General features: G+C 37.0%; 1 protein-coding gene across 2 annotated transcripts; it reads left to right on the forward strand.

Annotated features, from left to right (window-relative positions):
* The first annotated feature begins 14,296 nt into the window (after nt 1–14,296).
* CRISPLD1 (cysteine rich secretory protein LCCL domain containing 1) lies at nt 14,297–57,903 on the forward strand. 2 transcript variants are annotated; one of them, XM_084511036.1, is made up of 15 exons: nt 14,297–14,526; nt 15,439–15,761; nt 38,347–38,465; nt 38,614–38,746; nt 40,469–40,584; nt 41,714–41,814; nt 42,928–43,107; nt 43,200–43,260; nt 43,410–43,476; nt 44,175–44,305; nt 46,146–46,189; nt 46,280–46,352; nt 48,498–48,573; nt 54,311–54,441; nt 56,299–57,903. In XM_084511036.1, exons 2-15 carry the CDS (start codon nt 15,504–15,506, stop codon nt 56,348–56,350), a joined length of 1,542 nt encoding a protein of 513 aa, XP_084367162.1. In that variant the 5' UTR covers nt 14,297–14,526; nt 15,439–15,503; the 3' UTR covers nt 56,351–57,903. The 2 variants fall into 2 exon arrangements, with proteins under 2 accessions (XP_084367162.1, XP_084367163.1); XM_084511037.1 differs by lacking the exon at nt 14,297–14,526 and having other exon boundaries at nt 15,525–15,633.
* Nucleotides 57,904–72,089: the final 14,186 nt, after the last annotated feature.

Raw genomic sequence — 72,089 nt, forward strand, 5'->3', positions numbered from 1 at the left:
ACATTTCACAGCTCCTCTGTAGTCAGTGTATTTCTTGCACGGTACAAACTGATTAAAATGAAGCCACATCATATTTCTTTTCCAAAGAAAACAAATCTTGAGTAAATGCTGTTGCTTTCACTTGCACTACACTGCCTCGGTAGGACCAGTCAGAAAAGGCTATATATCTCATAAATCTTATCCTCAGATTGGTCAGGTACCATACTGCTGCAAAGATGCCAAGACCTCAAAGCTCTTATCATCAATATCAACAGAGATCTGCTCCTTTTCTTCCTTTTCTTTTATTTCTCTCTCTCTTTTTTTTTTTTTTTTTTTTTTTTTTTTTTTAGGCAAGGAGGGACTGTGGTGTGAAAATATTACAGTCCATACCCTCTGTAACTGTCTTGTTTGCATATATAAATATTGCTTCTTTAAGAAAAACAGACACTGGCAGCAGTGTAAGGATGTATGTTTTAATATCTGCGCATATACAGATATCAGTCTGTTTAGAGTGAGAAGGCTGGAGAACAGGCACACACAACTGGCACAAAAGGGAAGCTGACCTTTCAGTGTTTACCCTGGTGGTGTTTTCAATGGCACCCACCTGGCTGACGTTGGCCACACCGTTTAGGAAAGTGCCAATAGACTTTGCAAATCTGAAAGCTCCTTTGCAAGACATTTACTATATGGCTTGCTTGAACTTCCTTTTCTGGGGCCCCACATTCTGTAAGCAATTAATTTTGTTTTATAACATATATATTCAGAGGACAGGTCAGTGTCTTGATGCATATAACCTGTACACTGTTAAAGGTTCTGTGCCTTCAGAGTAGCAACTTAAATCCTCACGTACCTTCCTGCAGTAGCTGGGGTTGTGTGAGCTTGCAGTCATCCACAATAGCTATGAATGCAGAGGTGGAATTACTGGGTGCAGAAAATTGGAGTACAGAGTACTCATGAAATGGGAGATTCCTAGGAAAAAGGGAGTTCTCTAATGAACATCCCTTTATATTTTCCAGCCACCTGTATACCCATAGTGCTGCCAAATATAAGATTTTTTATTGCATAACCCACACTAAACAAGCAAGAAGGTGGAAATGAACTGTGTATCTACATAGAAAAATATGCCCAGTTATTCTGAGAGTTGAGGTAGGAAGTTAGGGAAATTTGGAGAGATAGCTCCTGAGGAAGAGAAGAGTTGTAGTTTTCAATATCAGGCAGGTAATATGCAATAGCAAAGTTGAAGAGGCAGAAAATAATGGGCTGGGTCTTGCTGTGAGGAAGTGAGAGTAGAGGGTCTGTCTGGCTGCTGTTGGAAGGACACAACAGAAGTGTGGAGGAAGCAGGGAAGCTTCTGGGACAGAAGGAAGTGGAGAAGAGAATTTGGTGCTTGGCTGATCTCCTTAAATCAACATTTGACCCTGTTAAGTTTAAAGAAGAAATGAGGGAAGAACGCTTCTTCCTGCAGCAGGCAGAACTGCCATTCTTACACTTATGATCATATCCTTCTCCCCTTGATACAACAAAATGTGCTACATGGAACGGTTCCCAAAGCTGTCATTGCCTCAAAACCAGACACTGTGTCACAGACCTTTTCCTGATACTGGAAAATAATTTACCCAGTGTGAGGAATAAGTATTTAGAGGTGCTAACATTGAAGGCTATGCACTGAATTCTAAATGACTGGCAAATAAGCTATTAATTAAAATAGAAATTGATTCCATCTTGTGGGATTTAAGGAGAAATAAGATTCTCACAAGGTCTCCTCTGAGTGTTCTTTTAGTACAGCTAAAGGCAGTATTTTAATTTTCAAATAATCCAACCCTATAATTAACGTTACAATTTGGTCACAAATTTTAAAATATTAATGAAACTTGAATAAGTCTGGCTGAAGTGCTCCAGGGCAAAATATAGAAATATGCTAACGAGTACCTTCTTCAAAGATCTGCTTATGAAAAAGCCATATTCTAACTGACAAAATTCATTGGTTTAGTTGTCCTCTGTAATTCTAATTAAATCTTTATTTATTAATCAATTTTAAACCATTCCTTCCTTTCATGAGCTGGTGGAATCATATACTTAATTACACTTATCTGGAAATATAATAATAATAAAATGTAACGATCCTAACATCTTTGTTTTAAACACTGTGTTGATTTTTCCAACTAAAATGTGTTGCTATAAAAAAAGAAGGTGATATGTAGGATGACATAAATTAATTCTTAATAAGTGGATCATATCTGTCCATGCTGATATAATTTATAAAGGCCCTGTTCTTGCACAGCAGGATATGAGCAATTTACATAGAAGAAAAATAAATTACTAACAACCTATAACAGAAGAATTAGAATGCTTAGACAAACCAAAATAAAATCAGAATTAAATATTCTTACTGGTCTTTGAATAGTTCTATACAAAGTATTCAAGTTGCACTATTGGGATGTGGAGAAATATAATTTCACCTGACCTTTAGACTGTGGTATCATGAGATAGTAAAGGACTCCAACACTAATTCAGAACTGTAATAACTAAATACTAAAAATTTTCTGTGTGACCCATATCCTTGTACAAGTTCAGATTTGTTTGGGAAAAAAAATTACAATAAATGTTCTGTATCATCTAAAACTATTCTGTGCTCTAGATGTACTAGCTATATCACAAACATGACCTTAATTACTTCCTTCATTCCTTTGGCCTCTGGTGTTCCTGGGGGATCAGTGGAACCCTAGATCAGTATTCCTATGATCAGTGGAATTATGATGCCTTTCTCTGGTTTTGCTCAAATTAAAAATACATGATTGAAATGAAGCAAGGCACAATACATCATTATGCATTTCACTTTGGGATCTATTATCTAACAAAACAGATGCTGGATGTATAGTCTGACTTAGCCAGAAGTGCTGGATGCACTGGATCTCTAGGAGACGGGTTGCTTCCAAGAAGCTACTTACTATGCAGGTATGGGTAGTGTGAGATGTTGCAGATATTGATGCTCATGATTCAGTATTGACACCTGAATGTGTTTCACAGACTGGTGTCACTGTGAGCCTCATTTGTTGTTTTATTCCAGTCATAAGAATCATAGGATCATAGAATATCCTGAGTTGGAAGGGACCCACAAGGATCACTGAATCCAACCCCTGGGTCTTCAAAGAACCACACCCAAAAAACAAACCATGTGTCTGAGAACACTTCTTGAACTTCATCAGGCTCGCTGCTGTGACCACTGCCCTGCAGAGCCTGTTCAAGTGCCCAACCACCCTCTGGGTGAAGAACCTTTTCCCAACACCCAGCATGACCCTCCCCTGTCCCAGATCCATGATGTTCCCTCAGGTCCTGTCGTTGCCCCTGGGAGGCAGAGCTCAGTGCCTGCCCCTCTGCTCCCCTCATGAGGAAGCCACAGGTTACCAGGAGGCCTCCCCTCAGTCTCCTCTGCTCTGAGATGAACAAACCAAGGGACCTCAGCTGCTCCTCATACGTCTTGCCCCTAGACCCCTCACCATTTTCATTGCCTTCCTTTGGACACTCTCTGATAGTTTTACGTTCTCCTTAAAGTGCATCACCCAAAACTGCACACAGTGCTCAAGCTGAGGCCTCACCAGCTTAGAGCAGAGTGGGACAATCCCTTCCCTCAACTGTCTAGTAATACTGTGCTTGATTCACTGCAGGGTAGTGTGTGTGTGTGTGTGTGTGTGTGTGTGTGTGTGTGTGTGTTGTGTGTTATGTTTGATTTAGAACAAAAACAAACACATAACAGGGACAAAACATACCCAAGCATTTCTGTCAGCAGGAAAGTCAAACTTCTATGCCTTTCACCACTTTTAGCTCTGGGGTCAGGACTACCTGCTATACTTCTCATCCTCTCAACCAGTCATGTGTCTCTCCCTGCTCACTTATAACACCTCTGAACTAGCAGGATTTGGATCACTGTGTTGGTATTAGTTCAAAGTACCTCCCAGCCCTGGTCATACCAGTACTATGTAACTCACAGCAGTTCTGAGCCGTTGCTTCCCACAGAAAGGAACCTTCAGTTCTAGCAGGATGGTAGTGCTGCCAATTCCATCTGACAATATCACTTGAAATTACATTCTGTCACCATCTCTTTACTGTAGCTATGAAGGATAAAGCATGAAATCATTAAAAGAACATCAAGTCTGACAGAAATTGGTCTCCACTTTCCTTCTCTTAAGCAAAATACAAATTTCACGTACCATCATACAACCAAAGCCAGTCTGGAATTTGCTGGCAATATAATGTATGGCTCTAGACTTGGTGGCTTCTAGATACCTACAGTACCTTACTCTCTGCAAATGGGACTTCTAGTTTGTTCAGTGGCTAAGAGAGCTCAGCACAGATGTCTGCATCACCTTCTCCAGCCAGTAATGATCTATTCGTCTTGGCAGGGTGAACTACTTCACCAGTTGTTGCTCTTCTTATATTTTTAAATGTTTTTAGCAGGGAGTAGAATTGCAGGCCCTCCAGATGTCATCACTGTTAAAAGGTATTAGGCTGATTCTTGCAGATTGAATGTGCTACAGCTGTGAACACTTTAAGCCGAGCACCTACAAAGTTTACAAAATGATTACCACCAAATTAATAATAGACACATCTCTGTGGGTCTTGTGGCATAGATGGCTCGGGTAACCTTCAGCATGTAAGGGTGTAGGTCTGTAGGTAACAGGATAGCTAATCTTCATGAGGTGGAAGTGGGTTCTGACCACATATCGCAGCTAAGCTTGGCCATTTATATGTCAGGAGCACGGGAACCTCAGTACCTATATGTTGCTGAAACACTACAGGTGTTGGAGGACAATAAGTAGGGATGCTGGGGCCCCATGCTGGCATCACACTCTGGTTCTGTGATGAGTTTGATGTTCTAGGCAAAGATGAAACAGTGCACACATTGAGGTACACTGGAAAGAGATCTCTTGCTTCTGTGTGTTTTACAGAGCCACAGTCACTGTCAAGAGACCAAGTCCCTCCCCACCTGAGAAGAGAGATTCCTGGTGGCCAGTGGATCAATGCTTCAGTGGTGAGCAGAGGTGTTGGTGACACAGTGGTGACAAAAACACCAGTGAGGCATTTCCAGACAAGACATCCACAAACGAAAGAACAGCAGAAGAATTGTTTCCTGCAGCACGCTGTGCCTCTGTAGCCAGCTCTATCTCCTGGGCCTTCATTGAGCCATATCTACAGGCCCACAGTTACCTTCTCAGGTGATTCAAGATTTTTTTCCTCCACCTTATTGGGAATGTGCTAGGCCCAGGATTTAAAATCTTTTTTTTTTTTTTGTCCCTCTCCCTGAGATAACAGGTTAGAGGTTCTGGACACAAAGCCATTGGCAACATGTAAAGAGAAAGGATCCCTCAGCAATGTCTATATGTCTGTGTCTCAGGTTAGTGCAAGACAACCTGATTGAGGAAGGCAAAAACTTGTCTTAAAAAAGAAACAAGAAAATGCCTGCACCCTCAGGAGAAGCAAAGGAAAAAGGTGAAGAAAGAGAGGAATAGGATGGAAGCCAACTGAGGGGACTTTTCTCTGCCCTTTCTTTTTCAAGATGGGATTAACTGAGAGCTCTTGGTATAGCAGAAGAAATCATTGCTGGAAAAGAGAAGGCCTTAATGCAAATGGTGAAAATGCAATTGTAAGGAGAGCCCTTGGATCCTGCTGTATGGGATGGTGCCAGGGTGCTTCTCAAGGCCAAGAATGTGAATCTGGGGGGGAGGGGTAAAGTTTGTGCTGTCAGCAGAGGCAGTGGTTGCAGCAGTTCAGATGGTCAATGTTTGATTCTTTTCCTCAGCACCAGATGGGGCAGTGGGGATCTCCAGTTCCTGAGCTGTTGTAGCCAGCATGCCCCACAATGAGCACAGGCAGGCAGTGGGACAGAGCTTGTCCTCCCCTAGCTGACCACTGATGGGCTGCAGCTCAGCCTCTAAGGGGAACAGAGAGCAGAAAGTGCATCACTTGTGCCCCTTGCACATCCTCCATTGTTGGTGTTGGGAGAAAGAGCACTGGACTAGATGGACCATTGCTGAGCTAGTAGGGGACTCTTCATATTCTTCATCTATTCTCATCGTTCAAATGCTTCCTAAGCTTAGATTTAGATGTCCAGAAAAATAACTGCTTTAAACTAAACTTCATAGCACATCTGTGATTTGGTGGCATTCAACTGAGACAAGCAAGATGGAATTTACACCCAGGCTGGGGGGATATTTGGGAAGTGAAACAAAATGAAAAACAAAACTCAATGTCACAGGTCATTGTCGTTGAAAAGGTCTTTGTGCAGGGAAATACTTCTAGACAGATTCTCATTTTCAAAATTCTTTCTCTCTTTTTATATTGACTACTTGCTGTAATTCAAGTGTTGATAAAGGTGCTTCTTTTAACCATAATCCTCAAAAAAAATGAGATTCCCATCTAATTTTAGAAAAACTGATATGTTCTGGGGATGGTTATGTCAAGCCATTTCTTTTCCAGAGAGTAAAGAAGGAATCAATGACTTTCACAGCATCAGACTGTAAACAGGACTGTGCCATTGCAATTACATATGTATGTGTAGTTAGCACTAGGTTTTGTTCAAAATTTATCAAGACAGATCCACCCATCTTAGATTAAAAGGTGTTTTTTGAGAAAATGCTCCAATCCTGCCTCTGCAGCAATACTGTGAGTACAAGAGCTACATTTATTTCAGTTAAGTCATTTTATGGGGCAAAGAGCTGGAGACAATAAAAACCACCAACAAAGTTCCCAGTCCTATTCCAAATCAATCAGCAGCAAAGGATTGGGAACAGAATGCTTCTGAGACAGAACTGCAAACACTATCCTGAAGGCTTGAATCTGTTGGAGCTGTCTGGGTATATGTGTTAAGGCAGGAAAGAACAGCAAGCTTATAACCTGCTTTAGCAAAACAAACAAAGAGAGAAACACTGTCTGCTTGAGACTGAGCAGAAACAGGAGACTAAATCCACAAGATATCATATACCTGCCCCAATTACTACTTTATTTCAAATACATTAAATGCAAATATTGGTTTTCAATGTGATTTCTTTTACCAGAAGTGCCCTCATCACTGGGTTACAAAAGCATTACTACACATTTTCCTGGCTCTAAGCATACTTGATTATTTTGTGAAACAGAAGTGACAGAGCGAATGCCATCCTGACATACTGTAAAGTACACTTTGGGGGAATTATTCAAGTACAATCAGACACAAATAGTTTTAGAGAGGGGTAGAAATTGAAACCTGCTGTTTCAGATGCTGACTGATTTTCCTCTGCGTACTGTGAAAGAAAAGGGAGTATGTATTTATCTTTTTATCTTTTTTTTTCTTTTTTTAAAGAACAATATTATTGAAAACAGAAGTATATTGGTTAATATCTAAATAGTAAGACATTATTTCTGGAAGAGTGCAATTGTTCTTCATTTCAGGAGTTTTTCTGTTTGGTAAACAAAATACTTTTTGATCTTTAACAGCCAAGCAGAGAGCAAATTAACTAGTTTTGTAATAGACAAAAGTTCTGACATCAGAACAATTTATTGATTCTTTCTTCTAATATATATTTTTTAAAGAAATTTAAATTATGACCTTTTTAAAATATTATTAATATTTGTTTTCTTAATGATAGCTTGCCTTCCACTTACCCCAGCTCCCCAGTGACCTGTAGCTCTGGCATCAGGAAGCACTTTACGGTGTGAGTGATGGAACACAGGAATAAGCTGCCCAAAGAAGTTGTGGAGTTTCCCTCCTTGGAGATCTTCAAAAGCTGCCTGGACATGGTCCTGGGTGACCAGCTCTAGGTGGCCCTGCTTGAGCAGGTGGTTGGACCAGATGGCCTGCAGAGGCCCTTCCAAACTCAACCAGTCCATGATTCTGTGATTTATCCATTGACTTAAAACTTTCTTAGATTTCTTATTAGTTACAGAATGTTAATTACTGATAACTTTTGTTTATTGTTGATCTTGGACAAAATAAAACAGAAAAAAATAAACTGTTCTTAATCTCAATTAGATACAAAGTAGAAGCTCCTCTAAGAAGAAATAATTGCTTCCAATCACTGTGAATAGGCAAGAATGGACCTGGACAAGCTTGAGAACTGGGCTCACATGTACCTAATGAGGTTCAACAAATCAAATTGCAAGGTGCTGCACCTGGGCCAGGGCAATCCTGGACACGAGTACAGACTGGGAGAAGAACTTATTGAGAATAGCCCTGCAGAGGACTTAAGGGTTCTGGTGGATGAAAGTTCGACATGAGCTAGGAGTGCATACTTACAGCCCAGGAGGCCAACTGCATCCTGGGCTGCATCAGCAGAGGAGTAGCCAGAAGGGCAAGGGAGGTGATTGTCCCTCTCTGCTCTGCCCTTGTGATGCCCCACTTGGAGGGCTGTGTCCAGGTCTGGGGACCCCACAAGAAGGATGTGGATGTGTTAGAATGGGTCTTGAGGAAGGCCACAAAGTTTATCAGGGGGTTGGAACACCTCTCCTACTGAGGCTGAGGAAGCTGGGCCTGTTCAGCCTACATAAGAGAAGGCTCCAGGGAGAACTCATTGTGACCTTTCAGTACTTAAAGTGGACTTATAAAAAAGATGGAGAGCAGCTCTTTGTTCAGTCAGACAAGGACAAGGGAGGATGATTTTAAAGTAAAAGACGGGATTTAGATTAGAAGTCAGGAGGAAATTCTTTGCTCAGAGGGTGGTGAGGCAGTGGAACAGGTTGCCCAGAGGTTGTGGATGCCCCATCCCTGGAAGTGTTCAAGGACAGGTTAGAAGAGACCCTGAGCAATCTGATCTAGTGGGTGGTGTCCCTGCTCATGGCAGGGGGTTGGAACTAGGTGATCTTTGAGATCCCTTCTAACCCAAGCAATTCTGATTCTATGATAATGACTTTTTCATGCAAACATCGCATCCAAATTTTAAAATGAAACATTTAAAACTAGTAGCATAAAAGCAAAATTTTCATGCTACCTATTCATAACCTAACTATAACAGCTTATGCTCAAATAGTTGTTCTTGAAATCATTCTGTGACTTTCATATAATTTAAAATCCAGTTTAAATTTGACTAGTCCATTTACTCTCACAGACAACTGTCATTTCTTTTCAGTCACTTATATTAAATAGCTGATGAAGACTGCAGGTTTTTTTGTTTTGTTTTGTTTTGTTTTGGTTTGGTTTTTTGTTTGTTTTTTCTCCAGTTTTTGCTCTCCATCATAGTGATGGATAATACGTGATAACAGATACGACTCTTTTGCCCAAAGGCCACTAACAGTGACGTGCTATGAGTATCTTTGTTTATTGCTGATCTTTTAAATATTTTTCAAGCTTCTCTGAGAGACAATGGGAGACCATAATCTTTGTGAACTCTGCTGTTGAACTACCAAACAGCATGTTGCACAAGCTGTACTAGAGAATGTATGTAATGTAGGTAATGCTTGTCAGTGAAAGGAAATGTTTTAGCTGGTACATGGAAAGTGCCCAGGCACTTGTGTGGTTTCTGGTAGATATGAGATTTCTATATGTCTTTTTTTTTTATCTGGTAACTCCAGCCATAGGAAAGTTAAGTCCTTCCTTCCTTCTTTCCTTCCCTCCCTCCTCCCTCCTCCCTCCCTCCCTCCCTCCCTCCGTCCCTCCCTCCCTCCCTCCCTCCCTCCCTCCCTCCCTCCCTCCCTCCCTCCCTCCCTCCCTCCCTCCCTCCCTCCCTCCCTCTCTTTCTTTCTCTCTTTCTTTCTTTCTTTCTTTCTTTCTTTCTTTCTTTCTTTCTTTCTTTCTTTCTTTCTTTCTTTCTTTCTTTCTTTCTTTCTTTCTTTCTTTCTTTCTTTCTTTCGAGTTGTGTCTCTGAATCACCAATTACACTGTGGTCTTTGAGAATAAAACAGTTCATAAGGTCCTCAACAATGGATATGACCAAGACATTTTATTTTCAGCAGAGGGAAAACAGCTATCAAAAGATATTGCAACATTAGAATAATTTTGTTCTGGATAAAGGTTTCCCAGCACACAGAGAATAGCACAAACACTGCCACCCATCCTCTCTTTACTTCTTTCATTGTCCTTGCCAAAAGCCTTTTGTGGCAGTTTTTAAAACCTGATGTCAGACAGCTAAGCACCACACAGCCATTTTCTTACTCCCACCCATTTGGATGGGGGAGAGAATGGGAAAAAAGGTAAAACCTTTGGGTTGAGATAAAGACTGTTTAATAGGATGAAAAAGGAAAGTAGGAAAAAAAAAGTTTACAAAACAAGCGAAGCACAATGCAATTGCTCACCACCCACTGACTGATGCCCATCTCTCAGCAGTGGAAGTCCCTGCATCCAGCCAACCCTCCCAGTTCGATTGTTCCTTTGGCCAGTCCGGGTCAGCAGTCCTGTTTCAGCCCCCTCCCTGCTCCTTGTGTACCCCTAGCCCCCTTGCTGGCAGGGCGGTGCAAGAAGCTGAAAAGTCCTTGGGTCTGTGTAAGCACTGCTCTGCAACATCTATAATATCGGCATGTTGTCAACATTATTCTCATCCTAAATCCAAAACACAGCACCATACCAGTTACTGGGAGGAAAATTAACTCTGTCCTACCCAAAACCAGGACACCTGACCACACAGAAAGTCCAAAAACTGTAGAGGCATTTTGGACAAAAGCTTACGGATCTGAGCACACTGTCTCCATCTTAACCAGCAACTTACAGATGATTATATGTATATTTCTATCTCTACCTACATTTAATTGCATAGGAAACAGAGCCACAAAAAAAGAAAATCGTGTCAGACCACTCAGGATTATGGTGGGCATATCCCAGCAAGGGAGCATTCAAGAACCTGCTCCATATCAGAGACTGAAATTTGAAAATGGGTCTCTGACCTTACAGACACGTCTCCTGAAGTCTCCTGCTTAGCCATTTTTGTGGAAGTCTGGAACAATTTACCACAGGATTAGCACTGGTTGTTGCCTGATTTGAGAGAGCAGCATTATTTATTTTTTTTTTAATTTTTTTTTGTTAATGCAATACTGCAATATCAAGTAGAAAATCAAAAGTATATTATTAAGTAAAGATGTTTAAAAGCAACAGAAAGATGGTCTAGCTTTTGTTTCTTCTTTCTGTTTTTAATTAAAAGCCTAGCTCTTATAATTTAGCAGATTTGCTAAATATATGCTTATATGTAGTAGAATCTTTCTCACTGGCCTTCTTACTTGGTGTTGTAGTTCTTCCTTAACCTAATTAAACACACTTGGGGGTCCTGTCTGTTATTTCTATTAGGAAAACAAATTGATGATGAAGTAAAATATCTTTCATTCAGTCCTTTGTTTATTTACAGTGACTGTTGGAATTCTGTCTCCTCAAACCCAGAAAGGCTCAAACATCAGAAGATACTCTTCTCATCAAAACTGACAGCATTTTAGCCAAAGTTTATGTTACAATTCTTCCCTTCTAGGATTTTCTTGGTACCATATTCTCAGTGCTCACTCAGCATGTACCTGATGCCCCCTTATTGATTTATTTATTGTTTTATTGTTATTTTATTGTTATTTTTATTGCTATTTTTATTGTTATTTTTATTGTTATTTTTATTTTTTTTTAATGTTTCTGGTGCAGCTATTCAGGAAACAGTTATTCAATCAGTCTGCATATACCCTGTCTGCATGTGCCTTTGGGCAGGGAGTATGGTTAGTTTTCATTTCAGGAGGTGTAAATGGTGCCTGACTATTACAACAATTTTAAATTACAGGTGGTAGCTATACCCTCAATGTTAAGAGGTTTAAACCAATCCAGAATAATGCAAACGGAGCAAATGGTCTCCCCCAAGTGGATTAAGACATCAGATTCAGGCAATCATATTTATTATGTGCATATACACAAAATTAGTGGATAGGTTAAAATCTCATTTACCAAAGTCACAACACTTTAATGTGGTCACAAACCATAGTGCCATAAACTAAACATAAAGGTCATAATCACAGAATGTAAAACAGAATGTAAATGGTTTATTCAGTGACTAATAAATTATCTGATCCAAAAAAAATATATAAAATAATAATATATCAGTTTCAATGAGACCCTTTTTTTAAAAAAAAAAAAAATAGTACTTATTTAATTCATTCTAAAACCTGCATTATGATATAATGATAAGATCCTCAATCTGACAAGGAACAAATATGATCACGTACTTTCTAAAAAGTGTTATGAATACTCAGAATGAAAGACAGAAGATGATGTTTGAGGTATATTCTATAACAGGTTCAGCAGATGGCCAGTGTTGATGTACAGGGGCAGCTACTGCACTTCCCAGCAATTGATGGGAACCCCATAAATATCCTCAATCCCTTATATATATATTTAATTCAGTTTCTTGGATGTGATAATATGTAACCACAATCAGATACAAACATAAACTTTTTCTGCTGCTTTCTAATTAAATAACACTTGTACTGGTACAAAGAATAAATAACGTAATAGGGTACATATTCTTTAATAAATGTTGGTAGTGAAATCGTGCCCCAATGGTATAGAGGCCTCCAGAGGCCTCTTGGCCTCCAGAGGTCTAAGTAACTACAACAAAGAAGACAAATAAGATGTTAAATATTAAAAAAAAAATAAAAAAAATCAGATTTGTTTTGTAGACTTTATCAAGTTCTTTTAATTTTTGGTTTCCATTATCTTTCAAACTTTTTTTGGATGAACAGACTGTAATAACTCTCATTCTTCTGTACCAAAAATGACAGATGTTCACAGAATCATAGAATATCTTGAATTGGATGGGACTCACAAAGATTATCAAGTCCAACTCCTAGGTCTACAAAGAACCATCCTAAAATCAATATTTCTGAGACTGTTGTCCAAACACTTCTTGAACTCCATCAGGCTCGCTGCTGTGACTATGGTCCTAGGGAGCCTGTTCAAGTGCCCAACCACCCTCTGGGTGAAGAACCTTTTCCCAACACCCAGCATGACCCTCCCCTGTCCCAGATCCATGATGTTCCCTCAGGTCCTGTCGTTGCCCCTGGGAGGCAGAGCTCAGTGCCTGCCCCTCTGCTCCCCTCATGAGGAAGCCACAGGTTACCAGGAGGCCTCCCCTCAGTCTCCTCTGCTCTGAGATGAACAAACCAAGGGACCTCAGCTGCTCCTCATACGTCTTGCCCCTAGACGTAATTTTCATTGCCTTCCTTTGGACACTCTCTGATAGTTTTATGTTCTCCTTAAAGTGCATCAACCAAAACTGCACACAGTGCTTGAGCTGAGGCCTCACCAGCAGAGTGGGACAATCCCTTCCCTTGACCAGCCAGCAATATTAAGGACTCCTGGTGCATAAACCCTTAAAAACCTTTGTGTATTCAGCTGTGTGGTGGCATTTTACCTCGGGCAGCTTTGCTAGGAAAAAGTTCAGCTCCTGATACTCTGGTGGAGATGTGCACCTCAACATTAAAAAAACCAATCATAAAGAGCAAACAATACGAAATATAATGATATTGTATATCATTTAAATTTATATATATATATATAGCATCTTGCAACAAAGGTTACATTCAAACTTTTAAGGGAAATTAAAACTGAGAAAGAAAGAGTACAGTACGAAGCAGTGTGTTACTTGCACAGCATTGTTTCTCTTGGGCCCATGAATTTTGGAAGCATTTATAGAGAGTCTGAAGCCAGCTGGATTCTGATGAATTTTAACCTCAGCCTCTCAATTGCTGAAAATGAAAATACAGAAAACTTTTGCAAGCTGGTACAGCAGCCCTGTGAAGATTAGAAGGGGATCAATCCCACTGTTAGCAAAATGCAACAGGTTATACTACACAAATGAAACATTGTCCCTAGTAGCTTGAAAAAAAAAATATATATATAAAAAAAAAATCAGGATATAAGACTTTGATAAATACAGTGCAAAAATGCACCTCTGATGCCTAGTCTTGCTGGGAACAGAAATGAGTGGTTACAAGCTTTTGAGTTCTACTTCATAAAGAGAAGCCTCATGCAGCTGGTCTGAGTCCACAGCAGAATTTGTGGCCCGAAACCTCTTGCCACAGTCACACGATCCGGAGCTCGTGCGAGCATCCAGCTTTTCCTCCATGCTTTGCTTCAGCAGGAGCGAGGAGGCTCAGCATCCTCTCGCCAGCCGCCGACGGATGGAGGCGGCAGGGGCCGGGGAGGGAGGGGGCCCTCCCGACCTTTTCTGGGCGACAGCTTTGGCGGGACGGAGGCCAGTTCCTGGCGAGAGGCAGAGCTCCCGGCCGCCCAGGTGAGGCCGGCTGCGGGTGCGGGAGCCGGGGCCGGGCGCGGAGCCCGGGGCGCAGAGCGCGGCCCGCCCCGCGGGGTGCCGGGGAGGGGTGACCGCCGCGCGTCACCGCCGCCCGCGATAAATGCCCGGCGGGCCGGGAGCCGGGAGGAAGCGGCGCGGAGCTCCTGGGGGAGGCCGGCGGAGGGGGAGCAGAGGCGTGAGAGCGCTCGGCGGTACCGAGCAGTCCCCAGCCGTGCCCAGAGCGGTCTCCCCAGCTGGCCCCCCGGCCCCTACGTGGGCCCGGCGAGGAGGTGGGCGGCGGAGCGAGGAGGCGGCCGCCGCCGGAGGGGTAAGGGCGGTGGTGGCGGGGGGCGTCCGGGGGCTCCCGCAGCGCCTACCATGGGGGCGCGGGGCCGGGGCGGCGGCAGGGAAGGAGAGCCCCGCGCTGCCCCCTCGTCTCTTTTTTGTTTTCTGCCCAGCGGAATTCTCGCTTTTAAAAATCCTTTTATTATTATTATTATTATTTTATTATTATTTTTTTTCACCCTGCGTAAGGAAGGCACCGTGGCTTTCCGACCCGAATCGCGCGGTCACGTAACAGGCGGCGCTGGCATATTGCGTTCTTGGTTGTAGTGCTGCTTTTTTTTTTTTTTTTTTTTTCTTTTCAAAATGTTGTCCGCGCTTTTTCTTTGTTCGGTGAATAGAATAACCCCAGCGCCCCCCACATTTCCTTGGCAGAGTTGAATGACTCCAGTTATATTGGGTACTGCAAAATCATAAAATGAAAGCCGTAATCACAGTCATATTTTGAAATGCACCAAGAGGGGATATTTTATATCAACTTAATTGTGTTTTCATTTCGCATTTTGGCATGGAATGCAAGCCTTTTAGCATTTTTGTTTATAAATTCCAATACTGCATGGCTGCTTATCTACTGTCTAATCTTCATTGAAGTCTGGCTTCTTTTAAGTAGATAGGAAAAGCATGCTTTTTTTGTATGCAGACATTGAAATGTGCATGCCAGTGTGGTATACAAAAGCTCTTGAACAAACTGAAGTCCATATACGTGAAGATAAGTTATCTAAGCAAACAGCAGTGTGTACTGATGACTGTAAATGACATGTGGAGTTCTGGTTTCTTCCTTTAAAACAACAGTGGCAAGCTCTGTACAAGCTACAGTTTGACTTTTGTTGCTTAATAAATTCATACAGGCCAGTGCTTCAACCTCCAAATTACATTACTCTCTCTTCTGCATTTGCAGCCAACAGACCTGGAAGAAAGACTTTGTCTTGGAGCTAACTCCTGAGCATTCTGAGATCATTCATCATGAAGTATGTAGTACAGGAATGGCTCAGAGTAACTACCTTACTATTCATAGCTCAAGCAATTTCTGCAATGGTTCTTCCCAATGCCACGCTCTTAGAGGAACTTTTGGAAAAGTACATGGATGAAGATGGTGAGTGGTGGATCGCCAAGCAGAGAGGGAAAAGGGCTATCACAGACAGTGATATGCAAAGTATCTTGGATCTTCATAATAAATTACGGGGTCAGGTGTATCCACCAGCTTCCAATATGGAATATATGGTAAGAAAAAAATGATAGTGACATGCAGAAAGAAATGTTCATAGAATAGTTACTGTCATTTTATAAAGCAACAAACTTTCAGTCTTAGCTTGCTTCATTGCTCCTATAAAGTGCTTGCTCCTTTTTTTGTCTTTTTGTTTATTGTACAGGGGTGCACTGTAAGAAAAATGGCTGTTTGTGGATCCTGTCATATTCTACTGATATCAGTGGGTTTAAACTATCCTAGCTCTCCTGAATTTAACTATCAATTCTTCAGCATAAGGGACTAATTTCTAAAATTGCTTTATTCAAAATAATTGATGATGAGGTTGCCATCTGAGAAAAGTGCTGAACTATGAAGCTTCTAAATAACATGGATTCTCTCCCATGCTTCTAGGTTGGATGGAATTTCTGAGCAAAAAGAGGCTCCTGTAAACAATAAAATCCTCTATTTGAGTTGGCATGTGGTACTAGACTGGAGTCCCATATGTTCCTATATTTAGTAGATTAATAATGTAATACAGAATTTCTATTTTTTTTTCCATGTTTTGTTTTGTTACTTGTAGACTTAAATCTCCCACGTTTTTGAACTTTGATTTTATGCTATGGTTTAAGACTAACTATATCTCCTTGCTAATTAGATCAAAACAGGTCATTAGAGCTTTTAAGAAGTCCAAAGTTGTGACAAGAATAGGTGTCTTTTCTTGTTTCTGCAGGAAAAACTCAAATCTTCGTGTGTCCACAGCATGTATTTGTTTCTCTCTCCATGCATAAGAAAAATAGCATGACTATAGGCAAGGTTTTTAACACCAAGGTTTCCTAGAACTTGTAATTATAAGATCATGACAGGGGATCATATTAACACACTTCAAGATTTAAATGTCTTTCCCAGCTTGAAGCAATGTCTCTCTCAACTTGGAGATGTGAGAATGTATATGTCCTGGAGAAAACATGCTTGCTTAAATCATCAATAAAGGTAGTTTAACTGGATTTTACCTATATGAATATTATTATATTAGGCTAGAAGTTAGTACATATTATCTCCAAACAAAGGAAGGATAATATCTTAAAATCTGTTAACACTTTCAGTTACAATTGACTACACATCCTTAAACTTTATTTTTTTGTTGCGACTTTCAGACCTTTCTGTAATGTGGGTTATATTTTTGTTCCCAAAAACACAGGTTGATTTGTTTCTGATTAACTTACAAAAAAGCTCTTCAGCCTCTTTGTAAAATGAGAATAGAAGACTGTTCTGTTTTCCCATGTTAAAATATTTCCTGAGATTATAAAAAAGGGTAGTTTTAATTTATTTTTATTTTTTAGTTAATCATCTTTTCCCATTCCTAATGCCATTGTATATTTGACTGTGATATATATGTCTTAAAAAGAAGAATGTGGATGTGGTCATTGGAGTTAGATTTTATTTATTTATTAGTGGCTGTATTCTTGAAAGATTCCTTCTGCACTGCACAAAGTTTGTCCTAAATTTTGTGTTAGGGCTGTATCTGGAGCAAGCTTTTTCTTTCCATGCTCCCCAATGACTCCTGACCCAGAGTAAAAGGAAAGAGAAAATATTACCTGACTTTAATGTAGAGATATTCTTGTGGAGAAAGGGTGGAGGAATGGGGAAGCAGCAGAAGAACAGGGCAGCCACTTTCGAGAATTGGAGTCAATTGTAGCACAATTTCTGAGACAATCTGTGATTATGATAGGCAGGACTTTGGGATTTGTGAAGACAAAAGGTCTGTGACTGGCTGGCCAAAGGGATGGAGATGTGTTCAGGGGCTAAGAACACACTGCTCAAGCTATGAGAAGAACCTGGAAGCAGGCTGAGAGTCTCCTCAAAATGTTGAGGAGTCAGTAGTATGGATAGTTTGATGAACTGTTGTAGCTGGGGAAGAACTGGGACTCTTGGGACAGTGAAAAATTGGGAGTAGTAGTTTGTGGAGGGATTTTTAGAGCACAGAAATTTGGTAAGAGACCACTTGTAAAGATTAAGGCTGGGAGGGAGTGGGAATGGGGGTTATTCCTGGAGGAAGCCAGCATTGTGAGCCATGAGGATGGCTGAAGACACTCAAGCTCTGCTGCTTGAACAGAATGGTTGTTTGCACATCTACTTTATGATACAGTTTGTGATTGCATGGTCGTCTACCTTCTTTTCTAAATTAGATGTAATAAAGGAATCAGGGCTGTTTTATTGTTTAATAACTCAAAATTTCAAGTACAAAATTATAAACGGTGTGAAGTCAAAGACTAAATAACAAAGAAGCAGCAATAAGTGATAGTTCACTGAGGAAGCTTGATCTGTTTTTGTGCATTCAATTAAAAATTACCTGGAAGAGCTCATATCTGGTCGTTATCATAGTACATATATTCAAGAAATAAGCTACAAAGTCCATTTGGTCATTTCAGAACTTCTGATTCTGGCATTGAAGCTGTACAATTATTAGTGCTATTTTTGTCCATAACTGAATGTAGATAAATGCATGTCGTGACATTTAATAGAAACTTTATTTTTTATAGACATATGCTAATGTATGTACAAAGGCCACCCTTCTAGATAGAAATAAACACTCTTACATGTGATTTTACAAGGTTCTATGCCCTCTAAGTCAGTTTCATGGATGACAGAAAGACCAAACAAGCAAGTGTTAATGGAATTAAAACTGTATTTAGCTGCATTTTTTTTTTTTTTAATAAAGGATGGACATTATTTGGTATCTTTATTTTTTATTATATTAAAAAAAAAGAAAGGTTTAAGTATACCTGTACGACTTTATATTTTTTTTTTCAGTTTTATTAGGATACGTCAGATCTTATCAAATCAACTTCCAGTGTCCCAGAATAAGGAAAAAAAAATCCCTCTAAATCCCTATGTTTATTAAGCTAGATAAGTACAGTTGAAACACTTTCATCTACTTTTGGGGTGCTTTATAGTATAGAAATCCTGGCCAAAAAAAATAATCCTAGTATGGGCACAGCCCCATCATTATAAGCAGCCTTTTGTACTCATACAGCCTCTCCTTGTAAACAGAGCTAGCACTGCTTGTAGAAATTTTAGCAGTTTTATGAATCCAAGGAGGTGATCAAGGATCAAGGTTCACATGCTACGCCTGAATCTTATCTCTCTACAAGTCTCCCATATAATTTAAAATCTTCCAGTGTGCTTGGAGCTGTGAGATGGTGGGAGCTGTGTGCTCTCCTTGTACTGTTTGTTTGTTGCAACTAAGCTAACCTAACAAGCAGTTCTGGCTGAAAATGCCTCAGTCCCACTCCTTCCACTGGTCAGGTATCTGAGTTGATTATGAGATTGATTCAACTATGTGAAGAATCAGAAAACTTTTTTCCTTTTTTTTTCCCCTCTTTTGTGGTGTTAATTTTCTGCCAATGTGAGTTATGGGACTTGCACCCTATATGGCTGAATCAGATGAGTACAAGTACTGATAAAAGAAGAGGGTGGGAGTATACAGTGGATTGAGAGTGTTGAAGAGCCACACTTTTGAGTAGAACCTACTGGTCATATGCTTTGCTTGCAAAATCTGGCCATACCTTTCAGAGAACTGCAGGGCTAACACCACGTTTTGGTTTAAGTTGTGTAGAGGAGAAAAACTTTTTACACCCTATATTTTCTAACATACTTCTGCACAATATATTCAGTGAGTAGATGATACAGAGTAGAAACTGAAAAGTATAAACCATAACATGATACTCTACGTCATATAGCACACTACAGTTTTGATTTAGCTTTAGTGGTAGATATATGAGATACAAAATAGTATCTCTCTGATGATACTGGCATGCCTGCCCAAGGACTTTTGTAGTCCTTGGGCATGCCAGTGGCTTCCATTATAGTTGAGGACAGTCTGCAGCGTATTAGATCTTGATTCTGTTAAAGAAAATGTTGAATTACTGATTTTTCTGTACAGCTGTAAACCGTACAGAAACTTGAAAAAGGAAAAGGGCATGAGATTATCGTAATTCAGAGACCTAAAGTTACTAACTGCAGTAGATTTCACAGTGGATGTGCGTAATGAACAGAACATTCTCATGGTTGTCTGGCTGAACTTACCGGATGAAAAGTTCATTTTCCCAAGTATCATGGTTCTGGTGGTGGGCAGTAACAGATTCCTAGGGTAAAAGGATAAGAATAGAGCATGCAAGCAGGAAAACTTATGCTTCAAAAGCTTTCAATTTCCAGCAAACAGCAGCTTAGGGACTTTTCTAAATCTGCACTTTTTGTTTCCAGTAGTCCCAAAAAGGATTTTCTTCTATGAATCTAAATGCTTTTGAGTCCGTTTGTATTCTTTGTGTCTCTGATATCAAATTGCAGAGCTTCATAAATTATGCAATATAATACATGAATAAGTATTTTTTTTCCTTTAAACCTGTCTTTTTATTTAATACTTTTTTTTTTCCTTTGTTGTGAGAAATAATGCAAAATTAGTAGCCTTTTAGCATATTCACAGTGGTCATATCTCTTACATCTACTTTTCTTGAAAACCATTCCATCTGAAAAATCTATTTCATTTTGTTTTGCTTCTCTATCTGCTATGGTTCCACTATTTTATTTTGTACACAACATAAATTGTTAGTAATTAAGGCGTACTGTGGATTGAAATAGTTGTATGTTTTTATTTTTGTTCTTTATTTGCTTATTAATTGTGAATATTCTTCTGCTTGGCTAAGCTAAAGGTATCACTTTCATAGTGCTATTCGTGATGGTTCCAAGATCTTTTCAATATGCTATTCCAAATACGTTATTTACTATGTTATATCACATACATGTTATCACATGTATGTACAGATGGCTCTCCTGTCCTCATGGTTTCACATGCATTGACATTGAGTATTATCTACTATTTGTCTTCCTATCACTTAGTATTAATGATTCTAATCACTACTACTTTAAATCACTTAGTGATCATCTCCATCTTTTACTTTCCAATCTCCCTCTTTTTTAAACTACCATAAGTATTTAATACCATCTTGCACTTCCATGTCTTGGGCTGTAATGGAAAATGTATGTGGCAGAGGAATAACGATACATCTTTCAGGAATTTTACAAAGTGATCGCTTATTCTTCAATTTGTTTTCTGTCTTTTTATTACATTCTTCATCTCATTATAGCTTTTTTTTTTTTTTAAAGAACTTAGTGAGGAACTTCATAAAAAGGCTTAACTATACTTAGCCCGTTTTTACTTCCTGTTGACACCTTCAAAGAAGTCCAATAGATTTGAAAGGAATTCACATTATCCATATATTTATTTTCTTTATAACTTGTCCTATCAAGTCATCCCAGTAGAAGCCAGTTTCTGGTCTGCAGTTTCTCAGGATCCATTGGAAGCCTTTTAAAATATGAACACCCATATAATGGCTTTTGTTAGTGTGGTACTGAGACCATTTTAAAAAAAGAGGTTGTATGCCACACAGTAATTGAGCGATTTCATAATCAAGTTCTTCCAAATTCTTGAATGATATTGCCAGTCCTGGTGACTTGATAATGTTAATGTTATAAATTTCATTTTAACATTATCTTCTGTTAGATCATTCTTTCCTAGAACTCTTCCTTCAATGCTGTTTTTGAATTGTCAACGTTACAACTTAAATGGGAAAAAAAATTCTTGAGGTTATGATCATCAGCTTGTTATGAGAATGTATGGCAGGTCCATGCTGTACTGATGTTTATCCTGCTCTGTGCAGTTAACAAGTGCTCCTTTGTAAAGAAAGGAGTACGGAACATTGTTCTACATGGTGTGCACAAGGATTAACAGCACTTCAAAGGGAGCAGAGAGGGATGATATTTCCCTTGTGATGTTCCAGGGCACACGAGTAAAATTATACCATGCTTTTAATATTTCCCATCCCAGGCCATTGACCCAGCATGGCCTTCACTTCAGTCTCTTGGATAACTCTGGAAGAAAAGTTTGTACTAGCACTGAGAACTGAAACAAACTGCTGATGACTCATTAGTCTGACCAGAGCAATGTGCTATTGATGCTCTTCTGCTCTGAGGCTGATCTGGTGTCCCTGGCAATTTCTGTACTGTGCTTGGTCTGTCTGCTACTTCCTGGCCTCCCCTGGCAAAGACCTGAACTTTAAGGCAAAAATGGGAAATGTCATGATTTGTTGTACGCTTGCCAATAATTTTGGAGTATATAAAGCAGTACATTTTTTTCTGTGGTTAAAATCCTTCCTTGGTAAATTGATTTTAGACAGTGTTCTGTACTCTCCTGCCATCAGTCCCACCCTTACATAAATATCATAGAAGAGAGTGTTACCAAATTAGGAAATCAGTATCGTTTGTCCTTTCAAACTGTGTTGACATGGAAGGCCTTATTCTACCTTAATCAGTTAGACTAGGTTTTATTTCATTGTTAATAAATTATTACTGATTTGTGAAGTGTTAATACAACTTGAAATACTTACTTTAGACACTGTCATTATATAATTTCCTGACCACTTGGTCTTTCTAACTATACTTCTGTAAGTAGTATTTGTATATCATGGTCTAAATTTACAAAACCTTTATTTTATTTTATTTTATTTTATTTTATTTTATTTTATTTTATTTTATTTTATTTTATTTTGGAAATTTCAGTGGTGAGATTATGCCTTTAATAAATTTAAACATATTCATGAAAACTGCATTTTTTTCCATGGTTATGGTCAACACTTTAAAAATAGTCATCATTGGTTGGATAAAGTAAGTTGTTTGTTCCTTTTATTTTCATCAGCTGTACTCTGCAAACTAGGACCCACCAAGAGTAAAATTTATAAAAGCACTTTTGGTTAATGAATTTATAACACATTCTATTTTAAACCATTCTTTTGGTGTTCAGTCCTTAATTTCATATAAATATACATATTTTCCCAAACAAATTAAAAAGTTGAATAGCTCATGCAAAATCCTCATTTCATGCATATGCCTTTGCTGTACTGAAAAATGTTTAGGTTTCCAGATTGGTAGGCAGTATATTTCAACCTGGCACTTCTTGGCACCTAGCCACACTTTTAATTTTGTAATTACTGTAATTGAAGAACATCAAGCAAGGAAATTTTTCCTTATTTCATTATTTTTTAGTCGTCTTTTAACAAGGTCCTGCCAATACATGCTAGAGATGTCATTGATCATAGGAACACGCTGGCCCATCGAACTCTTGTGTGGGTATTAGATAAATATCATTCATACCATAGTGGCTGATTTCAATCCCTGTTTCAATAGGGATTGAAATTTCAGCTATTTTATGCTGCATTTAAATCATGATTTGCATAAGTCTGGATTTAGCAGTTTCTCTGCATGTATCTATCAGCTCTCAGCTGACATTTCCTGTCCATAACATACTTAGCTACAGGACTGAAATTTTCTCTGGAGTCAGTCTCGGTGCTTCAGTGCATGGAGAATTGAAATAGTATTAGGAAACCTAGAGGCCTTGTAATGAACATACAGATTTTGATGAATTTTTATGTGCTTAATGATAGTACCCTGTTAAAATTCCTGGGCATTTCTGATGAAGCCCTTACATGTCTTTGTCTAGTTTGTCTTGTCCATTTTGCCAAAAACCCTGCAGGGATGCTTGGTTAAAAACAATTCATATTCCTCTTGAGCAGAAAACCTTGGTTTGTGGAATCCTGTAAGTGGCCAGAGAACACTTCGGGTGCCAAAAACAGAGCAGCCCTTTTCAGTGTGAACCTGTCTTCTTTCCCTCTGGTTTTCCACTTTCCTCTTCCACTTCAAAGGCTGGTGGAAGTGCTTCAGCCTCTTTGCCTATGCTCAGAGTCTACTGACACTGCATCAAAGAGCACAGTGACGTTGACTTACCGTTTTATTCTCTCTGGCAATTTTAGCAAAAGATTGTGCAATGTGAAGAGGCCAAGAAAGCAAGTTGGTAAGTCCATGCTATAAATTTTATTGATGTAATGCCAACAACAACTAAGCAACTCCAAGTGAAGAAACTGAAAGTGGAAAGTACAGAAAGGCTTACTGTCTCAAAGTTTATAGGAACCTTTCCATAATAAAAATAATTAGCAACACAGAATAGATACTGTTCATCCTTTATTTTACTGTTAGAGAACTTATTCACCTCCTTTATCAAAAAAGATTATTAAATATTAATCAGTAGTAACAGAATCAGAGCTTAAATATAAAATCTAGACTGAATACAGAAAGAATCAATGAGATTATGAAAGTAACTCCATGTAGCCCTGCCATCTTCATGACCGCTGTCTGGGCATCTGCTTTAACTTAAGATTGTTTAATTGGGAAAAAAAAAGAAGATAAGAAGATATTATTCCTTACATTATGTTATTGAAAAGCTAGACATGAATTTAGCACATTATCTATTAGAAATAGTTGTCAACCTTAGATTTGACATGAACTAGAGTGACTTTAATAGAAAAGCATGACTCATTAAGACTATCTTCTGTCTGGACAACTTTTACTTTATTATGATGGCTTTTTTATGACGGAAAATAGCATTAGATCCGGAATTTTGGCTGGGTTTCAAGAAAGAATGATGCCTAATACATATTGCAGTATAGGTGAATTCCATGTTGGCTTTCTGAATGGTTAGGTACTTTTCTATAAGACATTTTTTAACTCCCTTCTGTTAGATTTTATTTAAACATTTCTAACGGTAGGGCCAAGTCATATATGATCACTGTGTGATCTCTGACAGTAAGTTCCATTCACTTCTGCTCTACTAATGTCAAATCATGGTGGTCACCTTTTAAAAGCCAACATTAATTGTGACATATTTGACATACTGCGGCTAATTTTTGTTCAAAGTCCAGGAAATTCTGTAGCATCACTAAAACTGCTGCATGAAAGCAATCAGTTACAGCTAGTTTATGGTGGTAATGAGTACTAGGATTTGAGGTAAGGAGCTGTGCTGTGGTCAATTTATAATTAGCTATACATATTTATGAATACTACTTGTAATGAATATGTGTAATTCATATGTTGACAATGGACAAAATGCAGAAGTCAAGATCAGTTTGCACATTGCTATTGCTTCTTTTCCATTCATGTCAGAATATAGAAGTGAATAGATGATTTTTAGTCATCTTCTAATAGAAAGTCTTTATGTACTGCATTTAAAAAGTAGCCAAGTAAATGCAGTGTGTCAGAACACCCTGGAAACCTGAATATTCCAGCAAGTTTTTTTTTAACGCACTTAAGAGTACACACAGAATTAAATGTGATTAGTCATGTCTGCTCATTCCTATTCCTGGTTTTTACTTTTTGAACACAAAAAGCTCAAACACATGAAACTGTAGTAGAGATACTTCTAAATATTAGTGTAATTTATTCAGCATTCAGGAACAATATTTTGGGCCTCATACTGCTTTCCTGTTTCCAGGCAAAAGCCGCAGTTTTCCTGCTTTTTACTCTTTTCCAAAAGAGTAGCTGAAACCTCAAGGTCTATTCAGGGATCTCTGCCCAGTTTAAAGCTCTATAAACTCTAGTCAACCACATGGTAGAATATCAGGTTCTCACAATTTTATTTCTAGATACTCTATCTTCCTATAACAGAAAATGGATGCCTTTCTTTCTAGTGGGAAGTTTAATTTACTTATCCCTTTCCTTGTGTTTAGGGGAACTTGCTAGAATGGTTGTTTTTGTATTTTCAAGGAGAATTGTCAATACTCTTGAGCTTTTGTGCTCACTCTGTGTACTGTAAGCTAACATGGAGTTTGGTATTTTCAAACTCAAATGACTGAAGGTGAGCATCTCAGTTGTGTGCTAGTAAGTGACTTTTCAGATGTGTTGAAAAGTCATTAGTTTCTACAGACTTCCCTCAGAAGCCTAAGTATGGATGAAAATGCCTCACCTAAGCTTAACTGAAAGTGAAGCTAAAGAACTGCCAATGCCTGCCAAGAAGAGATCATATCAAATCAAATATCAAGTGTTTTTTTTGACCCAGTAATTAATGAGCGTAGTGTACTGGGGGAAGTAGTAGGTGTCATATTTTTGACTCTGGAATGGTTTTAACACCCTCCACCTGGTATTTTAATGAGTTGAAAGTGACAGAAGCTCACAGTTAAACTGGCAGAGGATCAAAAGCTTTAAGCCTATCCTCTTTCTGTTAAGCATGTAGGTTATGACTTGGACGAGCAAATAATACATTAATCAGGGCATGCGTTGGAATTGGTGTAGAGAGCACAATCAAACTGTAAGAACTTGATAAGCAATGGTAATGGCCTAGAATTAACATGATAAAGTGCAGTAAATTTAACTGCAAGATATAGAGTAAGTAGGAAATTGAACAGGTGGAATACAAAGAGTAATATGTAGAGGTAACACTACAGTAAAAAGATGCATGAGTTGCTCTTAGTTAAAAAATATTATGAAGCAAGAACTTGTGAAAGAAGGTGACTTCTTTGCGTGAAACTGGTGAGACCTTGTCTGAGGTGTGGTGCCCACTTTTGGTCATTTTTTTTAGGAATGGTCTAGTCACTCCAGAGTGAAAGAAAGAGATTAATGGGACTGATTATAAACTCATGTGTGATTCATGATGAGGACTGAGGGAGTGAAATAGCTGAATTTGTTTAATCTGGGAACTAAATAAAGGTTGATACAGGAAAGTGATTTTTTTTTTTTAAATCATCTATCATTGCAAGGAAGGAGGTTTACATTGCATACCAAGAAAATTGTCTTTACTCTCACAGTCATAAAACTCCAGAAGAAGAATAAAATAAAAATTATTCTGAAACTACCATTATTACTTCTAATAATAATAATAAAAGTGGATAATATGCATATATTATACTCTGGCTCAGTGGAAGAGCAGTTAACATCAGTCTCTTGAAGTCATTTTCAGATGTAGCTTTTTGTTATTCTGTGCTGGTACCATGCAGCTGATTTCTAGTTCTTAACTGTATTTCTGGTTTGTTTGCTCATGGTATTTCTTAATCAATATTTCATCTTTTTTTTTTTTTTAAATTTTTTTTCTTTCCCTTCTCACTAGTCTTAAAGAATACAGTGCATTCTATCTTCTATCAAAAAATAAATAAATACCCATACTGTACTGTGGTATTTACTTTAGTACTCTCTCCCTATATTTAGAGTGTATATAGCAATGAGGTATTTATACTATGCCATGGTAAATGTTTACTTTCAGTGGTGCCCACTGTACTTACTTTTCCATCTTTACTAAGCTTAAATTTTAGCTCTTTTTTTCTTTCCATACAGTCCCATTCTATATGATTTCCCCCCCCCGTTTTCCTATATCCATGAATATCTCTCCAATTAAAATGTTACTTTTTATTATTTTTATTAGTTTATATTATATGTATATATGTTATTATTATTAATATTAGTTTTTATTGTCTGGTGTAGATGTCTGCATCTGTGTCCTGGTTTCAGTTAGCACAGAATTAATTTTCTTCCTAGTAGCTGGTGGAATGCTGTGTTTTGGCTTAGAATGAGAAGAGTGCTGATAACACCCCGATGCTTTAATTGTTGCAGAGCAGTGCTTATACTAAGCCAAGGACATCTCAGCCTTTGCTCTGTCCTGCCAACGGGCAGGCTGGGGGGTGCAGTAAGAGCTGGGAGGGGACAGACCCAGGACAGGTGACCCAAACTAGCCAAAGGGGTATTCCATACCATCTGACGTCATGCTAAACAATATATAGGGGTGGCTAGCCGGGGGGAGGGGGCCGGACTGCTCGGGGTTAGGCTGGGCATCGGTCAGCGGGTGGTGAGCAATTGCATTGTGCATCACTTGTTTGTACATACTATTATTACTTTCGTATTATCACCATTGTATCATCATTATTATTATTGTTATTATTATTTTGTTATTTTTTTTTTTTTCCTGTCTTATTAAACTGTCTTTATCTCAACTCACGGGCTTCACTTTCCATTTCTCTCCCCCGTCCCAGAGAGGGAGGGGGGAGGGTGAGCGAACGGCTGCGTGGTGTTTAGCTGCCGGTCGGGTTAAACCACGACAATCTGAGATGGTCTCCTTTGTCAAGGGTACTAGTCAAGGGAAATGAGAATTTCCAACACACAACTCATCTCAATTAAAGGTGTGTAGCTAAAGTTATCTGCCTCTGTAGATGCTTACTTGTTTATGTAACTGCAAAGGTAACTTAGGTAATTAGCTCCGATGTAGGTATCAGCTTTGAGGCCGTTTAAATTCAAGAGAGGTTAATCCCAGCCAATGTGATTAGTTTGGCTGTTGATAAATTGTACTTTAAGCTGTGATATCCTTCCTCACTGAAACAGCTTTTCCACAAGCAGAGCATTGGTTTCAGTTTACATGCTACGTGGACACCGTGTTGACACAGGTTGAATAACACAATTTGTAGTCCAATCTGTAAAGTTAATCCGTCAGTTGTGGTTTATTTTAAGGTGATATGTTGTAAACCAGGAGAATTCAGAAAATCTGTATTTGCATGCAACATGCCTGCTGCAAAGCCTTTAACTTTCTGGGGAAGGAGAGTCAGCAGCTGGAGTCACTAACTGCTGTCATCATTTAGTTTAATCTACCACCCTGGTTTTACCCTCAGTTAGCCTAGCATAAGTTTTGTGAAGCTCTGGTAGTGCTATTGATACTGTAGGTTTTAACAAGATGCTGACAAAAGCAAGGCTTGTGTTAGTGGGTGTTGTGGTACAATATGAGCAGGAATGCAGAGCAAGAGAATTGGTGCTGAGTACCATTCATGTTCTCTGCATTTCAGGGGTCATTTTGAGATAGGTCTTACCTGTTTGTATGGACTGAACTCCCATTAACAACTGCAAAGCATTAGATGTGCTCTTGGAACATAACTCCTGGCATTTTGTCTAGAAGGAAACCAATTTGTACTTTAGCAGTGCTTTGTGATATACAGTAAGTGTAAATGTCATGTACAATAATAGTTTTGCATCAAATCTCTTTCCTGATCTAGATTAAAATGCTGCTGTAGAAAAACCCTAAGTCAGACTGAGCTCTGTCATGGTGTATGTGATGGTATGGCAGTCTAAAAAAACAGTGTAATTTCCTGACTTAATGGAAGGGAATATTTTAGGTAGCAAATCTATGTGAATGCTAAGAGATGCAGCAGAAATTGTATAAATAATCATGATGCTCAGATGATACATAAGTTGTCTTCCAAAGCTGAAACAGGAAGACAGTAAAATAAACAAGCCAACTGAGATCGTGGGACCGAAGTATGTAGAGCTAAGTGTTTTTTCCTCTTACTTGAAAAGTTGACTCTTGCCAATGCCTCTGCTGTCCATACTAGCTCACATATGTTTGCAATAGCAGTTTTAATGTATGAGTACACTGATTTGGATAGCAGAAGCATCTGAGCAATAGACCATGCCATCTTGTCAGTGGTAGACTATTCGGAATAGATAATGAAATCAAGTCTAGAGTACCACTGAACTTTCAGCTCAGGGTTTTTGTATGTGGATGAATTATACTGTGAGAGGACTATGCTTCACAGGAGTGATACCTGAAAAGTTAATATAGACCTTCTCTGTCACACAGGAGGATACAAGAGTAAAAGGGAAGTAGTTATGCTGGTAACTTTCTGCAGAGAAACATGTTCTTTTGGATGACTAAAAGCTATTTTCCAGCATTTGAAATCTCCTGAGTGTGTGTATCTAATTAGAAGAAAAAAATTTATTGTAAGGAGGTGAATTACTTGTGAACTTAATCATGTCGGTATGACTAGGGGGTTTTAGGAAGAGTAAATTTGGCAAGGTTAAAAGCTAAAAGATAGTATTTTGATTAAGTTTCAAACAAGCACTTGCTTGAATAGCAGCAAAATGCCTGTTTTGTTGTTGTTATTTTTCTCATATACTTCTGAATTTTGCACTTTCTTCTATCAACAACTGAAGCACACTGAATACATCTAACATTATGATCAGCATCACTGTCCAACCACTCAGAACACTGCCAAATACTTCAGTTTATTCAGTGAAACGCAGACATGCTGTCATGAACAACCTAAACTTAATCAATCTACTATGCCACCAAAAAAAAAAAAAGATAAAAATAGCATGATTTGTTTCTGTAGAGGAAGTGCTAGATTCATGGATGTGTTCATCACTTGGATCTAGATCAATAGGCAGTAATTTTTTGTCCAAAATGGGAGGAAGAATGAGGAAGGAACATCATCCTTTGCCTTCATAAGAAATGGCATGTCCGATGTTGGTTGTAACTGCAGTCCTCAGGAATACGTGTACTGAGTATTCCAGCATAACAGTACACAAGACCCTTTGGCTGTTAACTCTATGTTCACAGAGCAAATGTAGATTTGTGGTAGTACCATCATCTCAAGATGAATTTAAATAGTATTTCTTTAATGATATAGTTCATCCTAAAATAGATGTGGGCAAAAATGGAAGAAAAAATTCAAAGAGATGAAACATTAGATACAGCCTGTAATATAAGATAAATATTTATCTAGTTTAGGTTGTAAACTTGTGAGGTTGTGAACTTGCAAAACTGATACATGACTTGTAAAAGACATGTACGTGACTTGCTAAAATTGATGAAGTCTAAGTCTGCAGGACTGTAACATGTTAATTTGTTAGATTCAGATAGTTTTCTGTGAAAGTTCTAATTAAGAACGATTCAATGCCTACATATACTACAACAATGGGGTAAGATAATGGGATCTAGTTTTCACAGACTGAATTTTCATGTGTCAAAAAATGATCACTTATTATATCCTGGAGTTCTGGTGCACAATACTTATGTATGCAGAATGCTAGAAAGCACTAGAAAAAAAAAACACAAACGTGCCATCTTGAAAATTGTAATTTTCAAAATTTTTATCCTGAGAAAAATGTAGTTTATGGGCCAGAATACTGTATTTGTTGTGATAACCCTAGATTCAATAACATCATAAAAGGAGCTATGTCACTGATGAGACTGTACCACAAAATGGCACAGCATAAGCTGTTGTCTTGGACTTTAATATGTATTGTTTTACATCTTGTCCTCGTAAGTATAAGGCAGATAAATGCAACATATATTTCTAAAGTTAGATGTTCCTCCAGAGAGTCATCACGCAGCACTTGCAGGGCAAGCAGGCGATCAGGCCCAGTCAGCATGGGTTTATGAAAGGCAGATCCTGCTTGATGAACCTGATCTCCTTCTATGACAAAGTGACGTGCTGGGTGGATGAGGGAAAGGCTGTGGATGTGGTCTACTTTGACTTCAGCAAGGCTTTTGACACCGTCTCCCACAGCATTCTCCTCAAGAAACTGGCTGCTCTTGGCTTGGACTAGTGCATGCTTCGTTGGGTTAGAAACTGGCTAGATAGCCGGGCCCAAAGAGTCGTGGTGAATGGAGCCAAGTCCAGTTGGAGGCCAGTCACTAGTGGCATCCCCCAGGGCTCGGTGCTGGGGCCGGTCCTCTTTAATATCTTCATTGATGATCTGGACGAGGGCATTGAGTGCACCCTCAGTAAGTTTGCAGATGACACCAAGTTAGGTGCGTGTGTCGATCTGCTTGAGGGTAGGAAAGCTCTGCAGGAAGATCTGGATAGGCTGCGCCGACGGGCTGAGGCCAACTGTATGCAGTTCAACAAGGCCAAGTGCCGGGTCCTGCACCTGGGGTGCAATAACCCCAAGCAGAGCTACAGGCTGGGAGAGGAATGGTTGGAGAGCTGCCAGGCAGAGAAGGACCTGGGAGTGATGGTGGATAGTCGGCTGAATATGAGCCAGCAGTGTGCTCAGGTGGCCAAGAAGGCCAACGGCATCCTGGCTTGTATCAGGAACAGTGTGACCAGCAGGGCTAGGGAGGTGATCGTCCCCCTGTACTCAGCTCTGGTGAGGCCGCACCTCGAGTACTGTGTTCAGTTTTGGGCCCCTCGCTACAAGAAGGACATGGAGATGCTTGAGCGGGTGCAGAGAAGGGCGACGAAGTTGGTGAGGGGCCTGGAGAACAAGTCCTACGAGGAGCGGCTGAGGGAGCTGGGCTTGTTCAGCCTGGAGAAGAGGAGGCTCAGGGGCGACCTTATCGCTTTCTATGGGTACCTCAAGGGAGGCTGTAGCGAGGTGGGGGTTGGCCTGTTCTCCCACGTGCCTGGTGACAGGACGAGGGGGAATGGGCTTAAGTTGAGCCAGGGGAGTTTTAGGTTAGATGTTAGGAAGAACTTCTTCACTGAAAGGGTTGTGAGGCATTGGAACAGGCTGCCCAGGGAAGTGGTGGAGTCACCATCCCTGGAAGTCTTCAAAAGACGTTTAGATGTAGAGCTTAGGGATATGGTTTAGTGGGGACTGCTAGCGTTAGGTCAGAGGTTGGACTCGATGATCTTGAGGTCTCTTCCAACCTAGAAATTCTGTGATTCTGTGATGTAAACGTGATTTATACAAGAGGAAAGGAAAAAGGTACATAACTTGGTAGTTAAAGCCTCTTTGACATACTGAGTACTGATGGACGAGCAAAAAAACCTCTTTAGTTTCTCCTCATCTCTGCAGTAGTACTGTATGTTCCCATTGCTAAGGTACTATCTTTTGGTCTTTATAATTAGCATTGCTGAGTGTTCTTGTGGAATTAAAAAATACAAGAAACATTTGGAAAGTAAAGGGACATTTTTCCATTTAAGACACGTTAGCAACACATTTGTTGCTACTCCCGCAGAGTTCTGTAAAACAAAAGAAAGAACTTCAGGTAGGTTTGTGTTGATGAAGTGTTCACTGTCCACCTATTAATGTGGAAAGCTGCCCCCTCTGATGATCCCTTATCCAAAAGGTAGACTACATGTAGTCTTTCCACAACATGAAAAATATTTTTTCTTCATAAACAGGTTGAATTACATTGCATGCATTATCAAAAGAATTGCCTGTCAATATGCTTGGTAGACCTGGGAATAAGCTGCCTACTAGTTACACTTCCATCTTCATGTGCTCCTGTCAATACCCAGTACTTACCAAAGAAATTTGATGGTGCAAACTCATTGAAACTTGGTCATGTTAGAGCATGAATGAGGGAACTAGTGGATTCACATCTGGTGGATTCACTCCTACATTTCAAAAAGACCCTTTTTAAAAAGACCCCATGATCACACTTTTAATGGAAAGAAACAACTTCCTGTTTTTTGTTGTTTGTTTGTTTGTTTTTAAGAATTTTTGCTTGAAGGCTTTATCCATCCTTCACTAAGCAAAAGAATTCAACCTATAGCTATGCAGAGATTTCTTTTAAAATTTTTCTGTACTAATTGATTCAAAGTTGTTCTATAAGTATATTTTGACAAATCTGTAAAATATCAGCTGACAATGCGGAGTATTCTGGAAGAATTTTTTGATATAATTTTAAAGGATCAGATCTATGCCAGATAAGAATATATTTCAGTATCCAGATTTTAATATCACTGACATTGTGGTTACAACATTTTTCAATGCCTACTTCTGTTATGATGTAGTTTGCCTGTGCTGCCATTGCCATTCATGTGTTTTTACTCTGTTCTTAGTCTGGCTTTTTTAATGCCAAGCATCTTTTTATGTAAAGATTCACTGATCACTTTACATATATCAGTTGTTTGAAGTACTTGCTTGGAATGGACCTTTTCAGGTGCTTTTAGAAACCTTTCTTCAAACACTTTATTTCCTGTTTTTTATTATTATTATTATTATTTTTCTAAACTGTTTTAAGGAGGAATGGAACACCAGGAGAATAAAAGCCATTTTAATTACATGAACCATAAAAACATGTATATACCTTTTTACATCTGAATACACTGTGGTTTTGAAACTTACTCCAGCCCAACCAATAATGATGCTTAATTAATTAAGATGAAAAAGAAATAAAGCTATACAGTTACCACATGGTAACCTACATGTATGTGGTATCCATACTGCAGACTGTGATTTATCAGACTGTGATAAATCACAGTCTCCATACTGCAGACTGTGATTTAGCATTGAGTTAGCTGAACTAGCTTTGAAATAACTGGCTCTGTTAACAATATTAATTATTGCATATTTAAACATATTTGAACTCAAACATAGTCTTGATTAAGAAGAAGCAATGTTAATTGTACGATGGGTGTCATTTATTCATGACCTCCTTCTACCCAAACAAACAAACAAACAAACAAACAGAAAAACAATTCCTGGACCTAATTAACATTGGCTGGCAGGACAATGGACAGTGTTTTCTGACAATAAACCATGCTAGCTATATGTGCACTATATCCATGCCAGGTAGTTTTTTTCTGTCTTCATAAATAAGGGATTTAGGTGCTAAAGGCTGAGAAACAAATGAATAAGTCCTTTCTTCTCTGGCACACAGAGAATTTCCTGAACAGCTGACTGTTCTGAAGTGACTTTGTTGTGTGGTACATACAGAGAGAAAAATAAGATGTATTGTTTGTTGTGAAACTATAATATAGATGTAGGCTTTTTGACATTTGATTCATTTCAGATCTCACAATATTTTGAAGTTGGGATTATCTGTTGATTGGTCAGCCTAGTATGTATTTGGGTATGCAGTATAATTGGGTGAATTCAATCCTAATGTAACACCAACTATTTACTGTCAGATTTCTGGTGATTTTGTCATAAGAATTCTTATCAACACTTATGAAAATGTTAGTAGTTGAAATTATTGTGTATGAAATGTATGTGGTTAAATGTTGTACTATATTCTGATAAAAAGATACGTGTCTTTTTATGTTTGTATTTAAATTTTGATATATGAGACAGTTCCCATGAGACAGTATTACAGTCATTTTACAAAGGGTACTGAAATATGAATTGTGCATGTGTTAAAACCTTTTCTTTTTCCAGTGTTGTAAAACAGTGCCAAAGCCCTGTTTCTTCATAAAAAGACCAACTAACATAAAAATGTGTATACAAATATGAAGTTACAACATTGTTGTAAACAATATTAACAATGTTAAAATAGTGCATCTAATTAGGCCAAATAATGCCTTTCTTGGTACATTTTTATCACACACAAAATCACAGAATCACAGAATTTCTAGGTTGGAAGAGACCTCAAGATCATCGAGTCCAACCTCTGACCTAACGCTAGCAGTCCCCACTAAACCATATCCCTAAGCTCTACATCTAAATGTCTTTTGAAGACTTCCAGGGATGGTGACTCCACCACTTCCCTGGGCAGCCTGTTCCAATGCCTCACAACCCTTTCAGTGAAGAAGTTCTTCCTAACATCTAACCTAAAACTCCCCTGGCTCAACTTAAGCCTATTCCCCCTCGATTTGTTTTGATGCATTAATAAATGGAGATTGTCTAGCCTGTTAGTGCTAATAAGCATACTTTTTATGTTTCTATCAGAGAATGGAAATTTGAAAAAAAAAAAAAACAAAGTTGAAACAAAAGTTGTTTTTAATCCTCTAATTATTGGCTTTCGATGAAGGCTGGCAAAAATTGTGATTATCTCGGTTCCAACTTCTTCATTATTTCATTCTATCCTTTCCTTCTTTCACATATGTCACAAACTGAAGAGTCTGAAAGGTTCCTGTCATTAGACCTGTCATTATGATTGACATGCAAGGGCAGTGACCAGGGAAGGCTGATAAGTTACTGTCTTAGAGGAGTCCAGAGCAGAATCATAAATGAAGTTGCTCCAAGGAAAGTGCACTGTGATGAGGTATAGTAGTAAATAAAAACCTAGCTATAGTAGTAAATAAAAACCCTGGAAAGCTCCTGTGGGATAGATTTAAGATGTAAAGAAATAGGGTAATTACTTCATGATGAGCCATAAGCTAGGACCTCTTGTCCTTAGTTAATGGTGCAGATTCCTGTCTGATATAATCCTGTGCATGTATTCTTGGGAAGAGTGGAATTACTTCTTTGGCTCATATAGCAACCTTTTCTGGAGTCAGGAATGATTCTGGAAAGGACAAAAATATACCAGTGCCCTAAGGTCCTCATTGTTGATATAATCTGCACTGTGCTTCCTGCAAAGAGCTTCACTTTGAACCCATTCTTGAAAATTATTTCTTTGCTGCCTGGAAACTGTAAAGTGTGCCTCTCTTTGGCTAGGCAAGCAGAGGTATATATAATATTTTATGCTGTGGCTGAAGGCAAGAAACAGTTAACAAAAAAGAACAAAAATGTTGAGTAAACTTTTTGAAGACAATATCCAATCATAAAAGTATATGTGAGTATGGGTGTACATCTGTCAGGAGGATTAACGATGAATTTAAGTTTTTAATCAAAAGGCTCTTCTTGCAGAGTCTGGATGGCTCTGTCATGTGTAGTTACCATCAGTCTTTAAAAGATTTGTTTTTTAAAGATAGCTTGCTCACAGGCTTGAGGAATTGCTTCAAGCAACTACTATTGACTACCAAAAAATCATTATTTTAGTTAAAATAGCTGCATAAAATATTTTGAAGCTTGCGTGGAGAAAACAACAACAAACAAACAAAATAGCTAAAACAACCAACAACAAAGCAGTGCAACACCTTTATCTGTCACTGATGCTTTTAGAGTTGAAATTGTGAGAGGATGCTTTACAAGAGAATATATTTTCAAGTTCTGAGGCTCATAAAAGCTGCCAGAAAATTTAGCTGGCTTTGGAGACATGATGTTCTAGAAGTGTGCAGGTACAAACATTTTGGTCCAGCTTTTCTGTAGTTGGTAAAACCATTCTAAACAGTAATTACTTGGGATGTATGTTAGCTTTATGTTTGGACTTGTTCATATACAAGTATATATGATTCAAGATAATATAATTCATATATTATCTTGAGTAATGTAAGATTTTGAGTTGTCTTCATGTTGTACAATATAAGCAAGGACAAACTGTACTGGCATTTATTTTAAGATGTTATGGAGTCATGATTCCAGCACGAAGCCATAGTACTACAGTATATAAAAAAATAAGTCTGTATGTGGAAGAAATGTTTTAATCTTTTTTTATTTATTTATTTTTTATTTTTTTTTTAACAGTGAGCACAATAGGAAAAAGAACTATTTATAATGTTGTGATGAGGAAAGGGAAAAGATTTATACAAACTGTAAACTGTCATAAAACTTTCTGACTTAAGACTGGAATTCTGTAGTTTATGACATTGAAATACTGGCCCAATAAGGTGAACAGAAATTTTATACTGTTCGCTAGAGTCAGTTGATTTTGTATCCATATGTAGGCTAGAAGTTTTGTTCTGTCACTGCTACACTGTTAGAGAATTCTGTCAAAAATAAGTGTTGCATTTTAGGAGTCAAAATGTACCCAGTACATTTATTATGAATAAGAACAGACAAAAGAGAAATCATTGCATTAGTGACTTCTGAAGAAGAGTATATATCAATAAAATAGATATTCTAGGATTAATTTGAATGATATTAGTCTTTCCACAATCATGATGTTGCATAACCAAAAGCACATATTTTTAAATAAGTAACCTAATTAATAAGGTGAATACTGCCTGTCAAAATCGGTAGTAAAACAAATTATAGCACATGGAATTTCTGTTATGTTTGTGTATTCTTTGGCTCTATAGAGGAGTTTGGTTTTTTACCTTCAACATTTGCCAAAAATTTGTAGACGTGATCTACAGTGTCTGCATGGAATTTTGGTTTCGGAAATACTGAATTATTTACTTAGATAACCCAGTCTAATGCTGAGAAACTTAGTCTGAACTCATGATGCAATAGCTGCGCTTTTTTCAAGCAGTACATTTATTTTAGTTTCTTAACCTGACTATTGGTATCAGTGAATCAGATACCTGGAAACTTTGCAACTACAAAGATTTTAAATGCCAATTTGCGGTATGGCTTCTTTGCTTAACAAGAACCACTTGAGTAAACTCCAGGTTAATACATTAAACATACAAAGTATGGTTTGATTTTTGTTTTCAAGATGAGTGTATTTTAGTATGTTTTTGAAAGAGAAAAACTTGTATCTGTCTTTCAGCTACAAACCTATTCTTCCATATACCTCTAAAGAACAGAAAAGGTAAACATTTGTGATAAACAATAACATAGTATTTTTCTTTAACTTATCCTAAACATGCCTCTTGCTAACATGAATGCCTTCTTTTTTCTTTATTTTTTAACCAACCGAGCCAGAAAAACAGTGACTGATAACGTTACTCTAGTTTTTATATTCTGTTTGAACTGTGTATTATTTCAATGAAAGCTGATTACAGAAAAGGGAGAGAAAATCATTTTCATTTCAAATAAACTTGGTTTAGAGGAAATAAAGCCTTAAAATTGTGTTGGATAATACGCTTTTGGCTAAGGAAAGTGCTTGTTACTAAAAAGAAATCTCACAAGACAGAAAATGCACTTGATTTAGCTTGGAAAGTTGAACACTAAGCCTTTCTGTTTCCTATTTGTCTTTTATTCATTGCAGCATGCCTGCACATGCTTTCTGAAGGGAAAACTGTGAAGGGATTAAAGTGTTTTTTGTTTTTTGTTTTTTTTTTCTTTTTTTTTTTTTTCCTCTTGGTGGAAACATTTCTATTTCTTATGTAACAAAAATAGGGCATACAATCCTAAAGTATTGCTTTTTTTCTTTAGTTTTGTGCTCCAGAAATAGATGCTTTGAAAATGAACAATCTTCTTTTTTTTTTTTTTTTTTTTTAGTTTTTATTTTTAATTTGTTTGTCTTGTTCTGTTTTTAAAGTGTATTAAGTAGCCATTAAGTATTTTTAAGAAGGTGTCCCTTTCTTTTATTTCAAATTTCAGACATGGGATGTAGAATTGGAGAGATCTGCAGAGTCATGGGCTGAAACCTGCCTATGGGAGCATGGGCCTGCAAGCCTTCTTCCGTCAATTGGACAGAATCTGGGGGCACACTGGGGAAGGTAGTTTAAGACACTGTTTAATAGTATATTACCTTTTTTTTTTTTTTGGAAATCTAGCAAAATGTGCTTGTTACTCTAAGGAAGAATGATAGACTTTACAGCTGTTCACTGATCTAATAGCTGTTCACTGATCTGCTGGCTTTCATAGGTACAGGCCTCCAACGTTTCATGTCCAAGCGTGGTATGACGAAGTGAGAGATTTCACGTATCCACATCCTCATGAATGCAACCCATATTGTCCTTACAAATGCTCTGGTCCTGTTTGTACACATTACACACAGGTATGTAGGTGGGTTTTGGTTTTGTCAGCTATGGAAAAAAGTACAGTCAAGACCTCCAGTTAGGTGACTGTATGATACAGGAAAACAGGAAAGGGGCTTGTTTTTATGAGACTCCATAGTTAAAAGAATTGGGTACTGGTGACATAGAGTAGGGTTGTCATACAGATGTTACATTTCTTCCACATAGTTATCACTTCCTTAACAGGAATGAGGAAAAATCTCACAATACTCAGTACTGAGTGTGTCTGCTCAGTGCACTTTGCATAATCTCATCTCTGTGCCGGCTGGCATGTTAGTACTCCTTTCTGGAATTTGCTGAAGAAACAGCATGTTTTTTTTTTTTTTTTTTTTTTTTTTTTTTTAAAAAAAGTTCTCTTCATTGAATTCATCTAGTCAAACAACAGGTAAGCAGTTATAACATGTTGCTTTTACTTCAGCAGGATTTTGAAATTGCATAGGTACTAATTTATTTGGTACTTCTGAAGTTTATGTATCTAACCTGTCTGTTTGTTTGTTTGTTTGTTTTTCTGAAGGGAGCCAGTCATGTTTTCAGTGAATGGGAAATACATAATCTTCAGATTATCATAGAATTATAGAATGGCTTGGGTTGGAAGGGACCTTAAAGATCATTTAGTTCCAACCTCCCTGCCATAGGCAGGGATGCCACCCACTAGATCAGGTTTGCCAGGGCCCCATCCAGCCTGGTCTTGGTCTTATACTAAAACCCATATAAAATAATAAAACATTTGATATGTTATTAGAAAACTTCAAAATGATAGTTTTAAAAGATTTGTTTTCTGTTTACTATCATAATTTACCACTGTGTCAAATTTTAAGACAGAACTACCTCCTTATTCTTATTTACCATTTCTGTAAAAATAACTATAATTACACTCCTCTATCATGTGCAATACCTACAATACATAGATATACTTCTTTATGTTAGTATTTCTTCACAGTACCTATCAACTTCTAAAGTTCTGAAGGAACTACACAGTTTACTTCTCTTGGATTAGTTTTGCATCTGTTGTATTTGTCTACTCTGAAGATCCCCACCTTTATCTTTCAGATTATTTTGAGATCTGCAATTAAAATTGTCTCAATGGATGAATAAAGGAGCACGGCCACATTAGATTGCAATGACATAAAAGCATGTTTATTTAAAATCTGTGACTTGAATCTTTTTGATGTGTGAGTTGTTTTGTGAATAGCTTTATGTCACATTCTCTCACTGCTGACAAGTGCCTATTCTGTCAGTCTAAGCAATCGAGATCCTTTTGGATTCTTAAATTTTAGTGAGAACTTTGGACACAATGAGAACACAGGAACGTGACATCTTGTAATGCAATGTTTTCTATTCTTTTTAATTCCAAGAACCATTTCTTCAGATAATGTGTTGTATCCATTTGCTGCCATTTCATTTCATTTCATTTCATTTGCCAACACATGTTTAGAGCATTTATACATATATATATATATATATATGTATTTTAAAATGAGAGCCGTATCTCTTGTATCAATGTAAAGCTTTTCTTTCTAATAAGGATAGAACCAAGTGGACTTTTCTCTGTTTTAATTAGATTGCTAAGACTTTTATAATAGAGGACAATTAATATAGCATTGCTTCTGTTTTGAGTTCTGTATGTTGAAGTTTGGAGATAATTTTTGTTTCATGTCAATTAGTTTTGGTTTTTACATTCATTTCTCTTTCCTTTTCCATAGGTTGTTTGGGCAACAAGTAGCAGAATAGGTTGTGCAATTAATTTGTGTCATAACATGAACATCTGGGGACAGATTTGGCCAAAAGCAGTCTATCTTGTATGCAATTATTCTCCTAAGTAAGTTGGCTGACACCCATAAATATCTTGGGGGGCAGGGAGTGGTAAGGGTAATACTTTATGATGATCCAGGAAATAATATAAAAGGAAATTAGTTGAGTTTTCTATTTTTTTTTGTACTTTTTTACAAAGTAGAGCTTTGTTCCCAAGGCAGCCTTGGCTGCACAAATACTCGTGATTTTGTAGGACTTCAGTTTTGTGGCCTGTGTTTCAGCATACAACATCAGAGAGATCTTCATTGTATTGTGATGATGATCTGTAAAAGAAATGTATCTCCCCATTGTGACCTTAAAGAATGTAAGTAAATGGTTAACATCCTATAGGATATTCACAGAATCACAGAATTGTCTAGGTTGGAAGAGACCTCAAGATCATCGAGTCCAACCTCTGACCTAACACTAACAAGTCCTCCACTAAACCATATTGCTAAGTTCAACATCTAAACGTCTTTTAAAGACCTCCAGGGATGGTGACTCCACCACTATCCTGGGCAGCCCATTCCAATGCTTCACAACCCTCTCAGTAAAGAAGTTCCTCCTAATTCCCAACCTAAAACACCCCTGGCACAACTTAAGCCCATTCCCCCTCGTCCTGTCACCAGGTACGTGGGAGAATAGACCAACCCCCACTTCTCTACCTCTTCCTTTAATGTACTTTTAAAGAGCAATAAGGTCGCCCCTGAGCCTCCTCTTCTCCAGGCTGAACAAGCCCAGCTCCCTCAGCTGCTCCTCGTAGGACTTGTTCTCCATACTCCTCACCAGCTCCATCGCCCTTCTCTGGACTCGCTCAAGCACCTCGATGTCCTTCTTGTAGCGAGGGGCCCAAAACTGAACACAGTACTCGAGGTGCGGCCTCACCAGAGCCGAGTACAAGTGGACAATTACTTCCCTAGCCCTGCTGGCCACACTGTTTCTTATGCAAGCCAGGATGCTGTTGGCCTTCTTGGCCACCTGAGCACACTGCTGGCTCATATTCAGCCGACTATCCACCAATACTCCCAAGTCCTTCTCCACATACATCCAAGTGCTGTAGCAGGTTGCCAACCATTTCCCAGTTTAATGATGTTTAATATTAATGCATTATTCATTATAGCATGTTTTTCTAATTATTTTTTTATTTTTATTTAAAGGGGTAACTGGTGGGGTCATGCTCCGTATAAACCTGGCCGACCCTGTTCTGCATGTCCCCCTAGTTTCGGAGGAGGTTGCAGAGAAAATCTTTGTTACAGAGGTATGTGCTATTTCAACAGTTATAATTGGAATGTAACCTTTTGCTTTCTTTCCTCATTATGCTTTAACATAGTGAAATAGATTATATTATGCGTGTACCCAAACATGGGGTAGGGACCTACTTTACTGTGATAAATGAGATCATGTACTATGTGATGTATGCGGCTGAGTGTCACAAAAGGGATTGGATTATACTGAATTCCTGCTAATTTAAGTCCTGATTGAAGTCTTTTAGTACACAAAGATATAGACTTTAGCTGTATGTTATTTATTTGTCTTTCTGTAAATTATAGTGAAAGTTATGCAGTGATTTGTTTAAAGGGAAAGAGTAGCTCAGTGACATAGCCATATGCATTACTGTAAGAAAAATCAAGAACAAGAAAAGAAGACATTAATAATTAAATGAAATGACAGCTAAGTCGATTAACTCCTCACAATTTTCAAAATGTTATTAGTATTTTAGAGCATTGAACATAAAATATTATGAAATTGCTATTTCTTTTTGTTTACTCCATATGCATGTAACCTAGCTGTTCCTGTTAATAACTTCTGAAAGTTACTCACCTATTCATATGTAAGAAAAAGAAACCACCAGTGTTTCCAAGTACATTCCTTATATTTCTTGTTTAAGTAAGAAATGTAGGTTACTGATGAATATTTCAAAATCAATAACATTATGTATCAGTAAAAGGGCCTCATTTTCAGCTTTTTTTTTTTTTTTTTTTACCAAATTGGATTCTTAATTGCAAGCTATCTATGAACCTGGTAGAACTCTTTCAACATCTAATAAGAATATCACCTTTAACCTATCAGTTTCCTGATGGCATAAAGAAAGATACTAAAAAAGGAGCATTAGGAGCATTTTCCTACTAGAGAAATTTCTCCTGCTAGAGAAATTCTAGCATTTTTCAGCACCAGAAAGGCAATTGAGTTGTATTATGAAGCTTGATCTCTTGTATGAAACAATGGGAAGTTTTCCTTGCTTTCCTACTTACATTCAACCGCCATTTTATGAAAACAAAGCCATGTTACCAAAACATGATAAGGGGGTTGTGTTCCACAAACACTGAGTTATTTCATCTGAGAAATCTTCTTTGATCATTTTCTGAAACAGAGGATTCAGAAAGGCCTTATTCTCCCCATGAACCAGAAGAGGAAACCAATGAGATTGAACGGCAACGATCCAAAGCCCAGGATGCAACGGCACAAAGCCGGCCAAGAACTCATTCACCTTCAGGCTCTACAGGCAGCGATGACAGTGAGAAAAACGAAGTAATAAGCACACAGCAAATGTGTAAGGAATTTACCTAATATTCAAGTAGTTAACAAATTTTAACTATGTAGCATGAAATTCATTCTAGTGAAATGGCTTTTTGCTTGTTTTAGCTCAGATTGTTTCATGTGAAGTACGTCTAAGAGACCAGTGCAAAGGAACAACTTGCAATAGGTAAGGTAAATTTTACAATTGTCATTACGCTATAGTTTTGTTATAGATTATTATTATTATTAGGAAAGGCCCTATTTGTGTGTGACCTGGAACATTTCCCCTTTTTGTAATCCCAGGATCTAAGGCCAAATTGTGTTTTATTTTCTTAGGTATGAATGTCCTGCTGGCTGTTTGGATAGCAAAGCCAAGGTTATTGGAAGTGTACATTATGAAATGGTAAACATTTTAAAATCAGATTTTGTACAAATAGAATGTTTAATGAGATGTATTTTCCATTAGAATGTTAATTAAAATTGTATTAAGAATGGATTAAAATTGTATTAAGAATGGATGGCAGGGGGGTTGGAATTAGATGATCTTTAAGGACCCTTCCAACCCAAACCATTCTCTGATTGTTTGATTTTGAAGACCATAAACATTTGATGTAAGCTTTTATTTAAGATAACATCAAACTAAGTTTACATCTGCTATTCTGCGTGTATTGTCTATATGTACGTCATGTGCCTTATACATGCACAGAAATAAAATTTACATGTCCAGATGTTAAGGTGCAACTGAAGGACAAATACAACAATTTGTGAATACACTCATATGAATTGTTTCAGTAAGACAGTTCTACTTGTTTAAGTTTAATGCCTAGCATAATTTACCATGTAGAACTGTATAACAGTATAGGAAAAAAGCAGCTACTGTGAACAAGCATACTGTAAATGAGTGTATTTTATCTCTGAATTAAGGCAAAGGGATTTCTCTTTATTTGAAATAACACCTAAATAGTCAACATCAAACTTAATAGACTATCTACCAAGTTTTTAATGATACATTGCAATTAAAAACTGAATTTTTCATACTAAGTTACAATGGAAAATAGTGGTTTTGTCTGACATGGAACTGCTTTTCACATTGTTTTTCAGCAATCCAGTATTTGTAAAGCTGCCATACATTATGGCATCCTAGACAATGAAGGTGGTTGGGTTGATGTCACTAGGCAAGGAAGGAAAAATTACTTTATCAAATCTTATAGAAATGGTGTTCAGTCAATTGGGTAAGTTTCCTTAAAATTAAAATATATGGAAAGGATTTGCTATTTCATGCAAAATATATTGCAGTAATAATATTTTGTTCATACTTTTATCATAAAAGGACATGTGGAAATACAGGTATTGTATCCACTATTAAATTTTAGCCAGTGTTTAATGGTGTACAGAAAAGTGGCACAATAATAATTTGTTTGTAAATGATTTATTGTAAAAAAGTAGTACACACTGACGCTAAACTAGATTATTTTAAATGTTTTTACATTTACTATATTTATTATTACAAAGCTGGTAATACAACCAGTGATGGCCCATGTACACAATAATGTATGACAGCTAACAAGGCAAAATCGCTGAAGTTTGTGTTTGGAAGTGACCCTCTTGTACTGTGCAAAGAAACAATATGAACCAAGCAAAAATACATCTCTACTTACATTTTTGATAGTTTCATTACAATTCCATAATATACTTATGATATTTTGCACAAAACTTTGCTCAATTTCTGCATTGGCCAATAATAGAATAATACTGCATGCTGTGGAAAATTAATTTGGACTTTGTACTACAGTGTTCAGGTGCTTATCCAGAGACTGGTATGTGAAAATAGATCCAAATACACACTGACATGCTGAAAGCAAAACCAGAAAAGAAGTACATAAAAGTAGAGTCTTTCAGCTTGACTGCTACCATGTATAAATATCCATTAATAACTAAAGTATGCTGGAATCTAAGATACTAATAATATCTGCAAACTACACTTCACTATATCTTAATGTATTCTGGAGAGTTGTACATTGCTGTATGTTAGTGTATGTGTAATAGTAGCGTACATGCAAGAGGGTATGAGTAATACCGTATTGAAAGAAAACAGAATTCTATTGAATGATGTATTTAGTTTCTGCTGTGTCTCTGTGTCTCTCTGTTCTGTGCAAACTGATTTCACATGCTGTAAAACTTGTCATAATTTCTCTTGTCAACAGATTTATGTAATTCAGAATAGAAGGAAACACTGGCTAGGTAGACTAAATTCAGAGGCCTAGAATTTGGTTACCTAGAAAGCACTGTTTCAGGCATTGATATTAATTGATTAAATAATTAATTAATTGTCAATTAATTAATGTGTTTCTTTGGGTCATCAGATTATTTGATTGTGGTTTAAATTACCCCTTCTTAAAATGAAGATGCAATTATCTCTTTTTAAAATCTTTTCGAGACAAAGAGATAAGCAAATAGATACTGATGGATTAGGAGTCAACTTTCTTACAAAAGTAGTGGTAATTAAACTACAGAATTTTTTCAAAGTAAAGGAATTGATTTCCCATCACTTGAAATCTGTGTATTTCTATGCCATCTGAGACAAAACCATACGAGTGTCTGTTCTACAGAGCGTGTTTCGCACTATCTTCTGAGTATCAGAACACAGGAGTGAGATATCCAAACTCATTTTTGTTTACTGTGGGCACAGATAATAATTGTATCATAGCTGAACAGTAATGTCTAATTTGGTTTTGGTTTTGTGATTGAGTTGCTAGAAAAAAATGTGTTAGAGGCCTTATGGATTAAATACATATTACATAAATACATAGTACATAATACATAAATAAAGGACCAAGCCTATACCTTCTCTTCAACGTTTCAGCAAACTTCTGCTTCTGTGTAGCACAATAGTACATAATTCTTCATTAAGAAGACATAAGTGAGGAATAAGTGAAGGAGACATTGTCTCCTTAATGAAGGAGAATTTTCTTCTATATTTACTAATAAAAAATTGACTAGCTAAAACGACATAAAAGACATAAAGCATTAAAAGATGTTATTTATTGACTATTTCTATTATTTCTCGTTTAGAAAATACCAATCTGCCAATTCCTTCACAGTCTCTAAAGTAACAGGTTAGTATTTATTTCTTATAAACTCAGTTACTTCGAATTACAGTTTTCTAAATAGCACACATTAATTGGTTTCTGTTTTACTTTATTCAGTTCAAGCTATCACATGTGAAACAACAGTAGAACAATTGTGTCCTTTTCAAAAACCAGCCTCACACTGTCCAAGGTAAAATTCTTTGAATCTTTTATTATTACAAAGTGCTCCCATATTTTCTGTCCGATAATAATTATCTGTAATTGTCATTGACAAAGGTGACAGTAGAAGCTGTAAAAGTGAAGTCATAAATGTTTTACTAATATATTTGTCTTTGGTGTAAATAGAAGGCCAGGTAAGTGAAAGATAATCTGCAGGCTCTTTTCACAAGGAGAAGCTCCTGATCTTTTTTTGCTCTCTTGTTATATCTTAGTGAAGATTTTGTTAGTCTAAACACTGTGAGGAAAGATCCATTTTTCCTTTTAATTTTCCACTATTAAATCTAGGCACCTAGAGCAAAATACATGTTATTTCAATTTATTCACCTGTAAAACAGATACAATAAAAGGAACTGATAAAAATATTTGTCATAGAAGTTATCAAATTGTTTGGGAATTTTGGAGTGAGCAAATATATTTGCAAAATGATTGAAGTATATGTTGTTAAGGTCAGGTATGGTCTGCAAGTCAGTTAACTGCTTTCAGTCAAAGAAATGTGCCATTTCTTTGAAGCTTATGTTTTCACTTATTGAAAGAAGCCTATGCCTCAATATTTTGAGGAAGTAGATCTGTAACAGTTCTGAAAACCATAGATGAGTCAAAGGTAAATACTCTGTAGCATGATTTACCGCAAGCTAAGCTGGAGGTATCCACAGGAGTACTTTCATAGCAATCCTACCGCCAATACAGGAAGCAAGCACAAAGCCAGAACTGCTAGGAAAACATTGCTTCATGTAGCACTTGGGTCCGTGGACTTGTTTGGTGTTTGGCTGTGACTCCTAGCTTTCTAGCTGGAAGATGTGGAGAAGCAAGAAAAGGAGTGGAATGCAGGAATGGATGGATAAAATCTCATACTTCTCCCTTCTTTATTTTTTTCTTAATTGAAAAATAAATATAATAAATAAATAAAATAAATAAATAAGCTTTATTAGGAGAAAAATACAGTCTGTCTTTAAGAAAAAAGAAAAATAAAAATAGCATTAAAATGACCGATTAATTCTGATAACATCAGTTTAAGAACCTTCTGAACAGCAATGATCCATTCAAGATTCTGTGCATGTCCTTAACATAATTCTGAAAATGTAGTCTCAGGAACTACAAGCGCTAATCATCAGCGCTAATCGTGGCACTGATTGTAGAAGCTACTTTTTCCTTCTTATGCCTTAACCATAAATCATCAAGTCTTCTAAAGCTTCTTTCTTGCTTCCTTCAGAGAAAAACTCTCCCTTCCAGCTGCAACAGCTAGTTTCAATGACCCATCTGATAAGACCCAAGGGCTGTGACGTGCCAGATATTGACTAGAGTGTGGATAGTATCCCAGCGAAGGATGATTTCCTAGTGCTGCCCCAAGAAGGAAGGCTTAAGAGGCATAAAGTCATGACCCAATTTTAATAAAACACCCTCTCAGAGTAGATCTGAGGTTTACTATATCCTTGTAGCATATTATAATTTTCAAACACAATGCTTGCTACCTTCTATACTACACTATACTATCTTTCCACATAGTTGTCCTGTATATATTGGAGCTATAGGATTCATGAAACACAAAGTTTTTTCTTAAAGATTAACAAAATGCAGATGAATAAGGCAGACTGTGTTTTAGTAGCATTCTGATCCCCTAAAATCTCATTACTTTCCAAGTTTCTCCATTTTATTCATAGATGTTAAGTGCTCACCCTCACGATAAGTTGCTAAATTTCTTTAATCGCCAGCTCATCAGCACCATACCAGGTCTTCATTCATGTATGCATCTCCTGAGAAAGTATTCAGCTATACTGTTTGGATAGAATGCTGTCGAAACAGATAATGATACGCTGGCTTTTCTACTGTCCTCACATATGTTAAATGAAGAAATGACCTGCTTATCTAAAAGGAGGAAGAAGACCAGACCTGTTGAAGAATGTTTTCAAGCACTTTATTGTGAACCACAAGTTACATTAGCAATGCTTTTCAGTCAATAGTAACCAAAGCTCAAAAACTGATAGCCTTTTAGCGTCAGTATGTATGTCTGTATGCATCATCAAATAGATTGATACTCAATAATGCTGATGTTGAATATGTTACATAGTAATACTCTAATATCATTGTTCCTGAGTGTGCTTTATTTTCCATATTTCAGGGTGTATTGTCCTCGCAACTGTATGCAGGCAAATCCACACTATGCTCGAGTAATTGGAACACGAATTTATTCTGATGTAAGTGATGTGATTTTCATTGCATTATATAATGAAATATAAAGTCCTATGACAAGCTATAGTGTAAAGATAATACTATCCTGTAAATATCAATTTTTCCTCCACATGCAGGTTTTTTTAGACCTACTATCAGAAAAAAGATGTGCTATAACAGTATTTTCTGAAGTGTTTTGTCGGAGACTTCCATTTAAGTACTCAGCTGCTGATGATATGGAATTTTTATTAAAAACTCATTCTAGACTTCAGCAATTTCTGGATATGTGTTTTCAATTTTTGATCGAAATTCCCATTGATTTGCTCAGTATTGGCAATGTATACTCATCAGCCATCTAATACAATGATCAGGGGGCTGGAACACCTCTCCCATGAAGAAAGGCTGAGAGAGCTGGAGATGTTAAGCCTGGAGAAGGCTCCAGGGAGACCTTGTTGCAGCCTTTCAATACTTAAAGGGGTCTTATGAAAAGGATGAAGAGGGACTCTTTACTGGGGTAGATAATGATAGGACAAGAGGGAGTAGTCTTAAAGTAAAAGAGGGTAGATTTAGATTAGAGATTAGGAGGAAATTCTTCACTGTAAGGGTAGTGAGGCACTGGAACCGATTGCCAAGAGAATGTGGATGCCCCACCCCTGGAGGTGTTCAAGGCCAGGCTGGATGGGGCCTTGGCCAACCTGATTTGGTGAGTGGCATCCCTGCCTATGGCAGGGGGGTTGGAACTGGATGATCATTAAAGTCCCTTCCAACGCAAGCCATTCCATGATTTAAACCCTTGCCTTTTAGACCCTAATGTAAACAAAGCTTCTTTCCAATTAACCAAAAATTATTCTGAAAATACATGTCAACACTCTCATTGTTTTGGATATTTCTTATCATTGTAGATCATTTTAGATAGCTAAATATTTGAAGAAGGATTTTGATATATTTGAGTAAAATATCTCACAGTTATATTATTGTGAAAGACTAATACTGCATTTTTTTGCCTTTTTTTTTTTTTTTTTTTCTCTGCTTTGTCGTCTCCCTTTGGAGAAGCCACTATGTAGTGGCAGAGAGAGCAGTTCAAATTTTTACCAATAAGCTGCATGTTGGAACTCTGTCTGTCGTACAGAGTAGTATGGTGCCCAGCTGGGTAGGATGTTTTTCAGTATTTTCCACCTCTTCGAAATATGTGAAAATAATATGCAAACAATTGTTCATCATTATTTTGCAACTAACTAGTGTTCAGTAGATTGCTTGTATAATTTGTGTTCCTGTCCTCTGTGCATGAGAAGCTCTTGCAGTTCAGCAAGCAACACTAATCTATGCCTGTGCAACTGGGTCCTTAATGTGCATAAGAGGGGAGTGAAAATAGTTTCAATGATAGTTAATTTTATCAAACACAGTTTTCTTCCAGTTCTGAGGTTGCAGTGAATGGTAACAGCCACATTTTCCCTGGGAGACAGAAGAGATTATGTTGTGGGAGAAAGAAGACCTATTTCTGTTTAATTTATACAGGAGAAAATCTCATATTTGCTTTGGCTAGAAAAGTCCCAGCTTACTTTAATTAGTATTGGAGAATTGTGCTTTAAAATTATTGTAGATATACTGTCTCATTATTCATATCCATTGTATAGAAATGTGTGCAGTCATACTGCTTTTAGGAAAAAATGGACGTAAATACAGGTAAGAAAACAGGGATGGGAGTCTTCCTATTAACTTCAGATGTTGAGAGAGTTTCCACAATGAAACTGGACATCTGTGTTATGTTTATAGCAGTTTGTAGTAGTAGTGGTAAAAGAGATGAATAGGCAAAGCAGAATTCATTTGACCTTTTATGAGTGTTTCCTTCAGTATGGGATGAATAGCCTACTAGATCTGTCAATTTCTTTCCGTTTCCTACAGAAGGGTCCTAGGGCACCTAGCTAAGATTTAGACAGACACATCCTATTTATATGTTCCCATTGCTGCTATTGCCTTTACGTGATTTTCTACAGTTTCTTTGTTTCTATCATTTAAATTATTTTAAAGATAAGATACTTTTTATTGGAAATTTCACTAAGCAATATGACTATATTTTGTTCATTCTAACTTATAACTGAACTAGTTTCAGGATTATAGAGAATATTTAACAAATAAATCCTCTTTTTCAGCTTTTCATGTATTAATAGATTTGTCTGCAGATACAGGGAATTCATTTACCCACTTGTCATAGCAAGCATATTGCAAATTGCAAATCTATGGTGGATTTTTTGTGATGTTATTTCATTAAAAAACAAACAAACAAGCAAACAAAAAACAACACTTATATGTATGTATGTACAAATAACATGCACATGGCTATTTATTTGCACTAATACTTAGGCCACTTGCATTCAGTAAATGTACAACAATATTTATTAATTAAAAACAAATAACAACAGATGTCACATCAAAAACATATGTTTACAAAACCATTTCTGCAGTATTCATGAGAATCTAGTTAAGCATTTCTGTATCTAGCTTTGGTCTGATCAGTCATTTGTTCTTATATTCATTAATATTTTACTGCTACTCCTTTATCTGTTCTCTGATTTGTAGATAGTGCCCCATAGAACTTTTACCCTATTCGTTCTCCCATCCTTTTCTTTTAGCTTTGAGATTGCAGTGATTGTTTGTATAAGATTTATATTGTATGTATTTATCATGCTGTTTTCATAGGAGGCAGCATTTTCCCGAAGACAACCACTTTCTAGTAGCAGTAGCTCTACAAAAATTATAGAGTTTTATCAGCTCATACCATCTGAGGATTTTGAAGTTTTTTTTCAATAACCATATACGGAAATATTTCCCTAACTCTTGTGCGAAAACTTTCATAGCTCTCTGCTGTAGTGAAATATGATATAAAACTACTATTAAGTAGTTGTGTAGTTCTGCAAGGCTGAGGGAGAAAGGCTTGTGGTTTGCAGAGTACTGCTATGGTGTGGTAGATATTTGGTATTTTGCTGAGTAGCTGAAGAAGGAAAATAATTAAGCAGCTTGGTATTCAGATTCTATGACCTGTTAAATACTAATGAATGTCAGAGGGTTCACAGCACAGCAATAAAGCAGGGTCGTATAATGTTGCATGAAATGTTTATGTTACCTTAAAATACTGCCTTATATATCCTTCAGGGTGAGTTCACAAAAATTAAACAAACAGACCCAAATCTCTGAGAACACTTGCAGAAAGTGTTATGAGGCTGCTAATGTAAAATTATCAATAATATACTGAATTCTGTGATAGACAGAGATTTGAAATCCTATTCAGTTTAAATTAAGAGGAATTTTACCCTAACAGTTCTGGGAAGTGTGATCAGGGTGATGAAACATTATTGAGTAGTAAATGTTATGGCATCAATATTGGGATCTGATTTGATTTAGATGAAGCCAATGAAAAGTTCCTGAAAGCTCAAAGCAGATAAAACTTCCTCAAAAAAAATGTGATAAAACTATATGGATTTATTCATCGGTATACATATAACTCATATTTATGAATTTGTACTCATTTAATTGTTCATATATTCATAAGGTATGCACATTTGTGGATACCTTATGAGCAGATGAGCCAGGCTCCAGGCTCATCTGTAAAGCAGCATTAGAATATCAATTTATTTTTCATCTGATAATCATCTCTTGATTTGACCTCTTCAACCCCATTTTTCTGACCTCATCTTTTTCACATATCCCATGTAAGCATCTTGCCTTTAGGTTTAAAATGTTTTACATTAGCCTAACCATCCAGTAATCAATTGTGGTATCAACTCTAGCAATGACTCCATCCTATACTGGAAATAGTTTCTAATAGGAAGTCGGCCTCTTTTGTCATTCTACCTCCATTGTTTTATCTTTACTTTCTTATGCATTTGATCAGAAACTTCCAAATAGCATTAAAGAAATCATTATTTTAGCCACCCTCAAAAGTAATTATGAAGGTATTGTCCTTTCTAGTGATATACAACAAGTGCAGTGTTACATGTAGTATTACAGAGGTGACAAACTGTGATTTTTATTTTACTCTATTGTACGTCTAGCTTGCTTTATATCTCCAATGTGAATTGAAAACTAAATTGCTACAATATTATAGTACTAGCAATTAGAGTTCTTCTAGTTCTTCAGTGTAGTTAATTGCTTGTAAATCTTGTCTTTTTTTTCCTTAGACTGTAATCCTGTATTTGTAGGGACTATTTATATCCCTGTATATTAGACATTGTACACAAGCAATATTATCTTTAGGTACTCCCATAATATGAGTACATAAAGGATGCTGTAATCCTAAAAATAAGGTGACTACTACTGTTCAGGATACAATGAAGGTCTGGCAGATTAGGGAGGAAGAGTTAAAGTACAAAGGAGCATAAATGGTATCCCTTCTGGCATGTTCAAAAGCAGCTTGCCAGCAGGGTGAAGAGAAAAACTTTAAAGTGTCTTTGCTAAACATTCTTTGCATAAACAGGTTCAAATCATTATTCTCAGAAATATTGTATCATTAAAAGACAAACTATATAACATCAAAACTAGCAGCTTCTGTGGTTGAAATAGGAGTAGGAAAACCATTGCTATTTTAAGTTCCTGATTTTATATAGCATTGAGATTACAAAATAGCTACAGGAACAGATATGAATTATTCCAATTATAACTGGAAGAAATGCAACTCTTGTTTAAATAGTCGTCTGTGTAACCAGCTATTGATATTTGTATTGGCTTAGTTTTTAAGGTTGATTGAGGAGAGGAGAGACCTATTCCAGTGAAGGCTTTTCTTTTTTTCCACAGAACAACTTGGTTTTAAGTAGACATTCACTGTAGCTGGAGCTATGTTTTGTAGTGCTGGGTATTGAAGTAGATTGGGACATACATTCTACGCTAAGAAGTTTCATACTTCTGGCAATTGTTTTTTTGCATGCTTAAAGAGTAGTGGAGCTCTACAAGTTTAAATCAATTATTTTAATCAACATTCTCAAGATTATCACTGAACTATCCTTCTATAAATATTATTTATGCTACACACTTTCATGACAAGACATTAGATTTTAGGTTTCACATAGATGAAACTGCTGTTAATTTCACAGAGAGTTTTGCCTGAGTAAAACTAAGGAATAATAGCTTAGGATTGTTTTAGATCTCTTTGTTTTGTTTGATGCTTATATTACAATTTCAATATAATCATTTAAATATAATTAGCTTTTAATATTGGCCCACGTCAATGTAAGAAATTCTAATGTTCCCTTGAACATTTCACTGCTGTTTGAGATTCTTGAGCTGGAGATAGAATTATTACAGTCAATTTTTAGGGAGGACATCTCTTCCTAGAAACATACAACTGCAGTGTGCTTTTGCTGTTCTGCTGTTCCAGTACTTGACTCTGGCTGGAGATTAAACTGAATCTCCTGATCTATAATAATTTTGGTTTGGTTTTTACTACCTCTCTGCTGTTGAAGTGATGGTGGATAAAGCCTTTCATTTTGAAAAGCTCAAGAATGTGAACAGGTCCTTGAACTGAAATAGGCTGAAATAAATGATTTTTGAATCACACTGTGGAAGATCATTGAATAGGCAGTGGTATATTCCTATAAACTGGCATATGAATCTGATTTAAGTACTGTAAAGATTAATAAAATCAGTCATGTGATGAGTGTAATTATTTTACATTTCCTATAATTTAGTTTAGGCATCTTTATTTGTTTTCTTCTAAACAATTTTGAAATAAGAAAATGAATGAAAACTAAACTTACCCTCTTTCTTTCTTAGATATCCAGTATCTGCCGAGCAGCTGTACATGCTGGTGTAGTCCGCAACCAAGGTGGTTACGTTGATGTTATGCCTGTAGACAAAAGAAAGGTGTACATTGCTTCCTTTCAAAATGGCATATTTTCAGAAAGGTACAGAGCCCATTTTCAAAGATTACTGTTTACCCTTCACCTCAATAAGGTTTACAAAGTATTGTATTATGTATCTTTGTACCTGGGGCAGTGCTAGAAACCCAACAAATAGGCCAACTTGGGTTATTTACAGAGCTTGTGTAACAGCTTCAGTGACTTTGGAGAAGCTGTGTTACAAGAACTGCTTGCCTCTTCTAAGCTTGTAAATCTTTACTCTAAAAAGCTTCTTATAAAAAACAAACAAACAAACAAAAAATCCTCTTGTTTATTCTTTTGCTTAAGTTGCAACTAACACAATATTTGATAAGAAAATCACTTATGGTTTCTTTGGCAAAACACCAAAGAATGTTTACATTAACGTCAGTGATCTATTCTGTCTGAGAGGATCTGCAATAAACAGATCATTACAAATTTACATAGAATCAAATCAGTGAACCTGGTTCATAAATGATATTCACAAAACATTAAACACTTTTTTTTATTATTTTCTATTTTTAATGGTTTTACTGTATTCAGTATAATCAATATCAGTATTCAATATCAGTATTTTTCTGAAAGACATGGAAGTGGTGTGAAAGTTCATTTACTTATACTCAGTGTATTAGCATCCTCTATGATGATAACACATGGCTACATGTTGCAGTTCAAATGTAATTATTTAAAGAACGCTACAGTTTCTATAGGAAGAAAAATAAATGGCCTTAAAAAAAGCCCTTGTGCCACTCTTTCTGTCTTGCAAAGCTAGGAATGTTACCTCTAAAACCAATAAGTTTGTGTGGGAAAAATCTAAAAGAGTATCTTTAGAGAACTTGGATGTAGGAGAAAAAGGATTTTTTCTTATTTTTATTTTATTATTTTTTTTGGGGGGGACATGCCCCTTTACTTCATAAACCTTTATGTAAAGTTAGAAACTTTTAAAATACATCTTTCATTTGCTTCATGAATAACCCCATTTTCCCTATTAATGTCCATTTCCTTCAGAAAGAGTGGTTCCTTACTGACACTTATGTTCTCCACCTAAATCTCCTCACTGAGAAGAAAAGGAATTGAAAAAAAAAAATGTTGCAAATTTAATCATTATTTGTACTTTACCATCCCAGTGAAGCCAAAGTCAATGGTTAGGAGAGCAGTTCCATGCAAGTTTTCTGTGAATCTGAAAAATTGTAATGAAGATTGCAATGCCAGTGCAGACACCATATTCTTCTTTATTTTTGTTCTGTTTTCCTTTCTTAAATAGGTCTCATATATTTTGCAAAATAGAAAATCATGATACCATTAAATATGAAATGTTATATTTTTGTTGTATAAAATAAACCATACTCTACCAAATTTCTCCTTTTTTTTTATTTCTTTTAAAGCCATTTAGCCATTCAGAAGGCTATCAATATTTTAAATATATTTCCTTTGATTTGCAAAATATAAATTCTCTTTAGAAATACGTGCAACCAGTGAACAAGTAATCTCCAGGGTCTAAAAATTATATCAGAATATAGTTATTATATAGAATTATATAGAATTATATAGAATAGCCAACATAAGATGCATGCTTTCTCTTTTCCCCCCAAACTTTTTTTAAGAGTTTTGCTTTATTATTTAAAGCTTAATTCTTTTAATTAGAATCAACTTAGGATTTATTGAAATTTTTGTGTTACAATTTGCTCTCAATAATTTTCTTTGAAGAAAAAATAATATGAAAGTTTGGTAATTCAAAAAAAAAAAAAAAAAGGTAGTAAAAGTTATGAGTAGTAGACACAGGAAATGTTGCAGGACCCTAGAACTGTATTTAACAATTCAAAAAGAAAAGTCATTGGAGTGTCAGTCTTAAAAATAACTCCAGGAATGTTTTTTGTGTTTCAGTTTACAGAATCCTCCAGGAAGCAAGGCATTCAGAGTATTTGCTGTTGTTTGAGTCTAGCGAGAAAAATGTAAAACAGGCAAGTGAAAACAGAGCACTTGGAAGAGAATTATAGAGGCCATTTCTTGTAATTTCTATAATTTGTATAAAGCTGTAACATTCTTGTACAGAATATATATACTGCTTTCCACCAAAAAAAGTTTAAATTACGTATATATCTTGATGAAAATATCTGTAAAAGTAAACATGGGAGAAAAATTCAGTTGAAAATGTATATTGATATATAACAATATTTTGAATCCTGTGTTAATTATTGCTATATTTTCTTAGCAGTTACTCTTATACAGTTAATTCAAAGCTCATAAATGTTCTGTTTTCTTTATGATATTATTATGGTATTTCAATATGATATTGTATGGTGCTTTATATATGCCACTAACAGTAACCTTAAAACTATACCATAGGGAGGCCTGAGTTTTTATTTCCAATGTACATAAAAGAAGCCATCCTAATAATTCAGTATAATAAATCGTGCTTTAAAGTGAAATAAATATCTATATAACTTTTTGATGATTTACAGTAGCATTAGCCATGCAAGCCTAAATGAAGAGCTAGACTGTTTTCAATTTCACACTAATTGTAACAAGTACAAATACCTGTTTTAAAATAAAATAGAAAACATGGAGAAGTCCTGGGTCGTATTAGTATGTTTTCATCTCAAGAAGTATTTCAATGAGAGTGGTCCATTCATGTTTGTTAATTCTTAAATATTTTAAATAAAACATTTATTGGATGCTGGTGAGCTCTTTAGTTCAAGTACCCAATTCATTTATGACCCAGTCCTTCACATGTATTCACCTACCTTGACATGGGAGATTGAGTGAGACGTGTATAACCTTGGAGGATCTGAGTCTAAAAGAAAATTTTCATATTGAGAAATCAAGTAACCTGAAATTAAGGAATTTCATCAGATATACAGTGCAGTTCTGCACACATATGTGCTTTACTTCTACCATGTGACTCATTCAATTTACCAAAATTGGGTTTCAGTAAAACCATAAATTTGTACACATATATAACGATTTGTAAGCTTGAGGGCTTAAGATGTACATGGTATCCGTATACTATACAAAATTGTGAGGGTAAATGTTTAAGAAAATGAAAATGGTAACAAAGGCTAACCTTGCTCCTTATGACCTGGCAAATACTCCTGCAGGCCAGGAAGTATAGTGGTATGGAGCCCATTGACAATACTGTCATTTGTTGCTTCACCATTTAAAAAAATTCATTTATGGTGAACAGCCTTGTGCATTAATTTTACCATATTATGGTATATGAAGAACATGTAATGGTGATACTATGTTTCTTTCTATGAAAAGTGTGTTGTGCTTTAAGACTGAAAAGCTGTTAAACTTTATTTTTGTTATTTTTTTATTTCTGTTGTTGAATTTATTTCCTTTCAACTTGTAAACTGATTCATATTCTTCATATTTCAAAATATTATATTCTGCCTTCTGTTTTGCTACATGTACTACCTCATGTAGTTAGGCAAGCTCTGTTAGTTTTTTAATCTGTTTTGAATAAAATTAATTTACATAATAAGAGTATATTTGACAGACATTATTGTTTAATTGTTTACCCTGCCTCAAGAATTAGAAATAGCAAACACAAAGTTTTCTTTTTTTTCTGAATTAAATGTTGCAAGTGGTAGGACCAAGCAGCAGACATAATCTGAAGTTTTGAAAGCTGTAGAGACAGCATAGGTACACAACTTCTATTAATTACATTAGGAGTTTTATGAAGTCTTCCAGTCATTTTTCAAGTTCTGGCCAGGGTATCTGGGAGCAGATTGCTTTCTCATTTTAATGGGCAATTCTGTCAGAAAGTGACTGTAAAAAAGCAAACAAACAAACAAAAAATGCCACCTTTTTCCAGTTCTATACAGCTCTTTCCTCTTCTGGTAAATGTTGATAGTGTGAAATGTTTCTAGTTACATTTGCTGGAAGCAAGCACTTTAAAGCTCATTCCTACTTTGCCTCATAAGGCTAATGGTCAATTTGGAAGTTCTGGTTGGGATATATGTCTAATTGGTGAGCGAGACAAAAAGTCTTTGTGTAAACCCTTTTTTTTTTTTTTTAAGGTGGTGACAGGGAAGGGAGCCACTGTAAGAAGTTTTATATACATTGAGCAGTACTATCATTAACCACTGTTCAGAAATGAAAACGTAGCACAAGTAGACTATGACTGTGTTAGAATTCCAAGTCACTCAAAATCTTGAGATAGACTTGCAATACCATGAGTTAAAAACAGAAAAATAATAACACTGTTGCTGTTATCAGAACATAAAGTGGAATAAGGCCACTTCTGAAATCAAGGGGCAGCATCTGAGAAAGACATCTGAAACAAAATAATCTGAAAACACTCATCCTTTGTTTTCCTCAAAAAACCTTTCTTCACAGGCAGGACACTTTCTTGGCTTGGCTTTGCAGGCCAGCAGCTCCTGCTGGTGGGGTCCATGGTGCCCACCATTTGCCTTAGGATGCTTTGGGAAGTCTGTTGGGTGCTTCAGAGTCTTTGTGGTAAGCAAGCTCCCCGCTCTCTGATCAGGCAAATAAGATGCTTCTCTTTCTTTGAACAGAGCAGAGCCTGGTGCTGGGGAAAGACAACAGTCACATATTCACTCATTACCAAACCTTTGTCCCTTTCGGTATATGGATGAAGGGGGTCCTAGGTGGAAACATGGCTACCAGACCAAATTTCTGCCTTTTTTTCTGCCCATTTGTTTTCCTGGACTTTTTTGTTCTTCATGTCTTTTTTATTCTTCTGCATGTCTTTGCTATTTGTCCTCTCTCTCATCTTCAAAGTCTAACCTACATTTACTGGGAATTTCTTTGCAAGGGGGACAGGAGTGGACCCTTGACACCAAAACAACAAAGTCAGCACATGGTGAATTGGGGGCTACCTCTAGTGTATGTAAGTGGTTGCTGTGAGCAGCTCTGCTAACAAACACAGTCACAAGAAGAAAGGGAGGTGAGTAACTCTTTCTCCTCACATCTGTTGCACAAACTTGGGAGCCCTGTTGCTTTTCCACATGCAATGATTCTAACATATCCAAATATAAATCCGCAGATAACTCTAGCTTCTTAAGAAATTCTCTACTAAATGAACTATCAATGGGTCAAGAAGTAGATATTCTGAAGCAGTTGTATCGTGAGTGAGAGCTACACAATATTTTTGTCTGTACCAAAGCAACTACATGCCAGATGGTCACAACTAATTCACAGAAAGCTCAGATGAGTAACTAGCAGTGTTAAAGAACACATTATAGCATAATGAAAAAAATATAGAAGAAAGTAAACTTTTAAATGCTGAAGAATTGATTGGTTAATCAGAAACTTAGAAAATGATGCTATCAAAATTTAAAAAGGGCATAATCTATAAGAAAGTAGTGCTTAATTCATGCTATTAATAGTTTTTAGCTTGCCTCCCAGAAAAGACCAGTAAGTAGCCAACAGGAATAATTACAATGGATTCAAAACAATCCTCCACCACTAAGTGAGTACATAAATAAGAAACTGTTTTAGTACATTGATATCTGCCGTTTATGATTTTGAAAGAGCTAAAATATTAAGAAATATAAACTTGCTAAGTGTCTGATGACCTTCTCTGTAAGCATCATTGAGACATTTCTCTGCTATGCTACATCGCTTCTGGATGCAGTAGCTCATTTAATAACTAAACAACAGTTAGTATGAAAGCACGGCGGTATGAAAAACACAAACAGGTAATTCTTTAAAATTATTTAAGAGTGTTATCTTTCTGATAGATGTATGAGGATAGTTCAGTTTAAGGGAAGTTGGAACCCATACTCATACCAACAGACAGCTCATGTACTAGCTGGACATAAACTAAGGAAACTAAGAAACATTTCTTAAACGTTATGGAGAGTGAAGAATTTTAGAGAGTTTACAGACTTCCCTGTGTCCTATTTCTGTGCAGGGGACAGTCAGAAGGTTTTTTTGGGAATTAAGCCTGAAACACAGGTTAGGATAATTTGTTATCTAAGTTTGTGCTTTCTTAACTGAAGAAGTTTCAAATTTTATGTCAATGCTAGACTGAGAGCTGCTTATGGATTATCAGCTGATTTAAAAGAAGAAAAAATAACATCTGCTTTTTTTGCCTGTGTTGGCGCATATGCTCAGCAAAATGCATGACACACTATTTCCTGTAGCAGATATGTAACATAGTTACTCACATAAACAAGGTCTTCTGTGTGGTAATTGCATTTGAAGTATGTTTTGAATTTGACTTAAAACTCAGATAAGCCACCTTCCTGTTCATACACAAGGGAAAGCTTATTTCCTGCAATTTCTGTAGGCATATAAAGGGTCAGATTTAGAAATGTAAATATTTGGAAGTTATAAGGATTATTCATACAGTGCAATATTCTGCTTGTAAATTTATATAAATACTGTATGAAATACTGTACTGTCATGCTTTCTGTCTTAAGGCTTTTCATAGCATCTGTGGAACTCCAGGGAATTAAACAAAGAATGAAAAGCCTGGAGAGTTTCATTTCATTCACTGTATAATATGCATCTTACAAGGCTTTAGATATACAGATGAATCTTTAGTGTTTAGAAAATTGCATTTTTTTTATATGTATCACCATTCTATGATGATTTTATAAAGACATACATTGTGCATATAGGAAAAGTAATCATTATACTGTCAGCCTTAGGTTTAGCCTGTCTTTGCACTCAGGAATAAATTATAAGTATTTTAAATATGGTCACTATATTTCTATATTATATATATTATTTATATATATATATTTATTTATTTATTTATACTACTTTTATTAAATGACAAGTCCTTGCTATGGGACTGTGAAAATAAAATCAATTGTGATTCCTGCTCTATCTTAACACATGATGATAATGTGACACCTGAAAGTTAAGATCAATTGTTCAATGATACATCTTAAATGTTTTGTTCATCTTACCCTTGTTGCTGGGAGACAGATGTCCACATAATAAAACCATTATAGCATTTTTCAAAAAGTAGTAGTAATGAGTTTTAAATTTTCAGAAGCTAGCAGTACCCAAAAGCACCCAGTCAGACCAGCCTGTTACAATAAGTCAGAGGAAAATACGAGAGATCTAAGGAGGAAAGTAAAGAGCATGTGAACAAAGTGGCCCATCATGATGCTCCTTGTCTTACTATTCACATTGATTTCTGCAATAATTACTCTAGTTACTCAATTCAGTATTTGCCCCCAGTGCTCTATCAAACATTGTTTTTGTCTTCACTAACAATGGTGTGAATGTCTGAAGGCTTGCAATGAAATAGTTGGTAAAGAACTGAGATATGTTTGCCAAACAACATGAATAAATTTGCAATATCGTATTATTTTACACAAAAAATACTTTAGTTGCCAATGCTAATAACTCTTGGGCTTTTAAATTCACTAATTTCGTTTAAAGTGTAAGCACTGTAATGAAATAAAAATGTCAGCACATGCTGACTGAAATTCATCTGTTCAAAAAAAAATAAAAATCAGTTATTTCATCTGAACAGAAATTGCTGTAACTAAACCTAGTATTATTAGCAATAATATTCTTGAAATTTCATTGAATATAAGACTGCTTATGCAGTCTGGATTGGCTTTTAGAAGACATTCACCAAACTTTATTTGGTGTATTTCATTCATTTCTGAATGAATGTTGTTTATGAAGACAATATCCTTATTAGGAATATAATCTTAGAATAAATGCAAGAACTTGCATTAGGTTTGCTTGTGTATCTTTTTGGAATTACTTCCAAAACTCCACAGTATGTGTAGTGATGCTAATCATTCTTAGTATTCTCAAGAAAAAAGAAGTGCTAAGAGGTATCATGTCTTCTAAACTTAGCCTACAGTTTGAAAAACAAGTACTTCAGTTGCCTAATTATTCACTTAGGCTTGTTTATATGCAATGTAAATAGCAAGTTGGCTTTGACTTGTCATAAATTGCTGCTACTGTAGATCCCAAACACAAATTGGAAACAGTTGCTAAATAAATCTCCCTATAGTCAATTCAATCTTCATTCCTTATTTATCTGTTAAAATCCATCTGTTTCTTGTTGGTGGTGGGTGGTTTTTTACATACTGAAAGATCATGTCTTCTGAATAAGCATTTCTTTTATTGTGTCAGAGTGACTCCCAAGATTGTTGGGATGCAGGCAGCACTAAACACAGAATCAGAGCAATCGTTTTATGCAAAAGAACTTAGTCTCAGATTTTGGATTTAGTCCAGTTCTGTACACATTGTATGAGTTGATTTAGTGCTTGCTGCAGTGGAGATGATAGTCCTACTCTGGCATGGCTATAACTGAGCTAAGGAATAGTTTTGTGAAATGCTCTGAGCCTTTCTTTCTTATCCAGGAGGAATTATGTGGTAAATTAGATCAGTTTGCATTTTTAAAATAAAGGAATAGCTAAACAGAAGGCTTTGGTGGTTTACTGGTAAAGACTTGCCCTTCTGCTGCTGGTTGAGTGTTTAAGCATGTTGTATCAAACATATCCAGTGATGTGTAGATTGTGCTAATGCAATGATTTTTTGATTGGCAGTAATGTTAAATCAATTCATACTGGGAAGCTTCTCTTCCAGCAGCTTCAAAGCCCACATCATTTCAAATCAGGTTTCCATGAGTTACAAGTCAATTATTTTGTATGTAATTTGTAATTATTTTGCAGTATGTACAAGTTTGTCCTAGGAATTAAGAAGTCACATGTGGAAGGAGATTTGTTGTTGCATCTACTACAACATAAACATATGCTAATGCTTCAGTTCAACTTGTAATTTTTATTACAATCCCTACAATCCCTGGAAAAGTGCTGTCCAATCAAAACAATTAAAATAGTTGGAAGTAAGGAAATAAGGAAAACCAATATTTCTACCATGGTCTCTCAGAAGACATTCGGCTATTAACTTTCGTACATCAAAACAGAATAACTCAGAACCACTCCTATAAAAATTGCAATCTACGACTCCCTAGAAGGCTGTTTCTAACCTAGCATCTTGCTGAGCACTGGTCAACAGGATGGACAAAGTACTTAATGTCTCTTGTAATATACTAAATAACTTAATATCCATAATCTGACACAAAATTAGACTTTAACAAGAAAGACAAGACTGGTTTACAGCTAAAGGCTAGAAGACCTGAGGCCTCAGAGTACATGTGAAATGCCTCTTAAAAGGAGGACAATGTGGTATATTAGAAGACAAACTTCCATATCTGTATCTAACACATGATCCATGAGTAGAGCTGGTAGATATGCTACAAAAGTACAAAGAATTAGTCTAAATAAAGATTGATTTCAGTACTTCAAAACTTTTGTGTAGTTACCATCTCCAACCAAATAACATTCAAATAAAATTTCAGAGCTAATTGTTTTTTCTTAGATGTGTGAAAATAGGCAAATACCAAGGATAGTGAGGCCAGGAGGAGAACTTGTCTGTAGTTTGACTGGTAGGTGGTAGGATCTTGCTTAGGTATACTATTATATGAATGCTAATCTGATGCTAATCTATTTGATGAAGGTTCACTCATGTGCCCCAAACTCCCTGCAGACAGTTTTCCAGTAAGCTTTGTTCTTTGTGCAAACAAATCAGTTAAATGAGCATCTGTGTGAGTTACAATTAATTACCTGTTTCGTAGGATTGGCAGATGAAACTGATTTGCACTGACTTTTTGCAAATATGGCTCTAAAGTTATTTAGTGACAATTGCAAGGTGAAATAAGAAATATTCATCGATGGTTCAGGGTGTTCTTGCCTCTTTGTGTTTCAGAAGTACATCTTAAAACTGCTCATAAAACAGCTATACCTTTCAGAATACTCTAATGAAATTAAAACTACTGGGGAATAGAACTACTTTAAGCAGGTTAAATTCTTCAGAAAACAGAACAAAGTGTCCAGTAAGGAGAGGACAGGATGGAGGGTGGTTTGTTTTATAATATTGCCATAGAAGGATTCCCAAATTGCTTAGGTTAGTTAGCAAGTACTTATGAGGTCTTCTAAATGGAACAGTCATCAAGTTTCTCTTAATTTCTAGAACTAAATAGTTTATTATTTAAGTTTGAAGATATAAAGATGCCAACCCATCATTTTATTTTGAATTAATTAGGAAGGACTTAAAAATTAACTTAAATTCCTGTAGTCTAATCAACTGAAAACTCTTACCTTTGCTTTATCTCTTCCAGTTACTTCATTGATCCATGAAACCATGTGGTACTCTCCAGACACACAAATTCTCAGACACCGATGTGTTGGGAATGAAAATCCAGAGAATATTAATTGGTAAAGAGTTATAAAGGATGTAATAATGTGGAGGTTAGCCTCACAGTGCAAGGAATGCAGTTTGTGTCCCCAGCAAAGCAAGTTTAAAGGACATAGCTTATTTCTTTCAACCTACCAACAAAATGGTATTGTGTTAGGTGTTATAATGCTGGAAGACTCATTATGCAGTACAACTTCTGGTTTTGACCCTGAAGTTACTAAAAGTATTTGCACAGTTAAAGTTGCTACCCAACTCTCACTCTCGTAACTCATGCCTAGTGACAGAAGTGACTGTAAAATAGAAGTAGTGTCTCTCCTCCCACCTAACCCAGATGCTTTGAGTCTCAGCAAGAGCATAAATGCCTCTTTTTCCTTCCTAGTCAAAGGTGGGAGTTACAAAGAAAGAGAAAATCTTGAGAGGATGTTTCTAGTGATGCTGCATTGCACAGCGGGACAAGAGGAATAGCAGACTCCTTGCAGGGCTCTGTCACTAGAAATGTTCATGTGAGACATGAACAGAGAGGAGAGGAGAGGAGAGGGAGGGAGGGAAAAAAGGAGGGAGATAGAGTACCATGAGCATGTTCAAGCTTGCTAACAAAGGAAGGCTTCTTCAGCACAGTAACAATACTGACAACTGAGAGTTTTTGTTCACATGCAGTTTAGCAAACCATATTATGTAGCAGTCAAGCTGTTTATTATTAGAAAAAAGGCTGAAAATTTGATAAATGAAAGATTGGGTTACCTTCTCAGTTAAATCAGTAAATCAGTTAACAAAATAATCCCAACACCTGTGATACTCCTCAAAAACTGGGATAAGAAGAGCTCTGCTTTTCCAAATTATAAGAATATTTCTGAAAGAAGCAATATGTTCACTAGATTATTGCATCATCATAAATTTTTAGTTATGTCAGTATTTCAAGTGTTTCTAAGCCTGCTCTAAGGAACTTTTGTTTCTAAGCCAGGATTTCAACCTGCTCTAAGGAACCTGCTTTGGCAGGGGGGTTGGACCTGATGGTCTTTCAAGGTCCCTTCCAACCCCTTCAGTTCTGTGATTCTGTAATGAAAGAAAGATCAGCATTGCCTATTCTGAATAATTTCTTACATCAGTACTAGATGTTTTAATAAGGAAACACCTTTATAACAATGTAGCAATGTCATTGGGACAGTCAAGTCTAGGATGATCACAGAATCATGCGATGGTTGAGTTTGGAAGGGACCTCTGGAAGGCCATCTGCTCTAAATCCCCTGCTCAAGGAGGGACACACAGAACAGGCTGTCCAGGACCAAGGCAAGGTGGCTTTAAAAGAGCTCCAAAGAAGGAGATCCCACAACCTCTCTGGGCAACCTGTGCTGGTACTCAGTCACCCACACTATAAAGAAGTGTTTCCTGATGTTCAGAAGGAACATGCTATGTTTTAATTTGTGCCTCTTGTCACCAATGAACAGAGGCTGAATTTACTGAAGGTTCAATCAGCTCACTTTTGCAGACTGTTCAGGTACCTCTGGATGGTTGCACAACTATCTTGTGTATCAACCATCCCTCACAGTTTTCTGAGGCTGTGCAGGGACAGCCGAAAAGAAAGGCCAAAGCTCATCTGGAGCTCAAACTGGCTGCTGCTGTTAAAGATAACAAAAAATGTTTTTATAAATAAATCAACACAAAAAGGAGGACTAAGGAGAATCTCCATCCTTTACTGGATGCGGGGGGAAACTTAGATACAAAAGATGACAAAAAGGCTGAGGTGCTTAATGCCTTCTTTGCCTCAGCCTTTAGCGGCAAGAGCAGTTGTTCTCTGTCACCCAGCACCCTGAGCTGGTGGAAGGGGATGGGGAGGAGAATGTGGCCCTCATAATCAACCAGGAAATGTTTGGTGACCTGCTACAGCACTTGGATGCATGCAAGTCAACAGGGCTGTATGGGATCCACCCAAGGGTACTGAGAGAACTGGCAGAGGAGCTGGGCAAGCCGCTTTCCATCATTTATCGGCAGTCCTGGCTATCAGGGGAGGTCCCAGTCGACTGGCAGCTAGCAAACATGACACCCATCTACAGGAAGGGCTGTAGGGTAGACCCAGGGAACTATAGGCCTGTTAGCTTGACCTCAGTACCAGGGAAGCTCATGGAGCAGATTATCTTGAGTGTTATCACGTGGCATTTGCAGGGCAACCAGGCAATCAGGCCCAGTCAGCATGGGTTTATGAAAGGCAGGTCCTGCTTGACGCACCTGATCTCCTTCTATGATAAAGTGACACGCTGGGTGGATGAGGGAAAGGCTGTGCATGTGGTCTCTTCCAACCTAGAAATTCTATGATTCTGTGATTCTGTGTTTACAGAGAATAGGTCACCTGCCTCTCCATTCCCCCTCGCGAGGAAGTTGTAGACTGCAATGAGGTCCCCCCTCAGCCTCCTATTCTCCAGGCTGAATAGGCCCAGTGCCCTCAGCTGCTCCTCATACATCTTCCCCATATGGGTCTGCACCACGGGGTCCATCTCTCAGGAGCAAACTGCTCCAACCTGGGTCCCCCACGGGCAGCAGCTCCTGCCAGGTCACCTGCTCCTGCATGGTCTCCTCTCCACAGTCTACAAGTCCAGCCTGGAATCTGCTCCTGCAGGGGTCTTCTATAGGCCGCAGCCTCTGTTGGTGCGGGTCCACCTGCTCCACCGTGGTCTCCTCCACCAGCTGCAGCGTGGAACCCTGCTCCACTGTGGTACTCCGTGGACTGCAACGGGACAGCCTGCTTTTCCGTGGTCCTCACCACAGGCCATAGGGGACTTCTGTTCCAGCACCTGGAGTACCTCTCCCTGTCCTTCTTCACTGACCTTGGCACCTGCAAGGCTGTTCCTCACTCCTCTCACTCTCCCAGCTGCTGTGTGGTGCAGCAGTTTTTTCCCCCCTGACTTAAATATGCTCTCAGAGCAGCACAAAACAACATCATTTATTGGCTCAGCTCTGGTCAGCAGTGGGGCTCTTACCAAACATGGGGCAGCTTCTAGATCCTTCTCACGGAAGCCACCCCTATGGCCCCCTGCTACCAAAACCTTGCCATGTAAACCCACTACAATTGACAAACAACATTCTTTATATTATTCTACAATCATATTTCTATATTATTCTGCATAAATAAAACTTTAAGTCTCATCATATGACTCTTCTAACTGGGTATATGCCTGTGACCTTCATGTAGCTCTAAAGAGTGTCTTCAATTTCCACTGACCAAAAACCCCACTTGAGAACATGTCCTTTACAAAACGGTACAGTCTGTTGACCTTTTTTTTAATTATTTATTTTATTGTTTTTATTTTTTTTTCAAATGGGTGTCATTCAGCCTTGTAATTACTGGCAGATCTCTTCAGACCCGAAGTGTTCTACCAGTCTATTCATACCAATTTACATCAGCCGAAGGCTCAACTCCTATTTAATGTAAAATTGTGAAGCCACTTGCAATAAAATGAGATAATATGCTGCAAAAAGTAAATATTTTCTACATTAGCTCCACAAACAAGTCAGACAGATTTGAATGTGATGAACGAACTGATGTAAGAAAATATTCTTTCTCTGATTTCCCTGGAAATGTTCTGTGTGGAACAGAGGAAGTGAAGCATTCAGGGTTAGAAATGTTGTAGGAAGTGGCATGAATTATAGAACATTCAAAACAATGGGAGATTATTTCAGAGAAAAAAATATAATTAACAAAGGATATACAGATTATTCAAAATACTTCTGTTGGAGGCAGATTATTTACTTCTGTATAACATAAGAATGACTGGCTCTCATTTTGCTTTGAACAGACCAAGCAGGACTGTTCACAATCCTTTGAATCCTATGACTTAGTCTTCTCAGATCTTGCTCGATTTCCTGCACTATACACTTTTTATTGATAGTCTTATCCCCACACTGTTTTCTGAGGGTTTCTGTGCTATAATCCAGTAGTGTATTGCCCTCTGGATGCCATTTTTTTTACATAGCAAGCTGACTAATCTTGGTACCTCCTACTTCTTTGAATAGCATTAATACATGAAGACAACAGAACATCTTCCAAACAATGGTGAATTTAATTTGCCCAAAGGAACAGAGCAGACAGGGGAATGAATTCACTGTCTCTCTGCCCAAGATATTTCCTGGACCTGGTATTTCCTGCCTTCCCTTCTGTGGGCTGTTCTCAATCTTGGTATGGCCAAATCTTTTGCGTGTGGAGTTATCATCTATGGCTTTAAGTCAGTCTCTATGCTTGATAGAGTTGATAATGCTCTTGACCTCCTTCCTCAAGGGCAGAAATGTCCTGGTAAAATGATCAGGGTTTCTTGGTTTCAGCCTTTATTAAAAACAAAACCTGCTAATTTTACTGTCAAGTAGGGAAGCAACTCCATGGCCCGTTGTCCCATCTGTTTTCAAGATGCATAGCTGAGACATTTCTGTCTCGATCTTGCTTCATTTTCCACTTTGGTAAATGTATTACTCAAGAAAAATAACATCAACATTTAAACATAATGATTTTAAAAAGCTCAAGCCAGATTTTCAGCTGGTGTTAATCAGGACAACTCTTGACTTCAAGGGATGTTTGCTAATTTATACAAGCTGATGGTGTAGTCTACAGTCTTCAAAAATAAACAGAAAATAAACATTGGCAAAGCTTCTTAAAAGGACATTTAATTTGGATTCATAGTCTGTCACCTCCATAAACTTATACACCAGAACATGCTTGGCTTCCTGTTCCCAGGCTCATTTCCTGGCCAACAACACAAAATGGTAACACAGGAAGCAAACAAGACTCTTTTTAAATTCATGGTATTTTAAAAGATTTACTACTAATGAAATAACCATTTGATATCACCTGATTATACAATAGAGCATATCACTTCAAGGATGGGGATTTCAGGAAACAAAGCAAGACAGAATTCGATTTGCTGCATGGATGGGATAGAAATTCTAGCCTGCACCATGAAGCAATTTTACTGTCCTTACTTTTCTTTGCTTGTGAGAGAGGAGCTCTTTTGGAAACCCCTGCAGAGCCCCAAGCACACAGGCTATTTATGTGGGCTGAATGCAGAACCAGAATTTAACCAAAGCACAGTAAAAATAATGGATAACACCAGCTGCTTAGAGCAGTCTCACACAAAGTAATAGGTACTTGTTTTTAAAGGCGTAAGGGACTCATGTTGAGTCAGTTCTCAGTAATATTTTGCCTGGCCCCAAAAGCATCTCAGATCCCATAGGAGTTCTCTTATTTTTCATGTGCATCTAGTAAATATTTATGGAGACTGAACAAGGACTTCTTTAAATTAGTTGTGTGGATTTAGTCTCTGCTATTATTAGGTGAAATGCAGATTACATCCTATGATTATGTATGAAACTGCAAAATCTAAACCTCTCATCTATAGCACAGCTTCAGAAATACTCAGAGGGCAAGATATACACACATTGTTTCCCATTAGTCAGGACAAAGTCCAGTGATGCAAATGATCCAAAAGTAACATTCAGCCAACAGTGGTGGGGTTTTTGTTTGGTTGGTTTGGTTTTAAATATATATTTATATGTATGTCTTAGTTTATCATGTTCTCTACATTTAGGGACAGATTTTTTAAAAAGTCTAATTTTTGGATTACATGTTTTTAAAGTGCAGGTGATGACAATAATATCAGAATGAAAGAACACCTAATATACCTAGTCCTTTGGACAATCCATTTGTCATTCATGAAATAGATGTGATCACAGTTATTTTGAAAACCTAGTCATTATAAATGCATCCCCTTGGGTAGAAAATAGCTACACCCAATCATGCACACATTTAAATTGCAGTAGTGAAACTAACAATGTGATAGTCATATTCTTTTCTGTTCATTTTAATCAGCCTTTATCGACAATATAATTTTTATTGGTAATAGCAAACCACTATATATATCTACATATATAAATATATATATATGCATATTGAATAATAATAATAATAATAATAATAATAATAATAATAATAATAATAAACAATAATATATGCATAATAATAATATAATACATAATATTACATAAATATATATATTTAAGCAGAGAACGCTTAGGGGCACATAAGAGAAAAAGAAAAAATGAAAATCTATCTTTTATATACTGGCAGGATTATTTCTGTATTAAAATGTGCAACAAATGTTGCACTTTCTATTTTAGTGAATTAACCACAAACTCATGATTTTCTGTTACTGTGGTTGTTCCTGTCAGGAATTCTCCCAGTATTTTGTAAACAAATTTTGGTCTTCCTATTATTTACAAAACTTCACTGTATTTTTATTCTATAACTAACTTTCATATGAGACAACAGAAAAGGAGAATAATGATAATGAGTCCTGAATACTGATGTACCTATGTGAATGACCTTCACAGCAGATTGACCTGATACTTGAGATGAACTTTCATTCCTTAAAGTTACAAGGCTCAGGAAAATGCAGCATTGCAATGAAACTCAGACTAACACTTGTCATCAGGAGTTGTCTCACACTGCATTGTAACACTTGGCATGTGTGTCTTAGAAGATGACAGCACTCCACAACTCTCTAAGTAATGGTATATGGACCAGGGCTGGGGAGCCAGTAGGCCAGTTTTATAGGTCCCTCCTCAGCCAGGAGCAGCATCTCTGAGGTTACGCCAGTCAACCCTAACACCAGGCACAATTGAAGGTACAAGAAAATATGCATGCTACAATACAAAGATGAACAAAGTAGTTGACAGATTTAGAGACAGATATGCAAAAATGGGGCTGGGGATAGGGAGAGTGGTGGTAGTGATGGTGGAATTATGGCTCTTTATACTTTTGATCTGTTCCAGAAGGCAGTCCATTAATTTCATGAAGCTGAAAGGCTGTTAGCCTTTTCCTGTGGCTCTCACAGATGGGTTTTACACAAAATTTTACCTCTGAGCATTGCTTTTCCTGAGTGCCACCTGCAGCTGGGAATCTGTATCCCCTTTGCCTTTGGCTTTTTATTTTCATTTTATTCTTATTCCTTGCTTCAGTCCCAAAGATTCCTTGTGATTCGTGCAACATAATACTTGAGGTAGCTTAACACTTCTCTTGAGAATTAATGGTTTTCCTTACCTGACTCAGAAATGCTGCTGTTCCTTGGGAAGCAGAACCATTTTCTAAGCAGACAGTAAATAAAAGATAACAATCAGCCTAACATTAATTTAGTTGAAATAAACCATTTGCCCACTGTTGAAAACTATACTATCATATACTGAAGTGTTTTTTGAATCTCAGTAATAAGTTAGTACACGCAATATTATAATTTATATAAGCACTATTAACCATTGCATTTCACAGAATCACAGAACAGTGAAGGTTGGAGGGAACCTCAGGAGGTCATCTGTTCTTGGTTGCCCGGGACCATGTCCATATGGCTTCTGAAAATATTCATAGCCTCTCTGGGCAACCTGTGCTGGTGCACAGTCACTTAATGCAAACATATGGAAAAAAATGTATGCAAGAC

Source organism: Aythya ferina, assembly GCF_964211825.1.
Source record: "Aythya ferina genome assembly, chromosome: 2".
Taxonomy (NCBI): Eukaryota; Metazoa; Chordata; class Aves; order Anseriformes; family Anatidae; genus Aythya; species Aythya ferina.

Excerpts from the sequence above, each read along its gene's own strand:
- CRISPLD1 (XM_084511036.1), top strand. The coding sequence starts at position 15,504 with ATGAAGTATGTAGTACAGGAATGGCTCAGAGTAACTACCTTACTATTC. Across the intron at positions 38,747-40,468 it reads TTTGTACACATTACACACAG|GTTGTTTGGGCAACAAGTAG; the intron begins GTATGTAGGTGG and ends CCTTTTCCATAG. Across the intron at positions 43,477-44,174 it reads GAAGTGTACATTATGAAATG|CAATCCAGTATTTGTAAAGC; the intron begins GTAAACATTTTA and ends ATTGTTTTTCAG.